Here is a 72,089-nt window from a genome sequence, read left to right on the forward strand (position 1 = left end):
GGCCTATCAACTATGCTGAAAACACTCACAAAATCACAAACTGGCTGAAAATAACTCATGGACTAAAGTTCATTTCCCACCAGAATGTGTTACCAGTCGCCCACCTGTAGCTAACCAGTAACCACGAACCAACCAGTGTCTTTGGGGAGAGTAGTTTCGGTGGAACTACAGCGTCAAAACAACAGCAATGGCTGCTCCTGAGGAGGTGAGCGTAGACGCTGCTATAGCATCCGCCACATCAGAACTATTTTTGCTTTGAAAGGGGAGCCACGGATGCCACTGAGCTCTTCTCGAATGACCTGACGAGCAGCGGTTAAAAGCAGCCCAAGAGAGACGGTGATAGACCATATTTTTGCTTGGCTAAACTTTTTCAAACAAACCATCAAATCATCGGCCATTTTTATACCTCATTACTGCTGCCCTTCAATACGGTCCTGCACAGACAGGAGGAAACCTCTTAAAAACCCAAAGCGCAAACACAGGTGCTACCGGCGTGAACCTCAGGTGAATGTGAAAGTTTCCAAAGGCCAGATTATCTGACCTGTAGGCGGTCAAGGAAGAGGGATCTGTTTGCTTGGAGATGATTTAAACTTTGAGCACCTTTGGGTGACAGATGTGTGAGAAGTGTCACCTGAGGCAGGCTGATCGGGTGAGGAAGGCTCCGGTAGGTCAGGCAGGTTAGATAAGTGGAGGTCAGGTGGAGAAACCTTTGCTCTGAGATGTGCATTTTCAACATACCGGAAGATGACGAAACTAGATCCAGGCATCAAAAGAAAACTAAAGATGAATGAAAACAACAAAAGAATATGGAGAATGAGGATCGTTTGAATTAGTTTTTAATATTCAGAGACAAAAACTGCACGAACAACGCCTGACACAGAGAAACAAGACTTTAACAAACTTTACACCTCTTGTTCTGTTTGCTGATGCTCCACTGTTGGATATGATACTCGCTGGTACTTCAGTTTATCAGTATACATGTTCAGACAGTACTGAGACTTGTACCTGAGGAATGACAATGTGCTCGGGGCAGCCGGGATGGAACTGAAACAAGAGCAGGTGTTAAGAAGTGTAGGGAATTGTAGTACTTTGAGGGCCACAATGTCAAAAATGTATTTCGCTCGTTCACGGACGATGCAGGTTAGGGTTGCTAATGTGTGTGGGTTTGGATTCTTCACTGGTACAAAGAGCAAAGCTGTTCATAATTAACTGTATTTTTATACCACCAAATAACAACAAAAGTTCCATCATGACTCTTTCAGAGAGTTAAAGAGAGCACATTTTGGATCTAAGTTTGTTTTGATCTTTTGCGAAATATATTTGTAGCATTAAGTGAGAGCGAGCAGCTTGTTTTAATTCTCTAGGATAATTAAGACGTTACGTCTCGGGGGAGGAAAAGACCACAAGCATTTCTCATTAGACCCGAAAGAAGGTGAAGTCGGGCGAAGTCTCTGAAAGACAAGTGGAAGATGATGTGCTGCTGCATGTAATCGTCCTCCAATTACAAAACATTCCTACCTCGGAGGCCTGAGCCGGTGCGGGGAGCTACACCTGTGATTTCAGCGCTAAGGAGGGGTCTGATCTCTTCATTGACACCTTTGCGGCTTCGGGTGTGTGGAGAGTTAAGTGATGAGAATTTTCTAACCGACACTGGCGCTGTCTCAACAATGTTGAGGTTTTTCTGGTATTTTAACTTGACTGCTGACGGGCCGTCCTCACCTACAAACTTCATCTCCGCGCTGCAGCGCTAAAGATGACACAGACATGTTAATGTTCTGGCAACAACAACAACAACAACAAAACAACAACACATCCGACAGAGCAGAGTTCATGTTCATTTGGAGTCATGTTTGTTGAGGGAATCCAATCTGGAGTGTTCAATAATCAAGAACAAGAAGTACTCAAAGCAAAAGTTAAGATTCTACAATGAGAGACGCATGAGAGGGGAAGGATGAGGCCTGTCACTGTTACCCGTGTGAGGAGAGCCGTGACTGAGGGCACAGCTCCAGCTGAGAGCCGCCCAAACACGCTGAGCGCTGACACTTGTATGATGGCCAGATGGATGTTGAGTCCAACCTGTATTTTATGTGTGTGTGCAAACAAAAACAAAAATACGTGCAGTGACACGGGCTTCATTTGGACAGCGCCACGCCCTCACACCTTTGTAATGTGGCGCTTGACCCGAGGCTCAGACCACGAGATCCTTGGTGAAAAACTACAGAAAGGTTAAAAAAAAAAAAAGATCAACATAAAAGACTTGTTGGAATGGAGGTAAGAGAGGAGGAGAGGGAACTGCTGCCGACCTCCTGACTGGAGTGAACTCCTCCTGACTGGAGTGGATTTGGAGAAAACCAATGGGGCTTCACGTTTCTCCACCAGTAAAAGCAACTGGCTGTGATGGAGGGAGAGAGGCTCTCCTTCAGGACATCCAGAACGAGTATGATAAAACTAGGAGGAGGTCCAGCTCCCCCTCAGTCCACTCGGCATACTTTCATTGTGGCTTGCAAGTGCCGTCACTGCGGAGGCAAAAGTTGTGTTTTGTATATTTACCTATAAACTTGCTTAAATGTCGGTCATATTTTATCCCAGCTCCTCCAGCCCTGACCATCCTCCCCCTGCCTGGTGAGTTGTCTGAGCAGCTTGAGAGCCTCTCGCCATAAACCAGCGACAAAATAGCAGCTCCTAATTGTTGAGTTTAACGCCTGGTGATTACAGGGGCTCATAAAACTTCCTCGTTCCCCTCTGACAGAGAAAACCAACGCGCCCCCCACCACCACCACCTCCATTACTCCTCCAAGGCCACACAGGGCGCCAGTGCCAATCAGCAAGTCTCTTTTTCTAACACCATTTTTTTGTTTTACAGCCTAAAGAGGGAGGAGAAGTCTACACTCATTTAGCTAACGGAGACCAATAAACACAGAGATTTTGATGAATTGACCATTTACAACCAGGGGAGGACTCGTGCACACACACACACACACACACACACACACACACACACACACACACACACACTCGCTAACTGTATTTGCTTTGTATGTTGCTGACCTTCAAAATACTGTGAGCCACGACAGACACAATTCAAATGAATTGCAGCGCGTAGGATTGGTGTTTGTCTCTCATGGACCTGCAAACCAAAGTCTTGCCAAGTTCATTCGTCTCATGTCTCGTCAAAAATCCCACGACAATGATTGTAAGACAGCATGACCTAACAAGTGGCGTCTACAGGGGCTTTTTGTAGAATATAGAATTATTTCAGGAAATCCTCCGACGTACATTTTGCTTGATGTATTAGAAACTTCGTATTTTCTTTATTAGTAGGAATGCACAATAATATCTGCACGTGCGTGTTAACGGATGTTGATCCTTTTTCCATCATCGGCATAAATTATTGTTGTTTTTTTTGGGGGGGGGGGGTTCTTTCCCCTTCATCATATATGAGGAAACAACAATGAATATATGGTTTCATTATTGGGCTATAATGAAAAACACTTTTCAAATTGGTAATGTTTATTTTTTTCAGTGACAAAATGTCATATCAGTTAAACTTTTTTAAAAATAAATGTATATCAACATCACCAGCTTGTCAGATATCAGCAAAAAAAAATCCTATCACTTATCACACGTATAAAAGACCCCACTGTGGTTTGTGTGTGTGTGTGTGTGTGTGTGTGTGTGTGTGTGTGTGTGTGTGTGTGTAGCGGGTTAAGTGCTCTTTCCCTGCCGTAAGTTAAGTGCATTTGCGATATTTCATGAAATAAGAAAATAATCTCCAGAACCAGACTCTTCATCTCACTAAGATGCTACCCGCTAAGTGATTTTGTTCTTCAATGAAGGGGGGAAAAGACTTTTTTTTTCTGGTTAGAAAACAAACAAATATGCTAAGCAGAAATGTTTCTCTTTGCTTCTCTCTCAAGCTCTGGATGACGGAGCTTCTCCTCCGCCAGCCCTGTCAAGTAAAACTTGACCTCAGGAGCGTGAGCATCTCCTCCATTTCTGAACGAGGTCTGAATGTTTTCTTATCTGTGCTGTGACACCCTCCGCTCCAGCGGAGAGATAATAATTCCTCAGAAAAACAAACACACCGCCACATAAACTTGTCTCTTTTCATTAAAGGCATCTTCCTTTGATTTCAGGCTTCATTTGAGGCTTGTGTCAAGAATAATGATCGCATGACATAGAACCCGGCATAGCAAAATTACTGGATGAAGTGTCAGCTAGACGGAGACAGATGGAACTGATCCGCAACTATAAATTACACTTTTCTTCTCCTTCAAAGGAGCAATCGTAGGTTTGAGTCTCTGCAGTGATTTATTTGCACTGTGGAGAGTCACTTTCTAAACAAAGTCCCTGCCAAGTCTACAGCCTCCACATATTGCAGCTATTAGGGGACATTTTATTACACAAGGAGGTCTGACTGTAACAACCGCAGAAACAATCTGCCAGAAATATAAAGTAATGTGTTTAAAATATTTACGGTGGTGAAAACAAAACGCCATTAGAAATTAAGTGGCTCCCACGTATCACACACGCGACAGAGCTGTTGTCGTCGTCTAGGAACTCAAAGTCTGCGTTTCTGCTTGAACGCGTCTCTTTTTTAATTTTACACTTAACTCAGCTGAGCGGCGACGCGGGCAAAGCTGCGTGCGGGAAAAACTAAAAAAAAACGGAGCATCATAAGCTGCCGTTTGAATTAAGAGACGGATGTTAACGTGAACGCCAGGTTTCCACTCTAATTTTGGCGGCAGGTGATGTTCTACTTTTCTTTTGGTTGGCCCCGTTTTTATTTTCCAATTTGCATTCTTGTGCAGGTCCTAGCACAACGAGCAATTTTGTGGATATAAGAAGCACAATTTGCTCTACGCTTTTAGCATTTTTTTCTCGCAGTGGTGCAGGCTTCTGCCTAATGGATCTGGAGGAAAACACTTGTGTAGTGGTTGTATAGCGTCTTTGTCAGTGGGGTCCTCCAGCCCGGGCTGAAGATGCCTTCTAATTAAGTCAGGGGTGCTGGGCCTTATTGTTGTGCTAATCAGGCACAGATGTGGACACCCCGACTCCGGAAAATCATCCAAGCAGTCTTGACAGCAGACGCCTTTCAGGAGGAGAGGGGGGGTTGGAATCCTGGGGGGACCATTATAATTGTTTTTGACAGGGATCCAATCCAAATATGTACATGCATTAAAATGAATCAAGCTTGAGCTGTCAACCTCTGAACTGAGATATTTATGATGGCGGCATGGAGGGAAGAGACAGCTTTCTTTTGTCGGGGGGGGGTGGGTGGGAAAAAGATGATGGTTTTTCAAATTTGCATACCTTGGCGGTTGCATGGATGACGGGAGAGGAAGAGGTTTGACGCTCACATTTCATACCAGCTACCACCATATTTTACTCCCTGAGGCAGGGCTTCGTTGCAGTCCTGAGAGGAATGTCGCGGTTCTCCTGTACAGATGAGCGCGATTGTCAGCTTGAGGACACACGGATGTATTTCTTTTGGTTTTTAAGAGAACGTTGGAGCACCTTTTAACAGTGACCACCAGGCAGGTGTCTGCTATATACGCCTGCATGTGGCGAGAGGTCGTGGTAAATCATTGAAGAAACACAAAAAAAAGGCCAGCCTCCCAGCCGCTCGATGATTTTTTTTGGAACCTACAGAAGAACAAACAAACAAAAGCTTGGCGTGAACAGTCTGATTTCTGCTATTTTAAGCAGAGAGATGATGTGCTGTTGAAGCAGAACACATATTACCTACTTTGAAATCGGTGGTGTCTCTAAAGTAACAATTTCAGCGGGTGAACTACTTTGCTCAAGCGTTTAAGAAGAGTGATTTTTATTTCTGTGGCAGCTGTGTGTCTGCTCTCCTGAAAAGTAGAGGCATCGGAGAGAATGCTAAAATTCATGCAATTCAATCTCAAATCTGCCATAATGTTTCGCTATGAAGCACAGCCACAGACTGATTTAGAGTTATGCGTTCTAAGCCACGAACAAGGCCAATAAACTCCCTCGCCGCTGGCGCTGAGACAGAGAGGACAGTGAGACTTTCTGTCCATTTTATTTTAGGTTTTATTGTAATTAAATGTTAATGTTGAATACTCGCGGAGCCCAAGGGTGTTTGTAAAGTGCACTAAGATGACAATAAACACCCTAAAGGAGCATGGTGCCGACAGGAAGGAGGCGACACAAAGGCGAGGTGCTGTCTCCCAGACAGCGGACACACTCAGGTCCACCGGGCTGCGTGTCTGCGTCTGATGGCGTCAGAGCTGTTTGTGGTGAGGCTGGGCAGCTGTTCACAACACATTTCGAGTGTTGCGTGAGTCCCCGTGCAGCGCAGACATCTCAGGGTGTGGTCATGCGTCCTCATGGAAATGGCGGTCAAGGAGGGTGTGTAGCTGCTCCTTTTAGTCTGATCAGAGCAGAAGTGTTTCAGAGAAGCTCGCTGTGCACCGTCAGTGACATAACATGGATCTGACCATATACACGCCATTAAAAAACGGTAAGTTCCGCTGAGATTGGAAGGACTAGCCTATTAAGTCACTTGAGACTGAGGGCCCCTCCCTCTCCAAAAGGTCACAATCATCCGCAATTTGTTAGAAGTGACCAAACTATACAATCAGTTGGAAATAAGAAGTAAGTAGATATTCTTGAGGTGGTTTGCAGCCCCTGAGTTCCTAACCACCACTATCACCGCCACGTGAGAGGTGAGACTGGCCTGCTGGAGGCTCCGATTCTCTGCCAGGTGTTTCTCTGCTATTTGTTTTTCTTCCCACGACTGAGCAACAGAATCCAAACATCCATAGAAACTCTCGCTGCAGGTTTGTCATCGGCGCTCTTCATCTTCTTCGTTCACACACTCAGAGGAGGCAACGGAAGAGTTTCCGCCTCTGCTCTTTGTCTCTGTCAATTCATGGAAGGGGTGTGACTGTAATGCTTCTAATGGTGGTGATAGTCAGGTGTTACAAACACACACACACACACACACACACACACACACACACACACACACACACACACACACACACACACACAAACACACATTTCTCTTACAACAGAGGACATTACACAGATTTCCACTCATAAAATCCAAAATAATCTGCTCTGAACACAGCGGCAACAAAGCCCCACTGCCAACTAGTGGTCCGGTGGTGCAATTGCAGTGTGACACACCCGGACCACCATGAAAGCTTGTCATAGGTCATGTGATTATCCTTCATTGTTGACCCAACACAATAAATCAAGCTCTACAGAACATGGACCAACAACAACTACTGTTGCACAGATCGATAGGATACAGTGACAAAAACATTTTCAGTGACTCTGGAGTTCACTATCCAGCTGGAGCGCCAAAACATTCCCTCACATGTCCCTTGATTCTAGCCAATCAGCATCTGCCATGAACAAAAACCGTCCACTTGCATACCCGCTGGACCAGCTTTAATTGACTCTTTGTGTGTCTGGTGATGGTGAAGAGGGTCCGGTTCATGTGAGGGGATGAATGAGCTGATGCCAGAGAGACTGTGGGATTAAGAATATCCCTTTGGAGGATGATGGGACATGAAGGGAGGGCAGTCACTCTGCTGAGATTAACACCTCCGTTTGGTTTTCCCATATGGCCTCTCAATCCCTCTGGAATGTTGCCTCACTGTCTCCTTATCTAATGTCTTTCTTTGGGAGAAGGAAAAGAATATTCCCCAGAAGGAAAAGGTTTGATGTGTCCACCATGGGAAAAAGGTGCTGCTAGACTTTCTCCTGGCATTGGTTCCATGCTGCTGGCATGTAATTCTAACTGATGTCAAGCCACCACCATAAAATCTAGTTTTTGGTCTTCTTTTTTTTGTTTTGAGAGGGGAGGGGGGTAATTTCACGTATTTCTATAAGATCCATTTGACTGAATGAGTAATAAAACAAATCATGTTTTTTTTTCACCCAGAGAATTCTTCCTGCCCTTGTTTATCATGATTTACCAAAAATAAGATTTCGTATTCAAAACTTTCACTTCATACTTGTTGATTTCTTTGCTACTACTTATTTTTCTGTCAGTTGTTGTTGTTGTTTTTTTAATGAAAACTAGATTTTTAGATATCTACATCAGGACCAAACACAAGTTTCTCAGTTTGAGCTGAAACTGAAGTGGAGATGTCAAGTTTTTTTGTTTTTTTGTTTTGGATACGAGCAGCTTTAGCTACTAGCACGTGGCCTAGTGATGCCAACACTGTATTGATACTGATATTGAGATTTTCCCTCTACAATCAGTCAGTTTATATTGAGATGTTGCTACCGATGTCAGCCAAAGCCAAATATAGATGGGGGACGTCTCATAGCGGACATACGGACGGCCACAGGCCCTGAAAGTATCAGCTTAAGGTTTAAATCCCTCATCATCTAACATCCCATTGTCCCCCAAATCCAGCCCACCTTTAAAAGAAGGCTTCTCTGAGCTCTGCAACAATGTGGCCCACAAGACCCCCCCCCCCGACAAAAAGAAAGATCCTCTCTCTCTCTCTCTCTCTCTCTCTCTCTCTCTCTCTCTCTCTCTCTCTGTCTCTCTCTCTCCTGTGTAAGGGCCTGATCCTCCAGTGTGAGAAGCTCTTAATCAGGGGCCAAACAATGAGGCCCCAGATCCCTGCTTTTTGACTGAGACCCTGATCTAATAAGCAAAGGAGGACCAGGATGGGGGCTGGAGTCCTGATCCAAGGGATTACTGGGAGAAATCTAGCGGGGAGAGGCGGCCTCCTTACAGCGGAGGAGGGGAGCGGAGGAGGAGGAGGAGGAGATCACATGAGGAAGGAGAGGCAGGAGGATCTGTAGGTATAGGATGGCGATGGATAAGACATGCACTTTATTTCCTTCCAAAATAAAATATCCCATCGGCTTTGGTTGAGGAACTCATGCTGACGCTAAAATCTGGCTAAAACATCCCTTTAGTTTTTAATTACTTATATTGAACATCAATTTCAAACTGATTCTGTCAAGCCAAAAGTTCTAGTTCAGCTCATCCATGTAATATATGTTGTTTTCCTGTTGCTGTTTCAAAGTAAAAGCCTCGTGGCTCGATGTTATACGTATAAGAATCAGATATTTTGTGGATCACAAACATGTTGAAAACACTTTAAGAGTGTCACAGCAAGACCCAGATTCCGATGGTTTGGTGGTCCTTGCAGTGACTCAAGCATCACACATTTCCTTTCTTCAAACTTGAAATTTCTGAAACGTTGAGTCTCTAATTCGGCTTTTATGTTGCTTAACATAAAACATCTCAATTTGGTTGAGAGTTGAAAGGAAACTAAGGCATGGAGTGATGTCACCTGTTCAATTTCAGAACCTTGAATTAGTGTTTTCTCAGACGCGGATGGGATTAAAGTGTGAGTTACTGTGAAATGAGAGTTATAAAAGCGTCTGATGATGTTCAGTGGAGTTTCAGGGGGACAGGAAGAAGAAGTAAGTGTTAAAGAGCCCCCCGCCCCAGTCAGGCCTCCAGCTTTCATCCTCTCAGCCTCTCCATCTTAAACCCTTCCTTCATCCCCTGCTTAGCCACCTCTTAACCCAACCGTCACCCCTGGGCCCCCCTGCCTCCATCACCCCCCCTTCAACCAACCCCCCCCCCCCCCCCTTCACTGAATGAAATATCTCCTCTCAGGTGATTCAGTCGCGTCTATTACAACTAATCTGCATATCAATAACACGACTCTATACTTGCTGATAGGCCAGGTGGTGAACTCAGACTCTGAATGGAAATTAGATGAAAAATCTTCCACGTCCTGCTCCTTCCCCCAAAGCAACGCCAGAGTTCAATCAATCGTCTCTTTTGATATTATTTTCAGTAGCTGTTATTATTTTACAGCCTCCATGTCATGTAGACTGGATGACGAAGACGAACTTTTTCATCACTTTTATTGTCTTTTATAACGATTTCTATTTGAATGCAATATTCCTCTTTTTTTTGGCAACAGTTTTCATATCATGTGGCCAATAGGCTCTCCAAATCAACGCCAGATTTTATTGCTAGATTTGATAGTTGAGATAAATCTTTCCTCTGCATCTTTTATTCGAAATTGATATTTCAATCCAAACTGTATATTTTTTTTCCCTCCAGTTGTTTCCCACTGACTGTAACAACTTCATTCTTGGTAAATCCAAAGTGTTAATTGTCTCAGTGCCAAAGGAAAATGGTGTCTGAGGGTTACTGGTGGGAGATACTGGGAGCAGTGCTGAGGCGTCCCGCCTCCTGAACCCCCAAACCTCTCCAAGTGGTTGAAGAGGGAGGTTCCATGCTGTGGCACCAGGCGCTCAAACACTGCAACATCCCCATATCTGCAGGCTGGATGGACCTGCAGGTTTCAACCTCACGTCAGGAGAAACGCATGTCCAACATCTCTCACCAAAAAAAAAAGAAGAAAAAAAAAGAGGGTCAAATCTGTTCACTTTCCAGTGTCACAGAAAAGACAAAGAAAAGAGGGATGAAGATGAGGAGAAGAGGGAAGATTCCCAGTTAAGCGAGGTCAGGAGGAAGAGTCATAGCACAGATCCGTTTCCGTCCTCTCTTTCTGTTTATTGAACTGTAATCATGAATAATACCCCGCATATGTAACACGTTACGGGATTTCCTCTAGAATACTGCAGCCGGGAGTCTGCATTCACTCAAGCCCCAGTGTTGAGGTTAACCAAACATGTCTCTGCACGTACATCCTGGGTATATCACACTGTGTGTTTGGATGGCAGTAATCCCTCTGTTGCCAGCCAAGGATCTGTAGCAACACACACACACGCATAAACTATGGATAAATATGCCTTTAATCTCTTTACATGGACTCATATTTCGCAGACTATTGAGCTAATGTGTGTTTATGTTCTATAAGCAGTTGCACTTTACATGAAACATGTGGTAAGATGTGTAATGCAGCAATTTGATAGCACTCACTTGAAGAGTTGAGTTTTACATAATAATGGATGTTTTATAATTTCATGATAATATATCATGGAAGAAATGTCATTGCAGAGTGGATTGCGATTACTGGCAAGATCTTTAAGCCCAGTGTGTGTGTGTGTGATATTCTGCGGCATGTTTTATATTAGCAGCTCCTTCATCTCATGTTTTTACTTGCTTAAGTGTTACTGATGTCATTAGTGATGGAGTGCGAGTGGACTGTAGTCCAATAATCCGGTTTTGACAGGATCAGCTCCTTAAATATTACATCAAGACTTTTGATCTGCTGTTAAAATATTTAACGGCAACTTTCCATCCATCCATTTTCTACCGCTTATCCTGTTAAGGGTCATGGGGGCTGGAGCCTATCCCAGCAGCCTTCGGGCGAGAGGCGGGGTTCACCCTGGACCGGTTGTGTTGCCAGTCCATCACAGGGCCAACACATAGAGACAGACAACCATTCACACTCACAGTCACACCTATGGTCAATTTAGAGTATCAATCAGCCTCGTCCCCTCTTGATGTCTTTGGACTGTGGGAGGAAGCTGGAGTACCAGAGAGAACCCACGCAGACACAGGGAGAACATGGAGACCCCAACCAGAAAGACCCCGTGATCCAGCTGGGGCTCGGACCCAGAACCTTCTTGCTGTGAGGCAACAGTGCTGACCACTGCACCACCGTGGCACTGGCAACTTTCTGTTTTCATCCCTAATAAAAAAAAAAATAAAATCTGTGGCAGTTGAAACAAACACAACCAAAATCTGCAGGGACGCAGTCAGCCAGAGCCAAATGTTGGCAGTATTTGAGTGGAATGGGCCTTTTTTTTATGCTACATGAAACCAAAGTCATTTGATTCCTCTCCTCAAGTGTCACTGCAAAGGGATCCTGGTATACTCATGTTTCAAATGTATTTATCATCTGTGGGGCCCCGAGTCTGCTTTTCTTTCCAAAGTTCAGGGTTGTTTTGGGCGAAATGGAGTAATGAGTGTTTTAATACTTCAAAAACTACGTGATTGGGTCCAAGAGTGCTAAAAGTTTCACCTGAGACAGAGTAACACGGCTGTCAGCTCACGTTATGTAATCCTCTGTGACGGTGAATACCTTTACAAAATGTTAACGATATTCACGCAGCGTGTTTCAGAATCAGGTTACAGGTTTTCTCTCCAGCAAAAACTCTTCAAAGGCACAATTCCTGGCATTAAACCACTGATTCCACAATACTACTGTAAAAACATGATTTTAAAAACATTCCAGCGTTCTCCACTTAGGGGTGTGATTACAAAAAGCGGCAACATACCAGCAGCAGCTGCCTGTGGATGCACTCGAGGTTACTTTCCTACTGCAACCAAGCTTCTGGCGTTGGTCTGGCATGCTACTCGTATGCAACCCGATCTAGATTCCAATCAAAGTTGGGGCGTTTGTGTTGAATCGAGAGAGTCGAGATGGCGAAGAATGTACAGTTCGAAAGAAGCTGTAGTTTTTAGATGAACGGGATAAGAAAGGGGCAAATAATGAAATAGCGCGTGGGATGGAGAGCTCAGGACACTGAAGCCACCTAGAGGTGCGTGTTACATGCGTTGAGTTAGAGACGCGTGTGCATTTACAGGCTCAGTTTGTGTGATCACAAATATCATCTAACCCCAATACAAAAGCAAATTCAACATTAAGCAGCATCTGACAAATAGCCTTCGTACAAGTTTAACATTCAGAGTCCCGCAGTTGTAGATATTATGACAGAGGACGCATGTAAAGCCAAAGTTTTCAGACTTTTCTCACTTATTTGGATGATGCAAACTGGAGATGTACCTCTGACACACGTTGTTATGTAACAGAAACTACAAGAAATGCCTTAAGTTACTGTCTGTAAATCCGTTCCTGACAGTCAAGCTGACTGAAATGGCAGCCCGTAGAGGAGACCTGCAGGCTGGCTGCCTCGACATAACGAGAGCTCAGTCCCAAAAACTAGGCCGTATAACTTTTGCAGAACAACCACAGGCACAATAAAAGCAGGCCAAATAGTTTGAATGTCTGCTTCAACAATGTGTGACTCACAGCCAAACGCAAAAAGAAAAAAAATATGACCTTCAGAAAGAAAACCAAACTGCGAATGATAAACCTCTCAGACATGAAATACTCGCATACTTTTTTGCAGACAATAAAACAAAACAGCAACAACTCTGATTGTAAGTTTTCAGTCCGTTATGACACACAAAGATGAGAATCGTCCTCCTCCTCCGCTCGGGGTTATCAGGGCTCGGCCAGTGGGGTTGTTTCAGCCGTGGCATACATCCCAAATACTTCAAACAGGGACGTGTCCACACACACACACACACACACACACACACACACACACACACACACACACACACACACACACATAAAGGCAGTCCGCCAGCCAAACAAATAATTAACAAAGTCAGTGAGATTAATTAAAGCAGCGGGGTTCAAGCAGGGTTCAGCCTTCTGTGTGTGTGTATGTGTGGTGGGGGGACACAGGACTCCCCTGCTGGATGTGATTAGGCAACTAAAGAAGAAAGGGAGAAGAGGCGAGGGAAAACAGTGGCTGTCATTGATATCCATCTTCATGTAAACAGCTGGGTGTGTGTAGGTGTGTGTGTGTGTGTGAGTGTTTGTTCGTGTGGTTGGAGGCAGGAGGAGAAGACCTGCGCTCGGTAACTTCATGCCCTATTGAGCGTTAAATGAGAGTCATTTGAAAAAAATTGGAAGGATTTCATTTGTGTCACCCCCAGTTTCTCACGTTGCATCAAAAAAAAAATAGCACCTTCATTCACTGCCTCCTGGATGGTGTAAACTGATAAGAAACTTTCTGAAAGTTTTTTTTTTTTCAAATATCACATGTAATTAAAACCTCAAAGACCAAAGGGCAGAAGAAAAAAGACCAGAGAGAGAAGATTCTGCAGCAGAAATCGTCACTGATTCAACAAAGCGCACAGGCAGCAGTCAGAAAACGTGCAGATTCCAATAAATGATGAAAACAGCGTGTCCAGAGGGCGCTTGAAGATCCATGAGCACGTCTGGATGCACTTTTTGAAAAAAAAACTTTGTTCTTTGTTACAATAAACAACATTTTTCTAAATGCTGTCTATTTGTTGCCAAAAGTCATGCAGTCATCAAAGTATTTTGATGCACGTTTTGAAGTATTTCACGAGCAAAAGCTGATGGAAACAGAAAAATCATTTTTACAAATTCTTTTACTCTTGTTTGAGGTGTTGTTTTTTAATCAACAAAAAAAAAAAGAGTAAATGCCCAAAACAGGAGATGGAGGCCTGAATCCTTCTATTACATGGAAATATTCCGATGGAAACTTTTCCCAAAAACCAGTCAGGCATATTTGATATCTCTGAAAACATTTGTATATCGACTACAAATAAAAATAAAAGCTGTGTGTGTTTGATCAAAGTTTGGCTGCACAGCGTGTGTTTGTATTGACAGGACCACCAGAACATCAGATGACATGTTTTAATAGCAGATCTCTTGCTGTGGTGGCCTCCTCCCTGGCCTCTCTGGCTCCTTTCTCCCTCCTCCCCCCCTCCCCCCTCCCTCGCTGCTCCGTCTCCCTTTCAATCCTGTGTTTTGGCAGCAGCGCTCCCCTGCATCACAAAGCCGGTTCCCTCTGCTTGTCCCATTGTGTTGCGAACATCGCAGGTAATGATTAACACAAACACACAACAATGGGAGCATCGGTGGCCGAGCGGTGTGGGAGTGCAGGACCTGAAGGCGGCAGCGTCCTGCACGGCAAGCCGAGGATGCTGCGTCAGTTTAACGTTTTAGTCAAAGGCATAAAGTTTCACCGTGTTGTTTAGGAACTTGTGTGTGTCTCAGTTGTCAGAAATGTTGTCCTGAGTCGAATGTATTCAAAACACTGGTGACAAATTAAAGGACAAAGGCTCATAAATCATTATACAGTCATAAAGCGTGCTTCAGTGTGGGCTATGACTGATCGCCGAGGATATGAAAATGATGTGAATCATCACATCTGGACTTCACATTCTCTGGATCTCTCTGTGTCAGTGTCTCCACCGCACATTCCCAAAGAGAGGAATATATTTAGTGAGACTGATGCATCTCTCAGTAGAGATGTGGAAAAGAGCTGAAGTTGTTTGAGAGCCTCGACTTTGAACCGTCGTCCTCTTTCTCTCAGAGAGGAGGTGGTCTGATCTGGGCTTCAGACCCTCCAGAAACTCCTTCAACTCAAGAAGTTGCTGGATGTAAAGAAAAAAAAAATCTGTAAATTAAAGTCCAAACCAAGTGTCTTCTGATTTATCTCCAATGTAAACACTCAGTTTATTGCCTGAGCTTTCAGTCAAACACACCTGAAGCTTTGACTAAAATCTATTTGACCTAAAGCTCAGACGGGGTGTTTGCAATTAAGATCAATGTGCAGGAGCTTCACTTTCTTCTAATTTTACTGCACAAAACTCAGAACTGAACTGTCACGCCCACCGTCCGCCTTGACTGGCTGTGTAGAGACCGGTAAAAGTCCAAACACATCGGTTCTGACTGCCACGTTCCCCTTCCACTGCTCCTCCAGCCACTGGTGGCTGCTGAGATGCAGCGCCTGCACTGGCAGCACTGGATTCATTTCTTAGGTTTACTGACCCGTTGAAAGTAATTTCATAGGAAAATGAGAATAACACAGTTAATTATCGAGGCAAAAATGTCCTACATGTCCTCATGCAGTCTTGCAGGTGTTCGGAGTATTGCTACACCAGATATAGAATATCCTACTTCACTTATAATTCTTTCTTCCCCTTTTTTTTCAAACTTTAAACAGTTTAAACTCTCCTGGCATGCGGGCAGGAGCCAAACAAGGTGCAGTGTCTTTAGGTTTTGAGGCATTGGTTATTTTGGTGCAGAGTATTCACTAAACAGTTGTAGATTTACATGTAAATAGGACCTGATGTTTCCATCATGTGTCCCTGCTGTGAGGCAGACTAATGAGCGACCAGCCACACCTCACACATTCCTCCTGACCTTTATCCCACCTCACTTTCCCTCCGTGCACTCCCTCCTCCGAACCTCACCTCACCCCGATGATTATCATTCACCCCAGTGTCGCCCTCCTTCTCCTCCAATTTGTTATCAGCTGTCAGGCACCAACCAGCCCTGCTTTACTCCACTAGCATTAGCATAAGTATGCAGCGGGCTATCAGTGTTATCTGGACCTGGGGGAACACAGGGAGGCTCGGGTGTGATCTGTCATATCAGTGATGTCATCAGATAAAGAGGTGGGATGGAGGTCCTGCCCTGGTCCAAGTATTTGATTCTATCATGTGGAGTATTTGGGATACAGAAGAACTTTAACGCTGAATCTGGTAAATCATCTTTGCCTGAGCCTGTCGCATCTACAGTTCTGTTGCAGTTCCAGGTTTCTCCAGAAAATGATTTGAGCAACAAAGATCTAATGGGAAAATAAGAGAAATGATTTGTGAAAATTCAGGCAATTAAGTTGGGGGTACATTTCAGGGGCCTTGACTCTTTGTGGTCATTCATACAGAGGTTAATTATTATGAGGCTACCTCATACTGATGGTGGGGGGAGGTGAGGATGCTGCAGGCTGGGGTGAGATGGTCCTCCAGCTCTGGCTCCAGCCCTGGGGCTCCATTTTGACCCCATGTGCTTGAGGCAAAGTTCCACATTATGAGATCAGATTGGTTCACTGTTCAGGTAGAGGATAGGTCTACAAACACAGCCAAAACATGACGATGCCTGGCCCAGTGTCATCTTGGCTAACGCTAGCATGTCTAACATGATAGACACACGGCCCCAAAGTCTAAAAGTTCAGGTTATTGAAAGACAAACGTGTAGCAAATCTGTGATTACTGACCTGGAGCAAACAATGGTGCAGTAAACAAAACTGTGTACACTTTTTATGCAAAGTCATAGTCCATACATCATACACTAGTAGCATGTACTCGTCAGCATTGTGAGCCAGAGCTAACAGCGCAGTTCTGGCTCAGTGCAAGAGTTGCACAACCAAGATTATCAGTACGGTACCTCCACAGCCTGACTGCCAGAATCTCCAAAGAACTGATTTATTGCTCTTATTACTGAAAATACAATACACTGAGGGCTGCAACACACTCTGGCTAATAAGGAGTCCTTCTGGCGGTCTTGATGTAACTTCACACTTGTCATCGTGAGCGCTGTCACAAATTAACGTTCTTTTACGTGAGACGTGTTCGGTGTAAGTGTCAGAGTGAAGCAGCTGAGCTGATGGGAAATTCCTTAAGTTGGACCCACAAAACTTATTTGAGTGCTCACATTTCCCTGAAATATTCACAGTTCCAACAGCACAGTGTGTGTGTGTGTGTGAGTGTGTGTGTGTGCATGTGTGTGTGTGTGTGTGTGTGGGCAAACAGCACAAATATCAAATCAATAACAGTATACTGATCTGATCTGAGCTCTTCCATCCTGCCCTATTGAGCCAGCAGTCTCAATCTCTCTCTCTCTCTCTCTTACGCATGTGTGCGCACACACACGCACACACACACACACACACACACACACACACACACACACACACACACACACACACACACACACACACGTAGGAACGACAGAAACATACTGGAGCTGACCCAGACCTTCGATCACGCAGCGCCAGCAGGCATTAGCACAGCTCTTATCTGCTTTATGACTTCCACTCTGCCGGGTTTATTTGTGTACTTTGACTTTCGCTGTAAAGCTGCGTCTGACCTGAAGTACAACCACATGGTGTTAAAGGTCAGATCTAAAATTTATGTCAACACATAAATTTTCGGCTAAACACGTTCAAACCACATCCACTTGAGGAGTTTGACCTCCAGATAAAACTAAATGACCTGCGCAGTGTCTCCACTTCTCCTCTGTTTTATTTGGAACTGTTATTTCCAGCTCTCCAGCCAGCCCAGCTTTAGTTAAACATTTCTCGGAGGTGCAGAGCATCCCGGTGGCTCGCTTGGCTAAAACGGGTATCATGTAGCCATGTTTGAATCCGGGCCAGGACCTTTGTAGCTTGTGATCGGCCTCTCGCTCCCCAGCACTTCCTGTCTGTCCTCACAATAAAAACTGCCCAGCAGAGGCAAAACAATAATCCCAGGAGATTTCTCAGAGACTGGAATGAATTAACAGGCGGACTTTAACTGCTGAGGGCATTTATGGGAGGACAGGGTTAGCTAACGGGTATACTCCAACAGTTCAAGCGAGACGGTGAACAGATCTACCAGAACCCTCAGAGATGTTGGTTTGTTTCCTCTTGCAGAAAATCTTGCAGCTGCAGATGTTTGCTCTCCTTCAGCCGGTCTGATCTCAGGTGAAAAGCCCACAGTCGTGGCTGTAGTTAAACGCAAAAATGGTTCAATGGGCCGAGTTCTTTCAAACTGGGAAAACTAGTTTTACGGTTATTTTAAAACAGGGACACAAGATTCACGAAACTATTGCTAGAATGTTGGAAGTCTTCAATGTGATACTTGACAGTTCAGATTTCCCTTCTTTGGATCCACAAGAATACTAACAGATGCAAGACATACTTGATATTTCACACACAACTGTTCTTTGATAGACGGAGAGGAGCAGCGAGATCGATCACTGCTTTCTGCTTTTATTTGTGTGTGTGTTATGGAAAAAAATCCCAAGCAAGCTTTCAAGAATCCGCAAGAAAAAGTTCACAAGTTAGTGAGCGTATTCATCTTACACTCACACTGTTATCACTTTGTCATTATCAGGTGTTTTTCTTTATCAGGCCTGTATGCTGATCTCCAGCTGCTGGGGACCATCTCACAGGCTGCATTTTCATATTTTATTTTTCTCTCATTTGAGTCAAGCTGACAATGTCATGATTTTTGTTTTATTTTTTTTATTTATGCAGAGGAAAGCAGCAAATGCAGCCTTTTTTTAAAAAAAAAAAAAGTCTTTCATGTGAGGGGAGACATCAAGGCTGCAGTCTCGATAATAGATGATAAAAAGCAGCCTGATCTCGCGGCAGTTAATGGGATTACTTCTTTGTACTGATGCAATTAAAACATGGAGGCAATTCACGCGCGTTCACTCTATAAAGCAACCTAATTGAATGCGTCTTCAATGGAGACCTTAATGCTCTGTTTGCATAAAGGACAATTAGCCCGCAATAAATGTTGAGGTGTCAAAAAAAACTGTTTTAATAACGTGATTTATGTGGTTAACTTGGCACACGACTGCTGAGGGGAAACTAAAACAAAAACAAAAAAACAATCCAAGTTTTCTTAAAATAGAAAATAAAAATAAACCTAACAACTTCAGTTCGCTGTGCAGTGGAGAGAAAGAGACCGAGAGGATCTTGGGTTTTATTTGCCAGCTCTTTGGTGGGATGAGGGGTGGTGGGGTGGTGGTGAAGGGGGTAACAGAAGCGCACCCCTCCCCACTCTCCCTCCCTCTTCTCCCTCCTCCTCCTCCTCCTCCTCCTCCTCTCAGACCATTGTTGTTGTGACTGCCGTCCGGACCCGGAGCAGCAGAGTGCTGAAGGAGGGCTGGTGTGTGAAGGACGCAGTCACTCGCTCCTCCGTCCCTGCAGCAGAAAGGAACCGGACCCAGAAGAAGGCTGAGCTCCGCATTTCACTCACTGAGGAGGAGAAAGCGCTGCGTAAAGGCGCAGTGGGTTTTATCCAAGAGTTTCACCAAGAGAGGACGTTTCATCCACTACTTCTTTTTTTTTTTAGACACATCGGTGATTTTTCTTTTCTTTTCATTTCCTCAACCAGTTGTCAGAGAAAGAAACGTTTGATCCACCTCCTCGATCTCTGTCTGGTTTTCTTTCTCTCCATGGATTCAGCGCCCTGAGCCGGCGGCTGCAGTGGACATTGCCCCGGGGATCACAACTCCGTCCTCCGGTCTCCAGGAACCCGGCAGCTGTCGTTCACGTTCTACTGCTTTGATGGATTTATAAAATAAAAAAAAGAAGTCATATCTGCTCTCATCGGGATACACAAGAGCCCGTGAAGAGACTGGGTTCTAAAAGGGATACAACGGGACTGAACCTCTAAATGAGGATTTCAATATTCGCTGACCGGGACAAGGAGTGATTCCCACCCCCTGGTGCCAGCGATCAGCGCGAGGACAAACCGGGAGGAGAGGTGGGTGAACGTAGACAGCTGGTCATTCCTGGAGTGTTTCATTCATTTTCAGAGGCCATGGCACAATGTGGAGGTTCCATTTACGCCTCAGCATTTTCAGACTGTTCCAGTCACTTCCAACAAGGCAGTATGATTCCTATTTATACACTCACTGAGCACCTAAAATGTATATTTGGGTGGTCAAATGACGCAAAACAAAACGGCCGTGTGGTCGGGCTGGAACAGGCGACGGCGTTCAGAGGAAAAACAAATGACTTACTAGACATTGAACCTTCCGCATGGACTATTCGATTGTGGGGTTGGAGTTCAACTTTTGTCACCTTTGAAAAATCTCATGAATCCACATTTGAACACTGATACAAAAAAATAAATGAAATTACAATGTTTAATATCCTCAGCTTCAATTGAAAGACTGACCGCGTAAACATGACGGTTGCACTCCTGTTTGGCCCCTGGACGCGACAGTCAGTGTTTGGAATATTATTAACTGGTTTTTGTGGTCCGTAAAAGTCTTTTTCGGGTGGCTGTGAGAGGTTGGATGGCAGCTGAGCTGAACTAAACGGCAGCACGCACACGTGTTTAACGTTGTGGTTCTCAACGTCACTGCAAGTTTGGTTCCGCAGCCTCAGAGGACAGTAAGAGACCCGCACTGACTGCTTTATGAAGCGTTATTAATGGGACAGGAATATACACACTAGGTCTACATTACACATAATACAGATGACGCCGTCTCCGGGCGAACAGGAGGGAACTGAAGTGTTTTGGCCCCAGCTGAGGAGCGCAGCGGCAGCGGCAGCAGCAGCCAGGCAGCGCGCCAGCGGAATTAACAGCAGCGGGAGCAAAAAAAAAAAAAAAGTTTCCAGCCCTTAATTGAGAAAGAATACGTTTCATTCAGTAACCTGGTTCTTTAAACGGACTGTGTGTGTGTGTGTGTGTGTGTGTGTGTGTGTGGGCGCGGCCTGCGTTCATGGAGCGCACGCACCAGTGTCTGGCGCCTGTGCGCAGTTGGCCAGAGTCGCAGCAGAAAAATCACCCGAGTGTTTGTTGTTTTTTTTTTTAAGCTTTCAGTTTCTAGTTTCTCTGCAGGATGACATTATGTCGTTATATTTAAGTGTGATTCAGAAAAAAATAAATAGAAAAAGACGTGTTGTCGTTTGTTGGAATTTTAGATGCACTTGAGTGCAGGCAACTTTCCTAGTAACTTGATCCAGGTAAAGTCAAGCATCTGGGTCTGTAGAATCTACAAGTGCTTGAGCTGAAATCAACACAAACTCTAGTATCTTGACGGTGTGTGGGGTTTTTTTTTGTAGGTGATGAAATTATGTTTTTTTTCAAATAAATGATGAGTCACTGGTATGAGTGTGTTTACAATCATATCTAATTGCAGAACTAATTTGTGTTTTCTTAACAAAATAATCCAAAAAAGGGAGTTTGCTTTGGTTTCAGCTGAAGAGTCATCCCCAAATAATCTCCCAGTTGAACTTCAAAAAATAAAATCCTGTTAGGTTTGGTCTATCAACTCCTGCAATGATTCACCTCCAGGTCTGTCCCTCTAACTTCTGTCGTGAACCTGAAGTCTTGTCAGTTGCCCCTTCAGATTTTGTGGCTTCCTGGCAAGTTTCAAGTGTTTTCCTTGTGAGGGCCCATTATCCCGGGGCAGACTGAACGCCATCCATTGACAAACAACAGGCGGTAACAGCCCTGCTCCTTATTCATGACGCAGGAGAGCCTGGACAATGTAGAGCAGACGAGCGGGACAGTTAGCAGGACATCTGGTTAAGAATACAGCTGCTCACAGTCCAAACAGGCTTGCTCTTAAACTATTAGGGTGAACAATTGTTGTGTTTTTGCCACCCGGTTTAAAAATAAAAGCTGAACAGTCTTTAGCTTCACTCCGAGGAGTCAAGTTTGTGTTAAGTGTCTGCCGTGTGTTTTTTTTTGCCTCTGTAGGATCCAGATTTAGAGACTCGTGGGATTTTCGAGGCTGCCAATGCCAGGGGCCGGAGTGTGAGGCCAACTCCAGGCTTCTGACTTTTTTTTTTTTTTTTTTTAACCATACGGCAAGCGCATCACGTCTAGAAGATGGCAAGGGTCTGCACTTTCTGGGTTCTGCTGCTCTGTTTGACAGAAAGAGTCTCGTCCAGAGCCACAGAGGAAGGAAGAGCTAAAGGTAAGGCCTCGCCGCTGATCATTACGATGTCTGTGCTCTTTTCTTACCAAAAGTGAACAATCACGTCCACAAAAAGTGATACTTGAAATGCAACAAGTGGTGCAACTTCTCTTTCCAAAACGTCTGATGCTATCACCTCTTTCTCTGCCAACACTTTTTCAGGTAGTATAGTTTACTGAATCCGTTTTAGCTGTTGAATCGTGTAACTAAAGATGAGGAACACCTCTCACTCCAACCCAAATACATAACCACATCTTTTCTGACAGTCTAAATATATCCCTGAGTGCCATTAGTCCACTTTCCCTTCTTAGAAAGTTTCTTGGCAGCGATAACTCAGACGACGAGTGGACTGTGGCGGAGGCTCGACCCCGGAGGAAGTCGAGGTGACAGGAAAAATGACACAGAGCTTGTCGTCGATTCTTAGATGGAGAAGGAGAAGAGAAGGGCAAAAAAAAAGAAAAAGAAAACCTCTCTGCGTTTGCTGCTGTAAACGGCGCTACCTGATACGTCCGAGGCCCTGGGGCTCGGAAGTGTAAATGTGCCTGGTTGCATGCCAGCTGTAGAGGAAGAAGAGGCGGGGGTGCGGGGGCTTTCTCATTCAATGCTTTACAAACAAATGTCAGTGCAGTAAGCCAGGTGCTGTCAATGTAGAAAATGTAGTTCTGAAAACAATACTTATGATTTAAATCACTCAGTGCTTCGCTGCTCCAAGCTAGATGGGTTTTTGTTTTATGTCAAATTAAAGGACTCCTGGATGGCATTCTTGCTAGGATGAGCGTAGACTGATGAAAGATAATATGGATTGTTGCTCAGAGGCATCAAGCACAGAAGCTGTCTCTCTTCCTTCCCTGTGGCCCCGCTTTGTACTGGCGGGGCCAAGTGAGGCCAGCCAGGGCTTGCTCCTCAGATGACTATGCGCACGAGGGGACCAGCAAAACCTCAAGAGTCTAACCGAGGTTTAAAAAGGAAAGATAAATGTAAAAGTATAAAATATGCAGCTGCAGAAATAGCATTTTGCATCAGGGGAGGAGAGATAACCACCTTTCACACCTCTCTAGTTCAGCGGCAATCTTTGATGAGATTTGGTACGATTAAAATAAGCCTCAATCATCAAAAACTAACTTCTACGTAGTTACTGTGTGGTTCTGCCAAAGGAGCATTTTAGAAACCGAGTATTTTTTGCAGTTTCATGTAAGAAATTTGCCAAAATCACTCCAGGAGATCCTTAAAGATCTGTATAGCACAGGCTGGAATTTAGCCCTAGCATTACTCTGATCAGTAATCATCAATACTTGCAATATCGCAGTAGCTTTGCTTTGCTCCCTGGTTTCTGAGTAGATTTTAATGATCAGGATTTCTCCCTTTGATTCTGAAAGTGGATGCCGCTCAGTGATTTTTGGCAATCGTCTTGAATGAGACAGACAGGAAGGAAGACATAGCATCAGACAGAAAAAGATACACATCTACTTCATGTTAGCTAAAGAGATTTCCTCCCCGACCACCTAAAGAATACTCAAACTGTTCAACTTCAACCAGTCTTTCATTAATCTATTTAAATAATTGCTGGTCCCTGGATGATTTTCTGTTTAGTTGCAGCTCTGAGGGAGAATAAATCACTCTCTGGGTATAATTATATAGCTAACGTTACTAAATGCATGCTGCTAAATGCAGGAACCTGACTTGTCCAGCGTTTTTCTCAGAAAAACTTCTTGGACACACAACTAAGGATTATTTCAAGTTCAGTTTTCTGCCACGTTATTACAGATTATATGAAATCTTTTGTTCGAATGCCCGCTTTATTTTCAGCTCTTTTCATACCCGCAAGGAAAATGTAAAAAAAAGAAAGATTACTCAACATAGCTGGCTGTATCGTGTCAGTAAAGAGATACTGAGCTCAGTCTGAAGCCCAAGTGGCAGTGTAGCATATTGGAGACTAATTATATTTCACCGTGGCAGGGAGCCATTTACAACATCAAGGAGAAGACTGTCTGCGCCAAAGAATGACATCTTTTGTGTCGATATCTTCTTAGAAGAAATCTTTTTTTTTTTTGGGGGGGGGTGCTTCTGGCCAGGCCAGAGCTGCCTGTCAATTTGAAAGTTTTTAAAAGTTCAAATAACCTTTTCTTTACATCGAAAACCGCAATGATTGCAACTTCACACCTAGCAGTCTTTCAAAAATTATTTAGCAAACGGAGCCCATCAGCGAATGTTTTTGGGACTGACATACATATCGGAGGGCGCTATATTCCCGAGGCATGGGAGCCACTCACTGTTTTCCACTGAGCGGCTCAGCTGCCAGCCCCGCCGGCTGGCTGGCTCGCACCAGCTGAGCGGTTTGTTTGTGTTGTGCTGTGTTTTGTTTGCCCCCTCGCCTCTGGGTGACAATTCACACTCTGCCGCAAGTTCAACTGCAGGGCACCGTCCCATCTCTGCAAGTTCATTAGCATGGCTCTTCTGCATGTGTGTGTGTGTGTGTGTGTGTGTGTGTGTGTGTGTGTGTGTGTGTGTGTGTGTGTGTGTGTGTTTTATCTCAATGTTTTACAGCTGACTATTGGCTGGACTGTGGTCAAGTTTGCTCCATTAGTGTGATTTAATATTCCTAACATTTTGAACTTGAATGGACACATTTATTTTGTTCTGAATTGAACCGGACAACATGATTTGTGTAGCCAAAAGCACGTTTTAGGTAATGGCTTTGAACAAACACCCTCTGTGATTGTTCTATGTTCAAGGTTGCAGTCGTTTATTTGTTCCTGAAAGCATTACCTCTGCATGTACTCTGGGCAATTAGAAAAAAAAAGGCAGTACTTCACTCCAACAGAACAGATCGCCTTTTCACTAAGCGCTCGCAGGAAGCAATCAAACAGAAAATTGCCCTGGAAAATTGCTCGTTCTGAGCGACTGAGCACTAAGCGAGGTCCCTGGCCAGGGCGCACATATGCTCCAACAAGTGAGTGGGCGAGCACATAAATGTGCGAGTGACCCGATGAATGGATGGCACTGTGGCTGATGGTGACACGATAGTAGCTGGGTTATCAGGGCACTCTATCATGGTTCCTAGTGGTATTAAATGACAGTGGTTGTTTTGGGACATAGTGTACTTCCAATGCTGGACCTTTCAGGGGTAAAGTGAAACCACAAGGATGTGTTTTGACAGTTTCTGTCTCTTTCACTCAAAGCCCATTCAGACCAAGAGGGTTTGTAGCACTTTGTTAGCATTTCTGACTCGAAATATTCTTTTAAAATGAAGTGAAAACGAGCAGCATTCACAGAAAGAGCCCCAAACCCTGCTTGATACTTTCAAAGTCAGTCATGACTACAATTGTCAAAATAATAGGAGACTATATTCCTGCTCGGGGTGATTCTTATTTATTTTGTCTTTTGACCTCCAGATGTTCGGGTCTCCAGGCCTCTGATTGTGCCAGGTTACCCACAAAACAACACAGGAGTGGTGAGTGGTCAGGCTAAGCTGGTGTGTAAAGTCCATCGACCAGCATCCACCAAGGTACAGTGGCTTAAAGTGGAAGCCAGCGGTTCCGGTCGGAGTCTGGGAGGACAGCCACGTCTCAAAGCCCTTACGGTGAGGACGGATCTACATCTACAGATAAAAATAACACAGCAATGAGAGTGTTTTATCCAGATGGTTATGTTGTGTTGTCCTCTTATTGGAATGAATGATTTCTCCGATATGCAGCCTCTGAAGACCAACACATCCAAGGTGAACACTCTGCTTCTGTCCAACATCACCCTGGAGGATGCAGGAGAGTACATCTGTATGGCCGAGAGCAGACACGCAGGACAGACAGTACAGGCCATGCAGTCGGCGTGGTTGGAGGTCCTGCCCGGTGAGACACACTTCTCTGACTCTGAGACAATTCTAATTCACTATTTAGTCATAATACATCAAAATAAATCCAACAATTCTCCTGCGCAGGTACCATCATTACCCAAACTGTGGACATGACTGCTGCTGAAATCCCCTCAGGTAACGTCACGCTTATTCTGGAAGAGTTATAGTGACAGTTCAGACGTGTAAAAGCTTTCAGAAAGTCAGAAAAAGAAGAATGGTTGAAGGCATGGTGACCATCTGTGCATGTGGACACCAGCGTGCTCCTCCCTTGGCTGGAATGGGCGTCTTTCTTCCCTTCGCTCACTTAGATCTGCAGTGAACCTTCACCGCCCCTCAGATTTACCCTGCGTCCACTGTCACACCGCAACATGTTCATTAGCTTCAGTCTCTCCTCCTCCTGGTTCCCTTTCTTCTTCTTCTTTTTTTTGGGGGGGGGGGGTTTGTGGGGTGTGTGAATGAGGAGGGGAGGGAGTTAGTGGTTGTATTTGCTAGATCACTCTCAGTCCCACAATAATCCACAGAGCAACAACAGAATGGAGCAGTTGAAGGGTGGGAGGGGGAGGTGGGTAGAAGAGGGTCAGGTTGGTCAGGCCTCCTTGTCTCCATGGTAATTTCATCGTTTGTGTGTGTATTGGGGGGCTGAAGGGGGTTGAAGGACACATAATGGGCTCGAGGAGATGAAGAGATAACCCACCAAGCGGTCTGTAAAAGTGCAAAAACTAAACCAAAGAAAATAAAGCACAAAATAAAACATTAAGAGGGACCGGATGCACAGATTAATCAACCAAAACCCTGAAATGAAAACAATCTGTGCTAACTGCTGGTGTGCTGACATTCTTTAGATGTTCTTGAGGACCAGAGTGAGGACACCACAGAGCATCTTCTATTAGAACCAGGTAACATCCTAAAACTGCGCTGCGACATGAGCACTCGGCCTGGCATGGCTGTCAACTGGTACAAGGAGGGAACCAGGGTTCTTGCCACGCCACGCATCGCGATCCGAGGTACCATCATGGAGATCACAGATGTTACCTATGAGGATTCGGGCGTTTATGTTTGTGTTCTCCGTGGGACCAAAGAGCATGTCAGGAACTTTACCATCACTGTAGCAGGTACGGACACAAGAACCGACCAATGTTAATTACCCCACGTTGGATTAGGGTACTTTACATTAATCTCTGACATTTTTGAGCCCAAATGTCTAATCCAGAAACACCTTCTCTTTGTCAATAGACTCGCTGGGGTCGGGGGACGATGATGAGGACAACGACTTGGAGGATTCATCTGCTGAGGTTGAAAATGATCAGGTTTACTTCTCCAGAGGTGCGTTGATTGTTTGTGTCACAGCTGCAAATCTTGACAAACAACTTCAGACTCAGTCTTCATCAGACAAACGTCTGCTCTATGTCCATGTAGGCCCCTACTGGACCCACACCCAGCGTATGGAGAAGGGGCTGTACGCTGTCCCTGCAGGCAACACAGTGAAGTTTCGTTGCCCAGCCATGGGCAGCCCGATGCCAAGCATCCGCTGGCTCAAAAATGGACGCGAATTTAGAGGAGAGCATCGCATTGGGGGCATCAAGGTGAGAGTCTTCTTGTCTTTACATCTACAAACTTACTCTTTGGTTGTCTATCCAAGCTAATATTGTCATGTTTTGTTTTGTTTTTTTTAAGCTGAGGCGCCAGCACTGGAGCCTGGTGATGGAGAGTGTCGTGCCTTCAGACAGAGGAAATTACACCTGCATGGTGGAGAATAAATACGGCTCTATTGCTCACAGCTACGTCCTTGACGTCTTGGGTAAGAGTGCAGGATTCAGCACTTCTTGCTGCCTCGTATCAATCTGTTCGATGTTGCTTTTTCTATGTATGTTTGTGACTTTTGATCCAATACTTTGCTCTTTGAGATGAGAACTGATTTTGCAACAAAAAAATGAAAATGAGTATTCTGTCCACCTTCATAACTGCTGCAAACACAGACAGTGTGAAGACCAGCGAATCAAAAAATAAAATGAGGTCAATTCCAATGAGATCTGACTTACAGTCTTCATGGCAGCAACAGCTATTAGTCAGCACTTGTGGAAAAATCATCACGCCCTCAAATGAAAGACTCCAGTCTGAGGGAGGGGATAATCAGGGGGTGAGCAGAAGGTGACGGGGCGCCTGGCGTCAACCGTGGCGGGCAGGATGTGGACGGTCAGGCGTCTAAACCAGTTTTCTACCTGACCTGTGACAGAAGTTTGAGGAAGGCTGCGGGTTGTTTGTTCATTTGTTCGCTGTCCGTCCACAGCGGGGTCAGTTTCCGTCCCCATCGACGGGGGGAGAAGACTAACGAGACAACTAACGAGATCAGAGAGCGAGAGTAACTGCAGATCAAAGAGGCCCTGGCGACTAGCTGACAAAGAGCCCCGCAAATGGAACTGATTTCAATTTTAAAATGACATTTCTTGCACTTTTGCCAGCAAAAGCCACATTGGCAACAGTGCTAACGCTCAGCCAAGTTTGTTTGTGTTTGCAGACTTTCCTAAAGCCAAATATCTGGATGTTTTTTGCCAAAGCTCCCTTTGATTGCAGTTTCTCCCATGTTTCTTCTGTCCATATGACTCCTGGTGAAAGGGGTATTTCTGGAACACTGACAGACAGATCAGTTAAACCTCTGTCTCGTTGTCCCTGAATCACTTTTGAACTGTTGCACCAAGATGAGGGATATCCTTTTTGCCCTGACTTCTCTCTCTGGAGCTTAAAATCGTCTTTCTCATCTCTGTCCTCACTTCTTCCCAATACAGAGCGCTCCCCGCACAGGCCTATCCTGCAAGCTGGACTACCAGCCAACACCACAGCTGTGGTGGGCAGCGATGTCCAGTTCCACTGTAAGGTCTATAGTGATGCCCAGCCTCACATTCAGTGGCTCAAACACATTGAAAGGAACGGCAGCCGCTTTGGTCCAGACGGGACACCCTATGTTCAGGTTCTCAAGGTTGGTGTCATATATTGGAGAGGTTCCGTTGATTAAAGATGATTAAAGTTGATGATTGCTGGTACTAAGTGGTTGTGTTCTGGGCAGACCGGCAGCCTGAACATGTCAGAGGTGGAGGTGCTCTATTTGTCTAAAGTTACCATGGAGGATGCTGGGGAGTACACCTGTCTTGCAGGAAATTCAATTGGTTTTGCCCACCACTCCGCCTGGCTCACTGTCCTCTCAGGTAAAGGAAGAACTCATCAACTCCCTGAGATTCAGCATCAGCCCTCAGAAGTAGCTTCTCTCCTCCTTTTGGTACAAGGTTTATTTCTAAACTGTCCCCCCTGTTTCTGTAGAGGAAGAAGCAGCAGATGCTATAGACACCATGGAGACCAAGTACACTGACATCATCATCTACGCCTGTGGTTTCCTGGCTCTCATCATGGCCATCATCATCGTGGTGTTATGTCGAATGCAAGTCCACCCCAGAAGGGAGCCTTTTGATGCTCTCCCTGTTCAGAAGCTTTCCAAGTTCCCTCTACGCAGACAGGTATCTTTTGATTTTTTACAGTTGTTTCAAAAGTCTAATTGTTCTAACCCAAAGGTGCTTGCTAAATTCTCCTTGTCTTCCTCCAGTACTCGGTGGAGTCTAATTCGTCCGGGAAGTCCAGTGCGTCCCTGATGAGGGTGGCTCGCCTTTCGTCAAGCTGCTCCCCAATGCTTGCTGGTGTCATGGAGTTTGAATTGCCCTACGACCCAGACTGGGAGTACCCCAGGGAGAAGTAAGGGAAAAAAGCCTCTGTCATCATTTGAAAAAATGTAGAATGTCTATTTTTGAAAGGTCACACCTGAAAGATGCTCTTTGAGGCCAAATAACAATAAGTTTATTTTATTCCATGCAAAAAGTGTATTTCTACAAATTAAAGGATCCAGACTCATTCAATCCTTGTAGCTCTTGTCATGTGGAGACCTAAAAAGAAACTTGGCCGCAACCCATTTTTGGCATGACCCAACCTATGTTTTAAGAAATGAGAGTCCCAAATTATGGTTGTGTACAGTTTTCATTTGGACATACTTATTTTCACTAACTCCTGTCCTCTTTCTAGTTTAACACTGGGGAAACCTCTGGGAGAAGGCTGCTTCGGTCAAGTGGTTAGAGCTGAGGCCTACGGCATCAACAAGGACTCCTCAGATCAGGCGACCATTGTGGCGGTTAAGATGCTCAAAGGTAGGAAAGAAATTACACAGGAAAAAAAACCTCTCTGGAGATGAACTTAAGTCTGCTCTTGACTGAAACAATGTACTTATTTTTCCCTTCAGATGATGCCTCAGATAAAGATCTGGCAGACCTCATCTCAGAGATGGAGCTGATGAAGGTGATGGACAAACACAAGAACATCATCAACCTGCTTGGAGTCTGCACACAAGATGGTGAGTTTCTAATTGACTTAGCCTAGCCACCAAGTTCTAAGGTCTGGGAATTTAAATAGAGGTGTATCTGCTTGTGGTCAAAATCAATCATATCCTAGTGTTGGTCTTCTGGATCTTGCAACAGTGATGAAAGGACAGTTGCCCATCTTCCTTGATCGCCAATTATGACACACCCTTATTTTGGAAAGAGAGCAGTTCCTTCCCCAACAAATTCCCTTGTTATCGTGAATCTCAACAAACCAAATAACGGGGCTAATTTAGTGAGTGTTTCAACTATGGTGGTCCCAAACCTCCAGGCTAAATCAACAATAGAAATAACGTTCGTGCTCCCCCCTCAGGCCCTCTGTATGTGCTGGTGGAGTACGCCTCCAAAGGCAGTCTGAGGGAGTACCTGCGGGCCCGGCGGCCCCCAGGCATGGACTACACCTTTGATGTGACCAAGGTGCCTGAGGAGCAGCTCACCTTCAAAGACTTGTTGTCCTGTGCCTACCAGGTGGCCCGGGGGATGGAGTACCTGGCCTCCAAAAGGGTACGTTCACCAGTAGATTGCTGGGGTTGGATGGTTTTATCGCTTTACTAGATGCAGCAGGTGATGACGTCAATTTATTTAGCAGTAAAGGTTTTTTAGAGTGCCATGACCAACACTTCCTTAGCTTTGTTTTGTAGGTATATTTGTGTTTCATGAAGAGCCGTTTGTTTTCACCACTAGACTCGTCAGTCAACTGGCAGAAAGTTACACTGCAACAATCTCAATATTCATGTTATCGTTTCTCAGTTTATTAGTCACAAAAGCCAGATGTTTTCTGGCTGTAGCTTCATGGATGTGAGGGAGAGTTTATGGTTTTGGGGCTCAAACTGCACTATTACATTATAAGCTGTAAACCCGTGAGATGTTTATAAATCATTAAATTGTATCCATGTCCCTGGACAGAAAATACAGCTATAAAATGGAAACAGGAGAGTTAAATTCACAACATTTGTAGACTGTGTGTTTAGCAAGCCCTGAGGGTGTTGTAATATCAAGACAGAGGGAATTAGATTTGGATTAAATTCCTGTGCGTAATTCAGTGTTGTTATTATTGAACACATGGTATTCAGATCGATGAGTTTGGTCCAGACGGTGCTGGATAGCAGCGCCAGCCGCCCTCCGGCGTCCTCTGAGCCGCTGCCCATTCCTTTCTTTCTTTTCTTCCCATCCCCACCCCCTTGTTTCTTTTATTTTCCCAGCATGCACTCTGTCTGTGTTCTTATCAACACATTTCTTTGTCTGCCAGCCGGTGTCTCAGACAGGCATTCCTGAGCTGAAGGCTGTTTCAGCTCCAGTCCTGTTTACCCTTCTCCATCCATCTGTCCGTCCCTCCATGGCAGGGCTTTGTCCTTTTTAGCACCGTCATAAATCTGTTAGCAAACAGACAGCAGAGCAGTCGTCTGGGTGTAGGCATCAGGTTTCTGGCTCTACGGCTGCCTAAGAATGCAGGAGCCTGAAACTACCCCTCCATTATGGGGAGACCCACAAACCAAGACTGGTTCATTTTGCACATCACCACAAATCCCACGTCTATTTCGAATGAAAACCAAAATAAACTTAATGACATACATTCAATGTGGGCAAACAGTGCCTTTCTTTTTTCCTCCCAACAGTTTGTTTTTTCTTCAAACTCCTCCATTTCTATATAAAGACATTTTAATTTTGTTGCGTCCACTAAAATACTAAAGTGAAACATTGCATGTGTGTGTGTGTGTTTGTGTGTGTTGACTTTAGCGTCCTTTTCTGGCTTGGAACAGACTCTAACATAAAACCCACCATATTGGTGTGTAGTTCAAACAGGACAGTAAATTACACCAAGGAGCGCAGGCGTTATAAGCAATACAAAAGCAGAAATATTTATCCATGACAGAATCATTAATATCTTAATAGTAATCTATTATGGAAACAGATATGGTTCAGATGAGGGGTTTTGCTAGCTCTTAATTCTCTCTCCTGGCTCTCTTTGCAGTGTATCCACAGAGATTTAGCCGCCAGAAACGTTCTGGTGACAGAAGACAACGTGATGAAGATTGCGGACTTTGGACTGGCCAGAGGAGTCCACCAGATCGACTACTACAAGAAAACCACCAACGTGAGTCCGAGACGTCTATTTTCAGGAATAACTTGTCCCTCTTGTAGTTTTACACTGGAAAACTATGTTCTCCAGAATACGCAGCTAAATTAGTGTTCTGTCTTTACTTTGTCCAGCTGACAATCTAAATTTTATTCTTACTGCAAATTTCCAGTTGCATCAACAAGGGCTCAGTTTTGATATTTAAAAGCAATTAATTAAAACACATTTAAAAAAAATTTTTTTTCAGGACATTTAGATTTTTTTTTTTAAACATAAAAAGTTGTTTTTGAACCAGTCCAGCTTGTAAACATGTCTGTTCCTCAGCCAGGTTCTTCCTGCTTGGCTCCTCTCGCAGCTTTAATTCTCCTCAAGACACATGTCTGATGTTTACCTCTGATTGGCAGCAGGCTTAATGGGACATAATTAGAAATGAGGGGAGACAAGGAGGGAGGAGGGGGGAGGTTTGTGAGGGAGAAACAAGAGGGCATGGAGAGATGAATTTGGAGGAATTCTTCTTACAGTTGCAATGTTTGCAGCTGAGTTGCAGTGGTAAGTGAAGGCGTGAAGGCGGGGCTCTAACGTTTCTGTGTCCGCCCTGCAGGGACGGCTGCCAGTGAAATGGATGGCACCGGAGGCCTTGTTTGACAGAGTCTACACACATCAGAGTGACGTGTAAGTCCAGCCCTTGCGGCTATACATGTTGAGTTATAGCTCGAATACATTATCAAGGACTGTCAACAAAACATGAGAAAGAATCAAGAATTGAAAGTATGTCCAATCCCAAGATGGTAGTCTTTGCCCTTATAGCTGGTTACAATCAGACTTTTTTATGTTTGAGCTTTTGTATCACATTTAAGTTAGCAAGCAGCACTTCTGTGGAACAACAGAATTGAATTCAAACAAGGATAAAATGACTGTATATTTCTCCTTGTCTGTCCGGGAAAAGTGTTTGTTTTGCTCCTGGACTCACCACGATGGCACCTCCCTTGACTGTTGCTGTTCAAGTAATGAGTTAAAAGTAGCAGATGTATCTAAGGAACATGCGAAGAACGCCTGAACCCATTTGAGGCAGGCTGAAGCGCATACATGCCCCAGCATCTTTATCTACTCATGCCGTTCCAACTGTAATGATCAACATTTTACGATTTCAGTTGGACTTGCGTAACTACATTTTTCCAGCACGGTGTAAACATACCGACCCAGTGATTTGTACCAAAACCAAAATTTTCCTTTCATCTGGTCTCAGGTGGTCATTTGGTGTGCTGATGTGGGAGATCTTCACGCTGGGTGGCTCACCATACCCTGGTATCCCCGTTGAGGAGCTCTTCAAGCTGCTGAAGGAAGGACACCGCATGGACAAACCCTCCAACTGCACACATGAACTGTAGGCAGCTTTATTTATTACAAACATGCCTCCTCACACAAGAGAGGCTGAGATGTTCCAGGGGGTTCATTGGTCTTATATTGATGTTGGAACTCATTTTTTGTTTCGTCTGGTAGCTATATGATGATGCGCGAGTGCTGGCATGCTGTTCCCACCCAGAGGCCGACTTTTAAGCAGCTGGTGGAGGAGCTGGACAGAGTTCTGTTGTCCATCTCGGATGAGGTTTGTACATCTACTACACACAACTGCACACAATCGTGCAGACAGGAGTGTGGAGACACCAACACATTCAAAGGCCAACATGCAGCTAACAGATTTTCGTCAGCTCTTTCACAATGTGCAAGCCAGATGTCCTCAGTACACAAACCGGTTGGGTTGAAACAAGAGTGAATGAATAGAGAGCAGAATCCTGAGCCAATAAACTACAGACAAACAGAAAACAACAACAAACTGTTTTTTGGCAGTGCTGTCCAGAGCAGCTATTTCACCCTCAACAGACCATCACTGCAGATGGGTCCACATTTCATGTGATTGACTTGTTGGTTTTTACTTAAATACACAGAGTTTTTTTGGCTTGGTTATAAACCGAACTATCCACAAATGAGCCAATGCAGCACCAAGACTGATGTAGCAGTCTAAAACTGCAATGGCAGCAACTCTGCACATCTGCATCTCCTCTAGTATGGACACTGTCAAATGAACAGAATATTCAACAGCACTTTGACAACCTTTGAGAACACGCCAAGCTCAGTTTCCGTTGCTCTTCACTGCCAATTGAAGAAACATTTGATACCAATATTTCTCTAATTTCTGAACTTCCTCTCACCCCAGTATTTGGACCTGTCAACTCCCTTTGAGCAATACTCTCCATCATGCGAGGATACATCCAGCTCCTGCTCTTCAGACAACGACTCTGTTTTTACCCACGATGCCCTGTCCACTGACCCTTGCCTCCTCGGCTACCAGGATGTACGCTCCCGGATAGACATGAAGACAGCGCTCCGATAGACACCCACACGTATGCACACGAACATGAACACTACAAGATCCTCAAGTTATGCTGTTGGATGTATTGGAGGCTGCATTTAAGTCAAGGTTTTTATTCTCATTGTTTTCCATTGGACCTCCATTATGGGCATTTATACACACAAACACACACACACACACACACACAAACACACACACACATGTATGCACGTGGAGCACTGAGGCCGATGGGCTTCATTAAAAGATGGAGGTTGGTAGAAAAACTTTTCCCCTGGGGCAGAAGGATGAGCGGCGGAGAGGAGGACAAACAAAATGTGGTACGTGGGAATGACGATCACCTCTGCCAACCAAGAACAGTTGTAACGTTTGGAAACTGTGGCACTAAACCCGAACGCCTCAAAATGCTTCCTTCGATCACTTCAGAGAGGCGACAGACAATGATCTCTTCACAACCCAAAACCAGGGCTTGAAAAAAGACATAAAAGACATTTTAACACACACACACACACACACACACACACACGAAAAAGATTTATTTTGCTATGTTAAAAAAGGAAGAAACTGATTGTTAATTATAAATCTCTCTATATAAGATTATTTTACTTTTGTGTTGCTTATTTAAAAAGAAAAAAAGTCTTAAATCTCAGGATCTCTTGTGCTAAGAAGTTTCTGTAGCGGCAGCAAAGTGCCTGAATTTACGATTTCCTGTGAATATATTAGAATATTAAAGTATTTTGTATGTACATATCAACAGCAGAAATATGATTGCCTTTTATAAATTATTCTGAATGACACAAAAATGAAGGTTATCAGAGGCGAAAGGAAAGATGCATTTAATTAAATGTTTCAAGTGCCAAACCTCTTTCAGCTGTCACGCTGTCGTGTTCAGGTTTCACTCCAGTTAATGCTGCCATGTCCAGTTTAGAGAAAGCATATATTTGATCTCTATTGAATAAACTTCCCCCAAAATGGAACCAAACCAACTGTAGACAAGTCCTGCTGTTAAAAACTGGCACATATAAGTTATGATTATTGATCAATGTGTCATACTGCATCAACCGCTCAACCCTCCAATGGGTGTGGTAAAAAATAAAAAAAATAAAAAAAATATATATATTATTTTTTATTTTTTTATCTTGAAGGATGGTTCAAATTTTGGAATTAAACTCTCCATTTGTAATTTTCTAGTCAACTGTCTCAGCCTCCAACCCAAGAAAACAATTTGTGGTCTCATACCACGAGGAGCTGAGTCCTGATAGTTCGACAAAAATCCACAAATATGCATTTTTTTTTTTAAATTCTTGAGAAGCATTTCTGAAAGCATTTCTTAAATTCTAAATTTGATTTGTTTTCATTGATGCATTAATGGCTTGGATGTCATGATGTGAATTTAATCACTAGGTAAACTTTGAGACGTGTTCCGTCTAACAACAGCTGTACTCGTTCAGTCTTTGTGAGGGACAGTGTGTCCAGGGTGGGACTCGTCCTGAAAGGAGGACTGACGATTCAGCATGGGGACTCTGTGGGGAGTTGGCCCAAGCCCATGTCACCACTGACAAGGAGAGTAGATCAGGAGGAGGGGGGGGCTGAATGTGAAAGCCAGTGTGATTGATTTCAAATAGAGGAGAAGGGAGGGGGGGGGGTCCTCCTTTGTCTGGCTGTAACCCTTCACCCAGCCCAATCTGTTGGTGAGGGGTCCTCAGGTCCGCAGCCTGACCGGACAATGAGGGCTTTGCAGGCTTAATGGGTGTGACTATGGACCAGAGGGAGGTTTGCGGTTGGTGGTGAGGGGATAGCTTGTGCTTGTGTGCAAATGAAGAGGCTCTTATTATGTTAATGTCTCCTCTTCTCTCCCAAATGCCCCTATCTTTATCCCCGGGCGCCATCCTTTAAATTACAAATCTTAATTCAGATTTACCGCTGCCACAAGCACCAGCTGCAGAAAACTCCCCAGTGGGATGAAATGCCAACTGAGCCCCAGGCCAGCTCCTGAGTGTTGACCACAGACAAAACAGTTCCTGCAAAAAACAAAAAAATAACCAATCAGGAAGGATTTTTTTAATGGAGATCAAATAATATGACGGCTTTCTCCATTTATTGGTCGATGGCGCAAATTTTCATGTCAAAGTTTGCAAAACTCCAAAATGAATTGTTATCTCTTGACTCTTAATGCTTGTGTGACCGAGCGCAAGGCAGCTGAACCAACCGACGCCTCCTGCGACGTTGTCATCACCAGCTACAATGTGCTACCACTTTATTTTTCCTCTTTCAAATGTTGTTGTTTTTTTAAAGAAAATTGAAAGATTCCATTCCAAAATGCTTTAAATTCATCACCACCTCACAGATCAGCTTCTCACGGAAGGATTCATGTATGTACTCGCCTCGATCCGTGTCGCCCGTCATCTTGCGACCGCCGCTGACGCTGGTGGATCTTTCTCTTTGGAATGAAGCTCTTACCCTTGCAAAGTGTTGGGACACATTTGCATCATTACATTCCATTTATCTGCTCTTCTCCCAGATATCACCTGTAAGCAATCACAGAGTCCTTAAACATTTCCTCAAGAAAAATTATTTTAGAAATATCTAATTTATTTGTTTATTGTTTTGTTTTTATATGAAATAAAGTATAATTTAAAATAAAGCAGCTCAGTGTCGCTGTCCTTGTCTGCATGAAGAATCGACTTTAAAAACACCTCTGCTCTGCTTTCAAGAATCAATGCAATAATTTACCGTTGAACATGAGACGCTTTCCAAGCTCAGAAATATTCAGGAGCAGCGAAAGAAGGACAGAATGAAATGCAAACTATCTCGAACGTTATCTGGTCGTTGTTTTTCCCACGCTCAGAATTAACGCCACAGTGACTGAATTACTACATCCTACAGTTCATCCTGGCCGGATCAACCAGCATCTGAGCCCACAGAAATACCTTTTTTCATTGTAAGAATTTGTCTCTCCACCAAAAACAGCCCCACAGATGCTGTCTGTACTCATTGGAGTGCACGTGAAATGTTGTGTGTGCAGACAGTAGGACCACCATTTGAACCCCGAGAATAGTTTAAAAGCACGAGTACGCTTGCTCAGCCAACATCGTGACCCCAAACGTAATTTCTAAATAAAACCATCTACTCTTGCATTATTTGGGGCGAGCTGCGATACCTGGCCAAGGCTTGAATCCTATGTATGTATGAGCATCTTGCCAAGAAAAGAAAAGCAGTGGGATCTTAAATAACACGAGAGCTGCACGGTGTGGAGAACGCCGCGCACATAATTCTGGATCCACAATGTTTTTTTAATCACCTTTTTTTTTCTCTCTTTTCCATAAGGCTCTTTTTCCACTGGGCAAAAATATCTGCTTGCACCTGCTAACATCACGCTTTTTTTCTGCAGTACAAACAGGTTTAATCAGCATTCGGTCCTGCAATGAATTCGGCAGTAGAGAGTGAGTTTACAAGGCATGTATGTGCACAAGTATGTGCAGTGGAAAATGGGTACAAAAGAACTCAAAGCTTGGTGTCAACCAGGCTAATCCAGCAAACAATAACGAACACCGCCAAAACCTCGCTTCAGGATTTTTGTTCAAATCCAACTAAGCCGATAGACTTGGATCAGAAGAGGTTTGTCCCCGTTTCCATGAATGTTTTAATAGTCAGACTCAAGGTGCAAAATCACAAACCAGATGAAGCATCCACTTGCTTTATTATCTTGGTTTTTTTGAATCCATCACATAGCTCGCTAAATATATCAGAGGGATGGACTCCTTCCTCCGCAGCATTTGTCTGGCCAAAGAGGAGGATTCTGACATACAGTTTTCCGAAATATGAAGCAAGTTTTTATGGACTGTAATGCCTGATCTCAACAGGAAAACATCCATTTTTTGGGAGGTTTTATGTGGTGGACAGTGAATGTCTGGAGTATTTCCTTTGCTTCTAAGTCCTGTATTTGGTCATGTTGTGGAAGCTGACTGGTGGATCGCTGCGTAAGCACCCTGTTAGCTGGTGATGTGTCTTACCTGGTCGCACCTATTTGGTGAGTTAATTTCTCACACTGACCCCAAACTTGAACGTCCAAAATGATGAAAAGAGGCCGCAAAACTTGAGCGGCACTCAAAATTCTCACCTAAATCTGTAGCCTGGCTTGCCTTTTTTTGCAGCCTCAGAAAGAAAAATTAGAGCAAAGACTGGGCTCCAGACAGCAGCCAAGCAGAAAGAGAGAGAAAGAAAGAGAGAGAGAAACAAATGTGAGAAAGATGAAAGACAGACAGGCGCTGAGAGGGAAAGATGGCGAGACAGAAGAATGACGAGATGGAGGTTAAAGGTCAAGAGGAGGGAGGAGAGGGCAGCAGTGATCCCAGTTAGCTCCAGCTTTTGAAGTGTGTGTGTGTGTGTGTGTGTGTGTGTGTTATCTCTTGCTGCGTTTCTGTGTATATGATTATGTGTTAACGTGTGTGTGTCAAATCATGTATACATGATGTGTGGTCTGTACATGTAAGCGTGTGAAATTGTGTGTGTGTGTGTGTGTGTGTGTGTGTGTGTGTGTGTGTGTGTGTGTGTTTGTCTTATCTCTCATGTGCAATAAATCTCGATCACTCAGTGAGTCTGTCTCGCTCTCCCCTGGGTTCGTCTTCCTGTTTGAACTGATAAAAGACTCAGTCTGGGATCTGCGTCTGGAAGTGTGTGTGTGTGTGTGTGTTTGTGTATGTGTGTGTGTGTGTGTGTGTGTGAGTGTGTGTGTGTGTGTAAAATACAACAACCAGAAAGTTTGGCCAAGTGTCATTTTAAGATGCAAATATCAAGGACATTTGAACTTGCTAGAACACGATGAGCTCCAGGCCCGCTCTGTCTGTCAAAACTAAAGAGTAAAAGTATCACACCAAGCCCACACTGTGTCATCAAGCCCTGTTAAGGGACCGTCTGTGACACGCCTTGATGGCAAACACATAAATCTGCAAAAACACATTTGCGTGCACACACACACACACACACACACACACACACACACACACACACATTATATAGAACAGGCTCACAATGCAAAATGCAGATATGCAAAAGCAGAGATGTTTATCAAATCACTTTAGATGCATAAGTTATCCTGAGATCTCTGGGGAGTGATTCTTACGGATCAAGATGACAACTAAGTGGCAAAACTTCCAGGGCTTGAAAGTGATGTCACTATGGAAAACAAGAAAACATCTTAAATTTGAGAAAAATGCCCGAAAATGCATGTAGTCCTCAGAGGTCAGTCCAGGAGTTGTGGGTGGGCGCTGCCCAACGTAGCAGCCGCTGGCTAAAGTTACAGTAATATTATCTGGAGGTCACCTGATGAACCACAAAACTACATTAATACCTTATTTGTCGTGTTGAGATTTTCAGTTGAAATTTGGACTTAAGGAGCCTAAGAGGACGTGGCTACCAAAACATGCTGGTTTGAATAAACTCTGAATGATTAACTGGCTACACACAGAAGCCCCTTATCTCCACACTGCAGCCCATTTAATCTGACAAGGTTGTTTAATTCCAGATAGGATGTGTGTGTGTGTGTGTGTGTGTGTGTGTGTGTGTGTGTGTGTGTGTGTGTGTGTGTGTGTGTGTGTGTGTTTGTAAATGTGACTGTTATTGAGTCAGTATTGTCAAAGGAAAAAAACCAAGGTGACTTAATGTTTGTCCATCACTTTTTGGCCACAGGAACAAGAGCTTAAGTGACCAGTGAGCCGATGGCCTGCATTTGTTCTGTTTATTTAAAGCTCTGTCAAGGGTGCTTGTGGTATTTTGTTGGGTTCCTGTTACTCTTAGCAGGCAGCGTATCAGCTGATGTGGATTTTTTTTTCACCTCTTGTCTGATAAGTCAGCAAGGGTCCAGTGCTGTGGGCCACAACCTCGACTCCACTCGCTTGAATCAAATATCTAGTAGTAAAGAAGCTGGCACTGATAAATGATGATATCTTTGAAACACCGTCTATAAGGGTACGCTTTTATGATGGACAAAATCTAAACAGACCTTTATTGTGTTCAAGCATCTAAAAAAAACATTATTTTTCAACAGTGTAAGTATTTTTGAGGATGTGTTGGTGTCTTCACGCTGGATAAACATTTAAACAGACATTTATCCTTTTAAAACTGCTGTCAGTTAGTCAGGGTTTCCACACACAGTCGGCATAAATCGATCAGCATCTACAAGAAGAACTGGGTCACAAAAGTTTATGTTTAAACCGTATTCAGCAGTCCCGCGTGGACTTACAGTACAGTCACTCTGATTTCAGCTGCCGTTTTTACCCTCTTAAGATGATATTTAGCATTTAAAGGACTCAAAAACAAGTCTTTTTGTTTTTCTCCTCCTTTATTACTTGTCTCACTGAATGCACTTAGTGCCAGCTATGTATATTTAGCTAGAAGCTAATGGCAACTTACAGCAGGGAAACTGTCCAGACGAATGTCCGTTCCCAAACTCTGGAGCTTGTCATCTGGTATAGTCTACATCTTCCTTATCAAACCGTATTCTCAGCGATCCACAAAAACTTTGATTCTGATATTTAGCCTCAAGCTAAAACTTTGTGGTTGCTCTCACTGCATTCTGGCGACACAATGAGGTGAGAAAAACTCCTTTGTGAGTTCAAGACATCTATTGGACAATATATATATATATATATATATATATATATATATATATATATATATATATCACATTGCCACTGCTGTACAACCCTTTCAGAAAACAGAGTTAAAAAAAAAAAGTAAAACAAAACGAACATGAACTTTTATCTGAGTCATTTCCGGCTGGCCCATGAAGCTAAGAAGATAAAACTCGTCAGTTTAGTGAAATGCAGGTGAAACAAAGATGCTCTACCAGATTTTGAATCTCATCATTCGTCATTCCACAGCACAAATCTGATGCCAACCGACTGTGTTAAATTCACCCTGAGATTTTTCCTCTGTGGGGTTCATAATAACACAGAAAAAGAAAGAGCTTAAACTCTTTCTGCTCTGCTCAGGAATTGCAGACCACCAAGCAAATTCTCCTGACATGGAACTCCTGTTTGAGGTTGAGCTTCCTCCAGTTTCTTTGGATCATGTTCACACTCATCCCAGACCACAGTTGCCTTGGAACGTGACCAACTTCCGATCTGAGCATCCCAACGGCATTATTTGGTGTTTCTAATGGGGATAAGACTGGAGTTTTAATAAAGTGCAGACCACGCTGAATGTAAGTGGACTGATTGAAGGTTTAAACCCACATCCTCAGCCATACATGAGACTGTTACTGTAAGCTCTGACCAGGCAGCAAGACCTGTTCCAGAGAGTTTCTCAGTCATTTCCTGCCAGTATTTGTTGAATTAACAGCAGTTTTCATCACTTGGTGAATTTCAGTAATCAAAGGATCATATTTGTTATGATAAAACTGAGACTTGAGCCTTTGCTCCTTGCAGGGCAAGAAAAGGTTGCATTGCAGCAGCATCTCGGACAGCCTCCATATTTAAGGTTCTGCTGCGCCAGAAATCTCCACGATACCAAATGTCCGTGTGGCAGTTTTTCTACCTGAGATATCTGAAACTGCCAACTGGAGTTAGAGAAAGTTTTAGAGCTAGAAAGACAGTGAGTGTCATCAAACCTGTGAAAGAAGGCAACACATTCTCAAGAGACATCTGGATAACATCCTTCGGAACGATTTTTTGTACTAAGTCCCACGAACATCCAGTAACAGAAGCGATCAGTGTGCCCGCCCAATCCCCCGCCGTGATAACCTCAAGCAAAACGCCGGACATTCCTTTTATTCGCAATGGAAAAATGTAACAATGCTGTGGTTGAGATCTGGTAAGACTTAAGGCACAAAACGTCTTGGTTAGGGTTAGAGAAAGATCATGCTTTGGGATGAACAAATAAATAAAAAAGAAACACAGCTGCAAATGCTGCCTCTGCTAAAAACTCAGCAGCAGAGCATGAGCTGCAAATATCCCCTAAGTCTTACTGATTTATGTGGGTTATATACAAATTATTGTCCATTTTTTTTAAATTTCATTACAAAAAGTGCATGAAAACAGCCTGAAGAAGGAGGGAAGCAGCTAAACCAACTTCCTCTTGACTCTGAACTAATTTCAATCTTTTAGCTTGTCATATTCGCGCAAGGGCGGCACGGTGGTGCAGTGGTGCAGCACTGTCGCCTCACAGCAAGAAGGATGTGAGTTCGAGCCCCGGCTGGAGCACGAAATCTTTCTGCGTGGAGTCTCCGTGTACTCCCTGTGCCTGCGTGGGTTCTCTCCGGTACTCCAGCTTCCTCCCACTGTCCAAAGACATGCAATTGGGGATGAGGCTGATTGATACACTACATTGACCCTAGGTTTGACTCTGTGTGTTGGCCCTGCCAACGACCTGTCCAGGGTGAATACCGCCTCTCACCTGAAGGCTGCTGGGATAGGCTCCACCCCCTGTGACCCTTAACAGGATAAGGGGTAGAAAATGGATGGATGGATATTCACACCAATGCCCCATCCCTCCAGGTCCTTTAGGAAGGTTCCTCTCCCTGCCTCTTCCCATCCAGCCCCAAGCCTGTTGCAGTCCTCGGGGCCTGGGTTCTTCTGGCATCCCTGCACTCTTGGTGCTCTTACAGCGTCTTTGAAGGGTTAGTGTTTGTGTGCCTGTAATATCTCCATGGACATCCATCTTTATATCATCTCAAGCACATGAATTAGTAACTTCATTATAAGCATAAACTTCCACATTTCATTGGCTGTTAGTTAGACCACAGCTTGTAAAATAAATATACTGATAACAGTGTACCATAATACTGATTATACCCTGTAACAACAGTAACTACTTGGGCTTTTCCTATTGCTGTTTGCTCAGCACACAAAATTCTCTTTGGTTGACTTTTATGTGAATTTGTGGTGAATCTGTCATGACCTGATACAGGCAGCGGGTCCGGCTGCCAGGAGTTGTGCTGAAAGATGGGAACTGTTTCTGCGCCGCCAAGGTGACCCATTTTGGAGGAGGGTTACGTCATTAAAACTATAATACTCCTGAAACCTGAGATGTCAGGAGAGATCACCGAACCTGCACGTGTTTAATTTACGATCATTTTTTTTGCTAAGAAGACTCGCTGCTGCTTTCGAGAGGACAGAAAAGTCTGCTTTATTGAACGTTATGTTATTTAAAGTCTCATTGTACAGTAAACGGACAAAGAAGGTGGACGAGAGGCGATGACTCATCATCAAACTTCTGTTTGTCACCGTTTAAAGTTTAACTGCTTCCCCACAGCACGCTGGACCCTGGACCACACACACACACACACACACACACACACACACACACACACACACACACACACATTTCCAAAAGAGTCCTCAATCCCAAGGTCTGGAACTATGCTCAGTGTGTGTGTGTGTGTTTGTGTGTGTGTTTCCAGTGCAATGTTTGTTGGGCAACTTTATCTGTTGACCAGCGGAAGTATTTGTAATTCTGTCTACACACACACTGTGTGATAAGGCCAGGAAGAGTGTGTGGACACAGGATGTTGAGTTAACTCCGGGACAACATGAGAGCAGCTTATCACGCCGAGCGGCAGCAATAATACAACAGAGAGCCACGTGGATCCGACACAGCCAGCCAGTTACACCGCAGAGATCTCGACTGTCCGGTGAGAAACAGTGGGAATACAATCGTAGAGAAAAAGTGTTTCCATCACTGTTTCCCAGATTTTCATCCTTAAATCTGAATCTGTTACATCACCTGGCTGAAGCTGCACCTGTGCAGGTCGTCAGCGGTGCCCTGTAACCAGGATGAGATGTTGATGAGAACCAGGATGTAAACGTACTCGCTACAAACAAGCTGGAGATCATCAGGCTTCTACAGCAGCGGCAGATATGGACCTCATCCAGGGACCAGCCTCCGTGGACCAGCCACCGTAACTGTTGGCAGGAGTGATGCATAGAATCAAGCAACTACCTGAAAAAATGGCTGTTTTCACTCCCCTCTTCTTTACTCCATTTGAATAAACATCTTGGAGCGGTTCATGTGGGCCTGGAGGACGTTGCAAATGCACTCTGGTGCTGTATTTTTGTGCCACCCGAGCGGACGTGCATCGTACCACTGTAGCTGCTTCGTGGGATGTTGACGCGATATGTAAAAACCATTCTGACTGCAGCCAACTAGCTGTTAGCTGTGCTAAATCAACCTTTGATTTTGAATAATGTCAGATATCTCAGGAGAAACAAATCGTCCTTTATCTACTCACTGAATCCACCTGATTCCTGAAGGATGAGCGGGCGACGGCTCTAACGGGGTTTTGGTTGAAACACTTGAGAGCGCTTGACATTGTGCTTGTACGAAACTGTAGCGCTCCGAGAGGAAACACACCTAGTCCACCTACTCATCGACTGATTAGGACCAGAGCAAAACACCAAGAGGTGTGAAAATGCTCTTAAAGAAGAGGAAAAAGAATCCTTATGAAAGCAATAGGGGCTTGCACCTCCTGTGCAAGGGGCCCTCCGGTGGACAACCTCACACCACTCGTAACCTAATTAGTCTTTTCTCTCTCCCATTAGACCAAATGCTGCCAGCAGATTTGATCGCTCTGTAAACATCATGAAGTGAAGCATATAAAAAAGTCACATTGTGATATTGTTAAGAGGTTGGAGGCCCCGGCATCCTGAGCTGCATATGCAGACAGGAGGGGCCCCATAACTCTGGTTTCCCCTCCGCCCGTCTCCGCTGCAGTTGACTGGCCCTCGTTATTTATTGCTCTGTAATTTCTGTAGACTAATTGATTTGGCTCGGCTTTCAGGCTGCGGGGAGACAGGAAGTCAGGCAACCAAGAGGTTAAGAGTGAGAAGAATGTGTGTGTGTGTGTGTGTGTGTGTGTGTGTGTGTGTGTGTGTCGTATGTGACAGCGTTGAGGGGAGACATATTTGCAGAACAGGATGAGCGACTAACAGGAAGTGAGAACGTGTGTGTTTACCTACCAAAGAGGGTGTTACTGTTTCTAAAAGTGCGTTTGTGAACATCAGAGGTACATCAGAGGTACCTGCAAGGTTTACTGCCATGTTTGTGGGTGTCTTCTAATATTTGTGACTGTGTTGTTCACCAGCCTGATATCACTTTGAACACCCATCCATGGAGCAACTGCCAAATATTCAGAGGGTTCAATCCAGACTGCAGAACTGGCTCCTGATTGGCTGGTTGGCCTCTTGCATGGCAGGCAGTGTGATCAGTGTGTGTGTGTGTGCGCGTGTGTGTGTGTGTGTGTGTGTGTGTGAATGGGTGAATGAAGCAACACTGTAAGGCGCATTGAAAACTGCTAAGGGTGGAGTTTTTTGGTTTTTTTTAATAAAAGAACCCCATTGACATTTCTCCTGACGCCAAACTAGAGTCAGGAACAAAAATGGAGTGTACGGTTATGAAAACATCCTGGTTTAGTTGTGAGATTTTGGTGTTCTGTTGGCACCAGCTGCCACCTCATCATCCTGCCTCCTGATACCATGCAGTACTGATCCAGACACATGAGCCACAACGTGATTTTACCGCAACATATTGCTCTACAGTATGATGTGACAAGCAGTGCACGACTCTGCGTAGCTTACAAATATTAGACAAATTAACTAAACTATTTGGTTCAAAATTTAGAATAAGAAGATTTGCAAACTCAGGCTGTTGTACACCGCTACTAAAAAGTGTAACTCCTCTGCAGTCCTCTGTCTGTTGCTCATGTTGCTTTGACTCTTAACTTTCTAAACGCTGTTGCTGGCTTTGAGGCTGTTTCTCTACATGCGGTAAAATAAAGGTGTGAATCTGAGTGAAAGCTATGCAGCCCCCTCTTGCTGCAGAATGTACTGGAGTTTAACAGACAGTAACCTATCGCGTGACATCCTTGAACCAGAGGGATGATCTGCCCACCGTGAATAAGAATCCTAATTGATTTATATTGGCATTGTTTCCGCTCTATGCTGCCGCATAACTTCAACTCATTGCGAGCCACCACCACATAATGCAGTGTTAACAGACTGTGGTCATCTCGTGTATTTCCTGTGAGATCGCCTCGCTGTGCTTCTTCCTCAGAACGGCCCCCTCAAACCCAAACCAAACCCGGTTGGTTTGACTTCGGTCTTGAGTTTATTGATTCTATGGTCTTCAATGAGTCCACCCTTTTCGTTGTCTCCCAGAATAACAACCAGGACAGGGGCCTCCTGTTTCTGAGAACTGCTGCACCTAACAAAGCCTTCTATCACTCCTCTGTACCGTAATCACGTCAAAATAAAAAGAAGTTTGCCAAAAAAAGATATGTAAAACCTTTCATTATCGTTCTTTATATCACCCATATGTACTGGATGGAGTCTGGACAAACATACTTGTACCATGCAACTGCAGTGGTTGGCCGAGTCGTACAACCACAAGGCACTAATTGTAGTTCTGGATGTTTTGTTTATTAGTTTTTTCCTTTATGATAAATGCCAACAAGGTTGTTATTATAATGTTCTCAACCACATTTGTTCATGAGCACTTGAATAAAAATGTTATTACAAGTTTTCCTGACACGGTCAGATTTATTGATCTCGTACCTCTGCAGTCCCCCTTTGGGTTCTGTCCGTCTTCTTAAACTGAGTATTTGAGACATCTGAACAAGACTTTGTCCACATGAAAATATTGTAATTTTTGGATGAATGCCCCAATCATACCTGCGTCATCATTTCCAAAGACTGTTTCAGCCCATCAAAGATGTCGACGATGTAAATAGACTTTCTTCAAACCACAACCCTGGAAGCAGTTTTTAAAAGGGCAGGTTTTCATCTAAAACAAAGTCTGTACAGGAGAAAAAGGGCCAAATTGGTTCTTAGGAAGTGTTTGTTTTTCTAAATACACTTGAGAATATTGCCAGAGATTTTGAGTGTCAGGACTTTATTTAATTCAGAGTAAGAACACAGTAGAAAGCAGCACGGAGGGCAGTGGCTGTGTTTCTCTGGTTTTCTGTCTGTTTTCCACATGATGGGATGACATCTGAGCAGGAGGTTCCCACACGACGACAAAAAGTCTCTGTTAAAGTTATAAAGTTACTGGCTGAGATGACGTGCTTTCTTTACCTGTGCAGTATATCGTCTATTGTGGAGCCCCCGCTACCTGTCATATGTAGGCGGTGGCAAATTTACACGCTCAACTGAGTTTGGGGTTCATGTCACTGACTGATAATAAATCCTGGTGTCTACTGCAGGGTCAGTAGACCTGGAACTAAATGCTAATTAAACCTGCTTCCACTGCAGAAGAAAGACAAGTATTAACTAGTGTGGGGGGGGGGGGGGTAGTCAGTGGAAGAGACATACCCTGAGAAAGAACACGTTTGATAGAAATGTTGGTCGATGCTATAATGTAAATAAAACATTCATTCCCTGAACCTGAACTCAAGCATGATTCAAGCCTCTGCAGAGAGATTTTTATTGTGTCCTGTAAGTCTGTGTAATAAAGGAAGGCGTCACCGTCGGTGGTGTGTTTCCGATGCGCTTCAAGTTTCAGGGCTGCGCTCTATGACGAGCGTGATAGGCTGAATTAGTCATGAACGCTACCAGTGGTAACTGACAGCTGTCCCACTAGCGATTCTATCACTGCGGTCGTTGCGTTACAGATAATGATGAATATAACAGTCGAGTCTGGTGATAGTGGCTCGGCATCGGCTGCATGCAGCCATAATCCACCCATTTCAAACACTAATAAAATAATAATAATAAAATAACTGAAACAACCTCTAGATTGTGGGGAAACACACTCGGAGGCTCTCAAAAGCACTTTGCTTCAGAAAAATGGTCAGCAGGAATGTAAATTACACATTTATTATATGTAATTAGTTAGAAATTGGGAAAAGCACATGAAGAGACACAAAAAGCCCAATGAAGCAGCTTTTTCGGTTGGGACATTAGATTTCTACAATTTATGGCGCCGTGGTAAGAGGTTTCAGCCCATAAACTGACAGTTAAATTAAATTATCCCCTAACAGACCGACACTTAGCTAAAGGTCAGTTGCACACTGCTCAGTGTAAGAAGCATCAATGAACTGCTGTCCCGCCTGGACCCGCTCAACAGTGACTTTACTCAGTCTGTTAGCTGAACCCAGCAGAAGGCTTTCAGGGGACGTCACACACCGTCACACACCCTGCAGTCTAAATGGCCCCTCAGGATGCTTTATAGACAGACACTCAGTGTGCAGCAGCGGCTGGAGGAGATACAAACTCCACCGCTTCTACGACACGGCAACAAAGAAATGTATTGGACCGGTTCTACCAAATGGTTCATGTGAACGTTGTTCTGGATACTCTCAATTTTACAGCTACTCATGCCTGAACACTCCCGCCTCTGAGATACGACGAGAGACGTCTTAATCATGGATTTCTCAACTTCTGAGTACAAACATAATCCCTGGTTCAGCTATGTGACGACAGCAGCAGCTTCAATACTGGAAAACAGTGTCTGACGGTGCATCAGGACGGTTAAAGTTTGGTTAGTTTGGACACATCCTGGCTTTAAATTGTGAGCTGCAGCTTTGTAAATGGGACACAGACACTCATTTACCACTGCAACGTCTGGTGTATCCTGCTCTCCACCCACCCATCCACCCACCCCAACCTGCCCCCTGAAACTGGGTTTTTGTGTTTAAACATGTGTGTCAACCAGGACCCTAAATCATTTTCCACTGGCATTGTTTCTGTTGTGCCATCTCCACATGATGTGCTATTAAGCGGTCGGGGTCTGTGGTCCTGCGTACCAGCTGGCAGGACCTCCATCCTGCCCTCTCTAACCCTCCAGATAACCAACACAGTCATAGAAATGATGATTTATTATTTATTTTTAATTAGATTGACCTCAATGCAATGAATGGAATTGAATAGAGATAATGACTGGTAATAAACACTATTTTGACTAGCAGTAATTACCGAGCTGCTGCACTGCAATGTTGATAAAATTATTATTTCATAATGACATAAATTAGGTCAAAAGCTGCTCTGGATGTTTGGCTGACATTTTGACACGAACAGAGTCAACAGTTTTTTGTTTGCTTGTTTGTTTTTTAAACCTTTTTGTGCAGAGCCAGGCTAGCTCTCCTCCTGTACGCATGCTAAGCTAAGTTATTCATCTTTTCAGCTTCATATTTCATGAAGACAAATGTTAAACGTGCCATCGATCTTCTCGTGTAACTCTAGAAAGGAAGTAAATCATTCTCCAAATGTCAGACTTCCTTTGCTGAGCGCTGTTTTAATCATTTTAATTTTCCTTGACTTGAGAGGCAGACATCTACTAGAGTCGTAAAATAGTTTAACTTTGAGCTGATTTAGATCTTAAATTTGACTCAATTTCCTCCAAACACAGACTCACAGCGTGTCCCACGTCACTGGCCCCGCAATCTATTTCCTGTGGAGGGCAGCCGCTGGTGCTTCGTGGTCAGGTGTCAGCGAATAGGTCATGCAAACATTTTTAAAACTGTCAGACCTGAGTTTGCCGCTTGCGTGTCTCATGTTTCAAAGACTGAGCAAGATGATGCATGATGCATGAGGAGCGAACGAGTTAGACAACCGGCGGGTTTACATTCACAGTTGAGGTTGAGCCGTAGTTGATGTCCCAGAATACATGAAGAGGGAAGATTTGATTTATTCTCTGGCTAAGTTCTGATCCAGTTCCATTGTTCTGGTCACAGATCTCTCCTTTAGATTAAGAAATTGTTCAGAACCAACAGATGTTAGCATGGTTTTAGCGAGGAGACGGCGCGAGACCTCTTATGCTGCTCCTCAAAGGTGGGAAAGATAAACACACAACAGCTGTCATTCAGGCAGGAGGCCGTCTCATCCTGACCCGCCCACATGATTTATTACGTCTGTCTTCTCTTCTCTTGCTAAAGGGTTTGGTTGAGATGGAAGATGTTCTTATCTGAAGCTCCATTTCCACTTGCCCACAGGATTAATGACTTTATGAAGCAACTTTTCCTGCGTTTGAAAATCTGTATCCTGTGAAAGGTGCATTCACGACTATACAGCTGCAGGTTTTTAGGTTGTAAAGCACACAAAAGTGTCTTTCTGACTTCAACTGCTGCTGCTGCCAGCGTTCTCTTTATTTTGGTCAGTTCAGGTCCACAACACTTTGGATCGGGTCCAGTCATCCCCAGAGTCTGATTGTCCACAGGCGCCTTTGGTATCAGACATATTTCCTCTTTAAAAAAAAAAAAAAAAAAAAAGTATATATGCATGTAAAGTTTTCCATGTGTCTGTTTTAGGATCGGGTCCAAAGTTGTCGATACATTTTCAAAGAGGCAGTTGTGCTGTGGCAATATTTGGAAGAGGTTATTCAGAGGTACTTGAATGAGAAAGAGCTTAAAAAGTAAGCTTTGATAGTTTTTGAGTTCTGTGCTTAGTTTATGTCTGTTTAGGATGTTTAAAAGGATAAATATTATTTAAAATAAGCACACAGAAGAAAACGGAAGTGATGCTCTGGCATTAAATGAGGGTGGCAAAGTGAGCAACCCTGAGGGAAAAAACGAAACCTCAACGCTCCGGCCAGCAAATTCTGGTTGATTCTGACTGCTTATCTCCTCAAATGATGCTTCAGCGAGGAGGTCACAGTAATCTCAATATTCTGAACCCCCCCAGCAACTTGAGTGAGTGTGTTTTCTGTATTGTCCCTGTGAGGTGTGTGTGTGTGTGCCTGTTGTGTTCTGCCCTTCGTCTCTGTGTCCTCTCCTCAGCTGCCTGCTCTTACCTGTCAACCCACCTGCCTGCAATCAAGCAATCGCACAGCTGGACGAGACCTAACCTAACGTCCCCTCTCTGCCGGATGGTGAATGGTGGCTTCCATGCCCCTCCATTCCTGCTCATTATCACCAGTTTGCCAGTTAACCCTGCCTGGATTTTGACTTTTATTTTCTGTCTTGACCAGGATCTCCAGTTTGACCCCCCCGCCAGCCACTCCCAGCCTGACATACCTCACCACCTGGGTCACCCGTCAGCATCCGGCTCAATCCACAATTGAGGCACTTGTTACAATTAACCTGGGTGTCTGTGTTCACTTGGGTCCCTCAGCTGAAACGCGCCAGTTGCTAATGATACGGGCCATGTTTACTCCATTCTCTCAGCTGTGACTTCATCCACCTGGTTCCTTTGTGTTCTCCTTTGCTTTTCTATGCAAATATTGCACACACAAACAAATCCAGTTTGACTGTTCACCTCCATGTTCCTTCTCATTTGGTCACTCAAATTCCTTTGAGATCTCTGTTCTCTGGAATTGCAGCTCTGAAAATGTCCGGCCTGCACCACATGAGTCCATATTTTTAAGATCAAATTCAAAAACCTCCCTCTGTGCGCCAATCATTCCTCAACCATGACTGTAGGGAACATGCAGCTTCAACACGATTAAGTGCTTATCATTAGCAGTATACCCTTTAAAGTAAAAATTCTCTTAAATCTTCATATGGCGGCGTCGGGGACTAATTTGAATCGCTTACATGAAAAAAAATACGCATGAAAAAAAGACGCAGCATGCAGGTTGAGCCACGTGTCTCTACGATCTGCTGAGAACCTTGGTAGGGGAACAACTTGTGTCTGTTAGTGCTTCAGCAACCACATCATAGGTCCATCCACATATGGCGAGAGGTTTCTGAGCTGCGGCCCCGCATGAGTAGATGGTGGTGGATGGTAATTGCCTAGGCGTCGTGAAGTGTGTGTGTGTGTGTGTGTGTGTGTGTGTGTGTGTGTGTGTGTGTGTGCTTACTGTGTCTCCACAATGTCTCGAGGTCTCGGGTCTCTCTGTGCCGTTGACAGTTCTCCATTAGACACTTCATTACTGCCAAAGAAACAGAAACAAATCATCCTGCACCCCTGTCTCATCTTCCCTGCGCCTCTCTCTGAAGTTTACCTCCGCAATGTGATTGTAATATGATGAAGACATCTGTGCGAGGAAGGCAGAGCCCATATGGAAGCGGGGCTAACGAGGGTCACGGCGTAGTTTTACACATGCAAACAACAACGCTGCTTCTTCTTGTTCCTTTATCTTCCTTCTCTCACTTTGTCTTTGCGTAGCTGTTGCAGAGCCTGAAGCTTGACCATGAAAGCAGCATTTAAATATTCAAAACTTGGGTCTGATGGAGACAAAATTTTATTCTACATGCCAATAATTTGTAAATGTAAATATGAACTGTCCTTGATATAGTAAATAAGTGAAGGTAAGATACAAACGGAAAAGGAATTTCATTTCTTTTATGTACGGCTCATTGTTGGTGCAGTTATTTGTTTTCAGTGTCATAATCTCAGCCAAAAGGGAAAGCAAAGAAATGTCCTCGACTATATTTTAATGCAATAAATAATAATCATTCAACCACAGGCTCCATCCACATGGGAAGCTCAGTGGGTGAGGAAGTTGCGGGGGACAGATATGTCAGCCTTCGGGAAATCCAAAACCACTTATGGGGGTTGTGTGTAACCATTGTCCAAGTGTCAAATTCATATGACACACACACACACATACACACACAGAGAGAGCAGCGTATTACCAGAAAGTTGGGGTCTCCTCTGCTGTCTCCAGGAACAAGGAATTTGGTTCAGTTTTTGTGCTTTTTTGTGTGAATGATATGATCTGCTAATGGAAACGATGACGTTAACTCGGTTGTGCAGTAAAAACCGTCAAAAATAAAAGTAAAATGGTAAATGGACTCAATTTGATAGAGCGCTTTTCTACCTTAGCGGCCATCAACGCGCTCTACAGTGTCATCTCATTCACCCATTCACACACACACTCACACTTTGATGGCGAAGGCTGCCATGCAAGGCGCCAACCTACACATCAGGAGCAATTATGGGTTCAGTCTTGCTCAAGGACACTTGGTTACATGGTTACCGGGTCAAGGATCGAACCAGCGACCCTTCCGTTGCTAGACAGCCACTCTACCCCTGAGCCATGCCGCCCAAAAGTGTTCAACGTTGTCACTGTGCGACTTGTTTTAGTAGGAACACGGTCGAGCAGTGAAGAACAGCACGGGGTTCATGACTGTACTGACTTTGTGATGCGCTTGCAGTCGTTTTGGTGAGACACGAATCCTCTCACGCTCTTAGATTCGACTCTTGTGCAAGGCAGCCATTATCGGTTAATCGTGCTGCAGAACATTAGCTTGGTGTGGAGGCAGCAGGTGACGCGGGAGGCTTCCGAAGGCTGAAAACTACAATACTCTGTCTTTATTAACTGGTCATGATTTCATCAATCAACGTTTGTAATGCGGTATTTGTCTGTTGAAGCTTTTTCTGTGTTTTAATGGTTGTGGTTTTATTGCGGATGTAATTCTGTGTGGACCCCAGGAAGATTACCTCTGTAGTAGCTATTAGGGACAAAGAAACCCATAAATCACATCCATGTTGCATTCCTGTCCTCGTGCGACTGTCCTGCGCTGAAGCAAACCTCTTCCAACCATGCCATTTTCTGTGCGCCTGGGCGCGTTAGGAAACATTACACTTATCCAAAGATCTGAACTTTTGGGCGGACCTACGTCGGGAAGGTGCTGACCACCCTGTGCTAACAGAGATAGGATGAAGAGCTCAAGCGTTTGGAGGGAGGGTAGACAAATGCTGCTGCTCCTCTGTGCAGTAGTGACTCACTGTTGCCTCCTCAGGTACAAAGTGGGACTACTGGACAACGGTTGTTTGCTTTTTTTTTAATGTCAAAGCTTGTGGCTTTGAAAATGACTGCATTCATCTGCTTTGGAATAATTGAACTCACTTGCAGGAAAACTGAGCTAAAATTGAAATTACATAACTCGATACCGTCCAAGCAGAATAATCATGTACTACTTTGCGATGATAAAACACCACGCAGCACGGGGAGACCTGAACCTCGACCTGTACTTTCTCCGCGCTCTCTTGCAGGTAAACTGACTGGGACTGTTATCAGGCTAATTATCAGACCTGCTCTTCCTCTCCGCCTCACTTCTCCTGCAGGAAAACAGGAAGGCAGGATTAGAGCGACGCGCTGCGCTGAGATCCGGAGAGGCCGGACGAGCCACTGGGTGGAATGCACACAAACACACACACACTCTCTCTCTCTCTCTCTCACTCACACACACACACACACACACACACACACACACACACACACACACACACACACACAGAAAGCACAGTTTAAATTGCAACACACTCTTTATTTCTCCATTTATCTACCACATGCACAGACACTAATATACTTACACACACGCACACGCACATACATACACATTAAATCCATTAAACGATCATGAGCAAATAGCACAAATAGCTCGGGGAAAACATGTCGGATCGTGAATCTAATAAAAAAAAAAAGTCACGGGGAGAGGAGAAACCCAAGAAACAATAAGGGCTTCAGACTCCAGCCAAGACGTTTACAACCTGCATTAAGGTTCAGACCCCGTCATTACGAGGAAGAAGTGCTCATTATAGCCTTTTATGGGAGGAAACAAATAGTCTCCTGTGACTCACATTTGAGTTAAAATGCAAAGATGCTAAAAAAAAAAAAAACTGTGGCTACAGTTGGCCGAGAAAGTTTTCTTGGAGAGATATCTGTGACCTTGAGAGGCGGTAATTGAGCGGAAAGAGGATGAAAAACATCCGCTGGTGGGGTTTAGTGTGAATGTATACACACACTCACATACACACACATGCACACACCCACACACACACCCACACACTCACACACAGCAGCAGCAGTGGCAGTGACAGCAGTGTTAGTCCCAGGCTGGCCTCTCTCTGGCATTATCTCATAGCCTGAGCACTCCCGCTTCCTCTGGGGCCGTCCAGCTCTGCACACAGAAGCATTACGCGCATCTGCCTCGCATTAATCGGCAAATTATGGAAAAACTATGCGTCAAAAGACATTACTGAGGGAAGGGGGATGAGGTGGTGGGATCTATGTACACACACACACACACACACACACACACACATGCACACATACAGCCAAATCTCACACACTTTTCTCATTTTAAGAATATTTCTTCGTCATTTTTCGAATGTCTTGATGTCTTTATCATTGTATCGCTGTTGTTGTTGTTGATTTATTTTAACTCTTTGTGTGGGACAACACACCATCCCGTGCTTGTTTATTTCTGCATTCAGTTTTACATAACTAGACACACAATAGCATAAATAGGTCACAAGAGCACCACTTCCATGTCCACAGCCACCTACTTCACTGGGGGGCCCCTGTGACGCTTGTCGCCATGGATACCATTCAAAGCTACATCCATGGGCAGCTAATAACACATTCACATGACCTCATCCCAGCGCAGGTGTCTTCTGTGCCATTTCTTTACACGACTGTAGAGTGAAAACAATCAGCCGGAAGCTTCCGATTAGTGCTGGCAAAGAGTTCTGTGTAAATTCACGTATTTATGGGGAATAAAACCGTTTTGTGTACCAAGAGGAGCCTGAATAGCGCGATTTGTAAAAACAGGTCACAGGGATTCTTGTCCTCCATGGTTGTTTTTCAAGGGCACGTTTAGCGACAACAGCTAAATACTTTTTTTTTGTCAACAGTTTTTTCCACCGATTTAATTTTCTTCTATTTGAACATTAAACATCTTCCTGGGTTTCATTCATAGACGCGAGTCTTGTGTTTATTCATCGACAGGGCAAGAGAAAGTTCTCGCCGGAGGACTTTGATTCATGCGTTTGTTCATCAGTCTTTGATGGCCGTGTTGTACGTTACATCATTCGTTCATACGTAACATTGCCAAGTCAGCTTTACTACCATCTGACAGGCTCCTTCCTGGCTCACACACCTTCCTCCTGCTGTCATCACGCCGACTCTGGCGCCTCTTCCGCTGCCTGCTGCTGCCAGGTGATACCTGTCCAGGGTTTTTTTCCCGGGCCGTTGCCTCCGTCTCTCAGCTGGTTTCTCTTTTTTTGCTTAACATGAGAACCCGCACCAAATACGGTTGATATCCAACACTTAAACGTTTGTCTCCTCTTGGTAAAGACATTCTGTGTCAGGTGATGAATGTTCCACTTTAAAAAACAAAAAAAACAAACAGAAGAAGACTTTAGAAAGGGGAAACTATTCTGCCATGAAAACACAGAAAATGCTTTTATTACGACATAGCTAACAAGACATTATCGGTCACGGACCGCCAACGCCTTCACACGACAAACTTTAGAGTGATTTTTTTGCTCCTTCAGCACCTGTTTCTTTTGTACTTGTTGAGGGACACTCTTTGTGCGTTTATTATTCTGGTTAATGCAGCTTCTCTTGTATTGCTGTCTCTTATGGCCTCCTGAGTCTCTGGAACAGTTCTTTTTCTGGTTCACCAGTAATATCCTGGCATGTGCTGCTTTGGAAAAGACATCTTTCTTTTTTGGTCCATGTTACCAAACTGACAGCCAGTAGAAACACTAGAACTTTTTCATAAGTGCTGCGATGGTTAAAGTTCAAGCAGTGCAGGTGTTGACGGACACTCAGTGGAATGAACACGCAAACTGTGTACTTGACTACAAGCGCTCGTATGCGCTCGCTGCTCTCAACACTCTCATGCTGCCTACATACTGAAGGATACAAAGAACCTGGATTGGAGGTCAAAGTTCAAGTTCAGCTGGAGGATCTAAATATAAAAGAAGGAATCTCTGTGTGTGTGTGTGTGTGTGTGTGTGTGTGTGTGTGTGTGTGTGTGTGTGTGTGTGTGTGTGTGTGTGTGCGTGTGTTCTCGACAACATCTGTCATCCAGTCTACTTCCCACTTGGTGGGTGCATTAGATCCTAAGAGGATGCAGTGTCGAGTTTTGAGTTGTGGGAATGAGCGGTTCTCATATTTTGGCCCAACCAGGCTTTTTTTTCTCCTTCTTCTTCAGTTCTGCTTTCAAGCTGCCAATTGTATGTAAAAGCTCTCTGGCATGTTTACTGTCAGGATACAGGTGTCCTCCAAACACCAGCAGTGAGGACTGAGGATGGAGGACTTTCACATTGTACATTTACATGATATTTATATTGAGTGTTTACTTTTTATTAGCTATTAGCACCTTTCCTGCTGTAAGACTGTGTACCATTGTGGAATTGTCTTATCTTATCTTATCTTGTGTGTTTCTTGATGCAAAAACCTATCTGCAGCCACACTATATTTTTTTCTCTATTTTAAATGCGTGTGTGTGTGTGTGTGTGTGTGTGTGTGTGTGTGTGTGTGTGCTCAGACGCTATCACACTACAAGCAGCAACCGTCGAATCATTCCGACGCGCCCGTTTGGAGGAGGCTCTGCACCACCCAGACGAATGTGTTCACCAAGGCCCCGTTAATATTAACAGACTCTAGTCACATGGTTTGCAATGGCATCTTTTCTTCTGTCAGGACAAGCGCGTGATTACAGCCGGGCGTTTGGGATGTGCGTCCCACTGCAGCACAGCAAAATCTAAAATCTGAATTTTTGTGGGAACCCCCTGCTCTGACAGCCATTTTTATCACCCTGCATTCCCAAACTTGCAGGAGGATTCGCTCTCAGCTCAGTCCTCTCTCCCCTCCGTACAAACATCCAGTGTCTCTGCCTAACCACTGAATGTTCTCCGCGGTCAGAGCCGCCACACAACCCCCCTCCCCCTCCCCCCCACACCCCATCTGTCAGATATTTCTGTAATGAATAAACTTTCTCACCTCTGACATTCAGTCTCAAAAAGTTTGTTTTGTCAGCATTCATGGTTTACTCAGCGTCCCTGAGCTGTGACTCACTCGAAGACCCTCATTTTGGTTTGGAGGCATCAGTTTGTTTTTCAGAAGACAGTGAGCGACCCACCGGGGCTTCGTTGTTTGTTTGCTTGATGAGGCGTGATTGAAGTTGGCAATGGTAGATTTCACCCACATGTAAGTCTAAACAAGTGGCTTATTCTGACTAGTGCGTGTGATTGCACTAAACAAACTGCAGGACCTGACCAAGGAGCTATTAGACAGTATTTTACAGTACAATGATTATTATTTGACAGTGTCTGCCAGCAGTTACTATTCCTATGAAGACACACCATATTTTATTTAAAAAATGACTGAATATTGTCATCTGTGCTATATTTGGTGTTAAAAGTTGCATATTTAGAAAGTGCGCCTCGCTGTGACCTTGACCTTTGAGCACCAAAGTTTTTCAGGTCATCTGTGAGCGCAATCAGACATTTTAATTTGGAGAAATTCCCTGAAGGTGTTGCGACGGTATCGCCTCCATGTGAGGTGACAGCGACAGTGGTAGTGGACCTTTTTTCTCCCCAAATCCTTCCTCATCAACCTTGAGTTGAGCCAGATTTAAAGCTTCCTATTCTGTTGAGGTGTACAGAAACGAGAACACGTTCAGTACGCACAGACAACATTCATGGCTGTAGGCAAAATATTTCCTAAAGAGTAACTTTCATTCTGGTGTAATTATTAGATCATATCTACAGGTAGTTTTTCAACGCCGCTGGATAAGATTGCGTTAAGACGGATTCAGAGTCGGACGTATCAGCTCGATCTGTTTGCACTCACACTTGTCCGTGGCGATGCCCCCCCACCCCCCTACCCCTCGCCTCCTCATTCGCCAGAAGGTTATAAATGCAGACTTTCTTGGCTTCGTCTTTCACGATCTCATTTTCTCCACAACCACACTAAATTCATTGCTCATTTCCTGCAGAATCAAAAACACAATTTAATTTGCCTCGTTAAGGCTAAATGCGGAATGTAAATAATGTGTGTGTTCGGATGTTTTCATGACATCCCACAACCTCAATGCACACAAGCAGCAACAAGGGAGGAGGAGAGACATAAGACAGGAGTCGGAGGAATCGTGTTGCAGCGAGCAGTTCCGTTCCACGCTGTCCTGATACTGTCCAGCAGGGTGGGAAATGCCTGACTCATCAAGTCCTTTGTAACTTTTTCTCCAATGACCTTCCATGCAGTCACTAAAAAAGTGCAAAATGATGAAAAAGAAGTTAAAAGTACTGCGCAAACACTGAGCGACCTCATCATTTCTTGTGTCCCTTGTGTTACTGTCACTGGAGAAAAGCGGAATGCTGCGCTCGGTCTATGGGCAGAGCGTGGCTACCTCCTGCTAGCACTTTAATGCGGGGGGGGGGGGTAATCGTTCTAGAATTTTCACGTGTTTTCAGATGAAATGGATCGAACTATGACAGTGAAATGAATCATTTCTCTGACTTTGTGCGAGACCTAAAAGCGTTTAGCCACCATTTTACAGCTGAAACAGTAACAACTGAGTGGGCATGCAGACAAACACACACGCGCACACACACACACACACACACACACACACACACTTGCACAAACAGAACCATCTTTCATGGCAGAATCATGTTGTAGTGTAAACTGATTCCCACCCAGACACAGTCAGCCTTTCATTCATGCATAAGGAATCTGACAGGAGTGTGAAAATCACTGTGTGAGGTTTAACGTCAGATGAAGAAGATTATTCAAGGGGGAAATAATTAAATAAGTGTTGAAACGCTCAGTGTGCGCGACTGTTTTTAGCAGAAATACCAAACACTGGGAGATGAGATGTGTCTGAGAGGGGAGAAGTGGGTGATTTTCTACCGGCTGAACTAGCCAAACGGGAAAGAACTGCTCCAGAGATTCATGATCGCTGATATTATTTTACTTGTAGGATTGCAAATTTAACAAAATGTGGACTTGAAGGAGAGTGTGAAGACTTTTACACACCCGGGTGGTCACTGAAGCGGGCCGTCATGGCGACAACAGCGATGGACCACACAACACAAGAGCACAGACGAGGAACAAAGTGACACGGGGAGACAACAGAGGCTGATGGAGGAGATCTGAACCGGCTCCCTGATAAGAACTCCATTCGGTAAAAGAAGACGTTTGAGGGAATTACAAACTTGGTACCGTGAAGTAGTTCTTTCAGCGTTGTTTTTGATCATTTCAAGTATTGGTTGCAGTAGATACGACACGCTCACTTCGCAACAAAATGTCTACCATGAGAACATAAATGAAAGAAACAACCAAAAAGAAGAAAAAAAAGCTTTGAAAACCCAGTTTATATTGTTTTCATCACATTGCTCTCGGAGTGGACACATGTCCTTTATAATTAAATCTCTGTGTTACGAATTGGAATGAAATGAGCTTGACTCAACTTGTTACTGAAGGTTTAATTGTGCTTTGACTGCTTTATTACCTCCTGAGCTCCAGGTACTTGGCTCCCCTTAATTCTCTCAAGTGGTGTGTTGACAGTGAAAACAAGCCGAGGGAACAAACGCCAGGAGGGATCGGAGGATCTGAAACCCCCTACTTGGCATGGGCTTCAATGGGGGTTTGGAGGGAAAGATGGACGGTCATTCAAAGGCATTGGAGTCATGCCAATGTGTAAGTGCGCCAGAGGTTTCTTTAAATATGCCGACTGGAATGTCACCTCAGTGAGAGCATTTTCACTTTTATGGGGGAGGGTGGTTTGATTTGCTTCCAAATTTGAGCTCATAAGAGGAAGGATGGATGCTGTTTGGATTTGTGCCAGTGACATCACTTTTAATTCCCAAGATAAATCTGAATCTTTCTAATTGAATGACACGTCCAGTGATAGTTTGTAGTTTTTTTTTTATGGCAAAAAGACAAAAAAAAAAACAAAACAAGTAGATGGAAGAGGATGAGTGGAAACAAAGGTGTGTGTGTGTGTGTGTGTGTGTGTGTGTGTGTGTGTGTGTGTGTGTGTGTGTGTGTGTTGGAAATGCATGAGCTTTCTTTTAAATGACACTATACATTTGTGAGCTGCTGTTTGAAAACATGTACTTGTTTAGTGGGAGTCAATGGAATCTAGTGCCATAGGCAGAGTAGGAAAGTAGTGATTGGGACAAATGCATTTACTAGTTTTGAGGTATCTATAGCAGCAGTTTCCAACCACACACACAAACACACACACACACACACACACACACACACACACACACACACACACAAATAAAGAGATTCGTGCCAAATGTTTGGAGGCAAAAATGAACATCATAATCTTCTTAACCTTTAAGTTTGAGGGAACACAAGTGTTTCATTGTACATATATACATACACACACACACACACACACACACACACACGTTATATATATTACATGGAATTCAAGCTCATTCAGTCACTCTGTAATTATGATTTCATTTAACGGTTTTGACAACCCCCACGCAGACAAACCTTCGCACTCCCAGGTTGGAAACCACCGTTGTGCGTCTCTCCATGTCGACCCACGTGATGATCTTTTAAGCTGGTGTTGTGCCTGCAACATCCGCAGGAGTGCGAGGGTTGCTCATCATCAGAGGCTGTGGACGGACGGCATGAACCGAGCGATTGGCTGTAACTTGCCCACGAACCAGGGCACCAACTGCACGTGCACTGAGAGACGCATTCGTTCGTTTCTGAATATCCTCAGTCTGTGTGACGCTGAGCATTTCTAACAGCAGGCGGTGTTTATGGACAGGTTTAATCGCAGGGGATCGTCAGGTCTGCTCCTCAAGTGTATGAGTTTCCGTCTCTATTGACTATTTTGATTTTTCAATGCAGGAGAAAGCTGTTTGAAATAATCAGTAAGTTTCAGGTAATCACAGATCTGCGAGGACACCTGAAAGTGTAAGCTGAGGTTCTACTTGTCCTCACAATTTGTTTCCACTAATGTTGGGTATAAATTCATATAAAGCACCGCATAAACCCCCGGGGGCCCATCAAAACACCTACATTAGCGGAACATCCATGTGGAACGTTTTAGAGAAACTGTGTACTTGAAATCTGCTGCCAACATTTTTTGAAACAGACTTGGAGTAAATGATTGATTTATTTTTAGTCCCTTTTCATTGTCTTTCATTGCTTTATGTTTTGGTCACTAGCCCTTTACTGCTCAGGCCTTCCTGCTCTTGACCACCAGCTATTGACTGCTGGTGTGTATTACATATCACTGGGTTTCAAGCTTTTGCTTTGTCTGTCAAAGGACTTTGTGAACTTCCATGTTAAAAGGTGCTTTATAATCTAGCTTTGCACTGTTTTTTATCTTCATTATCGTTACTAAAAGCCTCTATTTTTGACGTGTTACAGGTCATTAGTTGGAGTTGTTACTGCTGTGGAGATCTTGAGAAATAAAGTAGCTGGCATCTTACAACGTCAGCATTTTTAGACTTGGTTGGCCAAGTAAACGCAGGTTAGAACAAGGTCACGACTGTAGCCATTGGACCGTCTCTTGATTTGAAAATGTTTCTCCAAAAGACCATAAAATACAACCCAGATGGTGAAGCCAAAACCTGCGGGGGAATCAAATGATCACTTAGTAAAGACATTTTATTTTGACAGAAGGGAGGTCAGAGTGTGGGGGGTACGAGGACGAAGGGGAGGGACAGAGTAAGTTGGACTGAAAGTAAAGGTGGAGGCCGGATAAAAAGAGTGAGATAGAGAGGCGGTAGAGGGGAGGTGATGGGGGGTTGGGGGGGTGGGCAAATCTCTTAGGAAACAAAGAGGCACTTATACAACCAGCAGCAACAGCTGAAAACATCTTTAAGCCTTGCTTGGCACAGGTTCCGTGTGTGTGTGTGTGTGTGTGTGTGTGTGTGTGTGTGTGTGTGTGTGTGTGTGTGTGTGTGTGTGTGTGTGTATCAGTCTGTAAGAACTCGGAACCCTAAAATATTCATCAACCGCCACTCTTAGCGGTCCCAAAATATATTTAGTATTTTCTTCAGGAGCAGCAACTTTCTCTCTAAATTTGGTCAACATTTTAGCTCGATGGCGGCGCCAGAGGGGAGCAGTTGATGTGCCTCGTGTATGAATGTCCTCTATCCACTGCAGAGAATAAATGTGCTTCACTGCACATGGTCAAGTGGATGGCATACACTTTAAATTTGGAAACTTAGGCCTGATGATCCAACAAAAAGCACCAGTAAAGCAGGATTCCTGCCCCACTCTCTTCTAACAGCTGTGTACCCACTGATAATCTGGTCTGACGTGGTAACTGCTCATGTTTGGGTAGAGGGACTCCCAGGTCCACGCCGGTGTGTGTATCAGCACACTTCTGGACCAAGATCAGTTTATTTCGCAGGAGGAAAACGACAGTATTTTGCAGAGTGCTGCTGCCTGTAGTTGTATCCATTGAAATGGGTTTGTTAATTACCCCAAATTATATTACAGCTGCTTCTTTCACAGTTTAAGTCCGTAGGACAACTTTTTGGGCCACAGTGTATTACGTGACAGGGCGCACACTTTGACCATGATGTAAAATTAGCAGCACACTTTCCAGGTCTTGTTCATTGGTCTGAGCTAAATCCCCACTGGTTTTGGTCACTCTTGCAAACTTCCTGTGGCAACCGTCGTGGATAATTGAGTTTTACACAATCTTAAATATCCCTCGCATGTCTTGATGGATTTTGTGCACCGTGACATTTTACTGTTTCCACCGGCGAGCAAGAAGGAGTTGGGTGAATGATGATGTGAGGATGAGCATGCAGAATTCAGCGGATACCCTTGGCAGCTGGGAGCAACTGACCATGAGGCTCAGCACTCATAGCTTAAACCAGGTTTAAAGTGCACAAGAAATCTGAAATGAAAACTACATAAAAACACAGAACCCGGACATTTGATTGGTTCGTTACTGGCAGTCAAGAGCTGCTGTTTGATTGATGCTGATTCTACAGATGAACCAGAAGTTGCACCAGGTTTTCTCTTCAATGAAAAGAAGTGTGCATCGTAACAACGCCACCTAAAAGCTGCTGGGACAATCATCAAATACTGTGTCATTATCAGCAGTGGATTTTCATTCCATCTGAGATCTCTATGTTCCTCCTCTATCCATCTCCCCATCCTCCCTCACATCCCTTCCTTTCCTCCTCTCCAATCAACTTCACCCATTTTCACTCCCTTCCTCTCCTACCATCCTCTCCCCCCTTATCTCTCACCCTTCCTCCAATGCCAGCTGTTGTTTTGAAGGCTGTGAGTGGAAGGTCTGCAGGTCAGGACCTCCACAGTCCTTCGCCTGGACAAACGGAGCCATTGTAAACGGAGGAGAGAGTGCAGGGGCCAAGTGTTTATTATTATATGCGTCTAATTTTCACTCTTTGTGCTTTATTTGAGTATTTGGAACTACAGGGGAACCCAGAGGACTGTGAGCGGAGCTGCAAAAATGCAGTATGGTGTGTAGCTTAAACTTGGATCGGCACTGCAATAATTAATTGTGAATCATATTCACATTAACAATATCAATAAACCCCTAATTCTATAGCTTCTTCACTGGTACATAAAGTAAATCCTGGAAAAAGCTAAAGAGCTTCCTTGAATCAATGTGAGCTTTGTCCTCAGCATCAGTGAGAGGAAGGTGAATCTCTCTCTGAACCTTGACCTTTGAACTTAGAGGCCACATGTCCCTGGAAGCCATTTTTGAGGCTCAGAACTACGCTGGGCAGCTGGGAGACTTCAATCTCAGACAGTGAAAGTGCATTATTGTTGTAAAAGTGTTCCTTGGAGGTCTAAACAGCACAGTGATGCATTTTTGTTTGACACGGTCCTGAGTTTCCACCCATCTGGCCTTTACGTCACGGGGGGTCGCATTTCTCCCAACTTGCAACCGATCATTGATGGAGGGACGTTTCATCGGCCCGTCGTTGAGCAGAAACAGACAGGTCCTGATAAAACAAGGGATCGCATAAAGGTTTAATGTTGTAATGTCTGTTTTCAAGACTGTCAGGGTCTTGACACCAGGCCAGAGTTTAAGTCGATGGATCCGATAATCATAAGCAGCAGTCAAACCTCAGACGCATCCGGCTGGTTCCCATGGTCCCATGGCTCAAATGCTTTTTCACCCATGAATCTCTTAGAGAAACATGAATACTGAATTAATTGTTGATCTACCAACATTTTCAGCCGGTTACTTCAAAGAATGTAAAATATCAGTTTAACATACTTTATTTGTTACTATATATTACTCTTGGTGTTATTTAATGTTTTTCTTGATCAGTCAAAAGTTTGGAAAATTTTTAAAAAAAAAAGAAAAAAAAAAAGACAACACCTCTTTGATTTAAAAAGTTAAACGATACATTCAATCGTGATTTCCTAACACCCAAACTGTGTAAGTTCCCACGGAATGAAATCATACAGAAAATACAATAAAACCTCACAATTTGCGGTGGGCAAGTTCATCGGGGGAACCTACCTTTAAAATTTGGGTCCTGTATTGTTTAGCCTGCATATCAGTGACAAAGTTGGCTTGCTGGCTGTCAAATACGCTGCTGATACCTGGATGCTTGAAACAGAACAGCACAAGAACGGCCGAAGCACCGCAGTGACTTCATTTCATGTGCTTCCTCTCTAAACCCCTTTGTGACCCCGTTTTGCAGAATAAAGTCTGATCGCTGGTCAGGTCCTTCCCGTCAGTCAGGCTGAAGGTAGCAGAACTTGAGGTTTAACCCTGGTAGAAGTCACATGTCTTTATAAGGTGAAGCCCGTCCAAAAAGACGCCTGCATTTTTAAGAAAAATGCGTGCTACATTTACACCTTTTACATTTTAGTCCATAAGGGAGTAAAAAGACAGTGAAATGTCACTGTAATCTTGTAACTGACCATCTTGTGTTTGTACTCTAAACGGGCATTTTTAACAACTAAAGTTGCAATTTCTTCATTTTTAACTTAAGTACATACTCATATTTTTCAGTGTTTCTGTTTCAAACTGCAAAAAAACTTCCACCTGGAAACACCCACTAAGAAAAATCCAGAAATATATAATGTTTCCGTGTCCAAACAAAACACCGTGTTCATGTGACAAGTAAGCTCTTGTGTGGATGCTGAGTATCATAATGTTCACCTCCACCTCCTACAACCAAGCCAGTGTTGGTTTCTCTTGACCATGAAACCCATGTATTTTTCTATATTTAACCAAACTTTGTTATGTAAGAGTGGGAACATGGAACCCGGTAAATTCCACTAGAGCAGAGGGGCGTTCTTGCGCAGGTAAAACTCGCTTTCTCATTCAAACTTCACTTGGGCTTTTGTTTTGTTTTTTGTTTTTTTGTTTTTAAAAGACGCCTGCTTCGACCAGAGATGACGTTGCGCAGCCTAAACAGAAAAACTAATCTAATGCCTGGGTGGTCCAGGCATCACTGGTAGGAAGTGACCAGCAGCTTATGAAAAACTTCAACTCAAGCAGATAAGTGAATCCACAGGGCTCTAAGTGCACAATGAACAAAAACCAAATCCCTCACAGATCCTCATGATGTTTCGGTGCTGTGATGTCACTGCACTTCCCTGCCGGTCTTTCAGGCAGGATATGGCCAAGTCAAGCAGCAAAGCCACGTCGCTGTGCCCAGTCAGTTAAGTCTAAGCTCCATTCACAAACTCTCAGCCTCACAAAAAAACAAAACAAAAAAGGTGCGATCTTCACTTCTCCTTTGCAGAAAACTTCCTTCTTCTCTCTTTGCATCTGTGTAACATCAGATTAAAGGCACGTCAGTGCGCTCGCGTCTGCACCGTCGGCGTTGTGTATTTAGAACGGCTGGTTTCATCTTTTGCTGTCGTTGCGTTCTCCTGGCTTCCAAGCTAACGATGACCCTGATGGCGAGGAGCAGTAGAGTGATTCAGGATGCAGTCTCTGGGGTTGCCCTGGTAACCAGAGGAGTTTACAACCGGGGGGGGGATTGAAACAAAAATGCATAAAGTTACCACAGTGTCTTTACAGCACATTTTTGGCACGGCTTCCGCGATGCCACCGCATCATGTGCTGCCTTCATCATTCAAAATTCACTGTTTCAACAATGTCACGCCATGGGTGTTGGCCGCTGCTGTTAAAACACAACCAAAGTCCACATCAAGGGCCAGGTCGGCGGTTGGGTCCAACAAACGCTGTTTTCTTTTTCCATACATTTATAACATCGTGTTTTACAGCATCACCCTCAACAGTAATTAGCTCCGATTTTACAGCAAATATCTGCACACGCACGGAGCAGCTGCCTCCGACGTCATAGAGCAGATGAACCACTTCTAGAATCCTAAATAGAAAAATACACAACGCCAGAGACTGAAATTAAATGAAATCTACACCGTCCTTCCCTCTAAAACACAAACACACATAAATACATGTATGTAAACTCATACAAAGCCAACTGCACTGCTGCCAGAACACAAGTGCACCGAGGAGGGACACGCTTTGCAAAATTCCAACCTCTAAAAATGTCAGAAAATCAAGAAAAAGAAAAAAAATAAGAGCGTGACCACAACCTGCTCTTACTTTGAAATCCTTTACGGTAAACAACTGTATGACTGGGATATGACATAACATCATAATTACATTTCATGAAATAAAAATAATAAAGTTTGACTTGTTCTCAGACTTTTCATACTTGAATACACTCAAAAATTGAATTTCCATATGCAAGTTAAGAAACAGCACACACACACACACACACACACGAGTTATCTGGACGAATTATCTGTTTTTCATCGTCATATTTTCGTTTCATTTCAATGATAAGTTTATCAGGCAACACAAACACTCGCACACAAGTTGCCAAGAGGCTGTCAGTTTTTCCATGAAACAGTAGACGTGGTGGCTCATGCTGAAACACGAGGCTGACATCCTGCTGTGAATAATGTGCTAATTAGATTTGGCCAGTGGTGGTTGCCGTAATCAAATCTATCCGGTGCTGAGGCTGAAACTTGATCTTGAATCCAAAATATGCTCTTGGACGTTTCTCCAATCTGTTTCCTCTCAACTATTGGCACGCTGCACGATCTGTCCACCCCGAGTGAGTGTGTGTGGAGGTGTGTACGTTTCTTGGTCTTTCTTTCTCTGTTATGCAACTTTGTCTTTTTCTCTGTTCTATTCGACTAAGTTTTAAGGAATCACACACACACACACACACACACACACACACACACACACACACACACACACACACACACACACACACACATATATATTTGTAATAAATAAAAAGTAATATTGTAAATCACCTCATTCAAATCTACCACGGGACCCCTCGTTTTGTCACAACTCCCAAGTTCTACATCCACCGGAGCACGGAGACCTCAAAGAAAACTGATGGTGTTTTATAACGTCTGATGATGAACTTGCAACACGGATTAGGATTATTTTCATGGAGGCTACATTGAAGTCTTTGGTTCAGCAGCATCGCGTGATGGACGGATGGATGATGGCTGCTGTTACTCAACTATGAGAAGGTCTGCATCAGGGCAGCAGGTCGCGGTGGTGGATGGTGCCAAGAAAAACCAGACTTTGTAAAAGGAGACACAGTCCCATGAACCATCAAGGGTTTTTTGGGGGGGGGGGGGGGGGGCCCTAAAACAAACTGGACCTTAAAAGATTTGTGTTCAAGACTGAATGTCTATAAGCTCATGTCAATGAATAATGAAAAAATACACTTATCTAAACTACAAATTTCCCCACGACCCAGAATGCAACATTGTTGAAAGATCCTCATTGACTTTCTATCAGAATTGTTTCTGCACGCTATTTCAACAAACACTGCGCCGCCGCCACCACCATCAGCCTGTGCATGTCGTGGTCATGTCCGTGGTTTATCTAAGACATCAGGCTGGCCAGAGGAGAAAGCACTGTACGGTTGAGCAGGAAAAAAAAGAAAAAGTTTTTGGTCGAAACAGAGAAAGCGTCACAAACTTTGTAGACCACCAACGGAAGAGAAGAGAGCCGAGTGGACTGCTGAGCTCTGTTACACTGTGCTGTGGATCCACCTGTTCCTTCAGCTCAGAGCCGCTTCCTGTTCCGGATGTGGGAACTTGAGAGTACAGATGACTCTGCAAGGAAAACAAGACTTTTTTTTTTTTTTTTCATAATCATACGAGTTGGTTTTATCATCCTCCAGATGGGTTTTGGTGGTGTAGTTGAGCTAAAAAAAAAGGGGCTGTTTTTTTTTTAACCTCTTGATGTGCCTCAAATAAGAGCAGCTCACTTTTCTCATGTTTTTGTTGGCTCCTAATTCTACTGTTAAATGTGGTTTGGGGCTTTATTCTCTCTTTCCTCTGTCGTTGCGCAACGGTAAACAGTGTGGTCTGTCGATATTACAGTTCCTGTAATTGACCTCATTCAATCTTCTAACAGCAGAAAACAAACGCGCACAAACAGTCGTTGAGTAAACACATGATTGAAGCGAGCTCTCTGTGACCAGAGTCTCTGCTGCGTGCAGGGCTTCGGGAGAGATAACGCTGAACAGATCCAAAACATCTGTCATGCAGTTTATGGAATGATCTCTTCCTAATAATCTGAGTAAAATGCAGCACTTCTGTGTAGCTTCAACTTTTAGCATTTACTCGGTTTCATAGATTTTATTTTCATAGTTTGAACCATAATTCCTCTCGGTTACAATCTGTCAAGTTAATTGCAGAGATTTGCGAAGACATCAGCTCTTTTTTTCTGCAAGGAAGTGGGACAAGCCAAAAAGCATGAATAGACAGATGAGCAGACATCCTGAACTTTGGCAAACCTCAGGTTCATTAAATGAGGATGAAAATCAGAAATCAGAAATCAGAAATCCTTTATTAATCCCTTAAACTGAAACTTCACTTCAGTTTAGTGTCAAACTGGACGTGAATCACCGTCTGCGTCGTAGTTCCTCACCTCTGCACGCTAACATGCTAACCTTTTCACGAAGCTGAACACGTGCGTTTCAGCTGGGTTCAACCCAGGCACACGAACGGGTGCTCCCTTCAGCTTGTGTGGTGCCAGAATCATTTTGATGTGAAGTGATGACCCCTTGTTTTGACCTTTGCGAACAGCGGAAGTGTAGGCAGGACTTCTGTGTCATAAATGTCAGTCGTGATGTTGTCATGTCGAGTCTGGCGGGTAGATTTAGTCTTTTAGTCAGTCTTCATGGGTAAGACAGTATTTAAGACCGATAATGTCTCCTCCAGCTGACAGGTGTTTATCTGCGAGTGCTCTGATTTTTCTGAGGGAAGTGTCTGGATTGTTTCTAGCGTTGCTTGGAATGAAGGTGTATTTTGTGTTTGTAGCTGACCGATGAGTGCATCATCTCACCAGGGTGATAGTGTAACAGCCATGTGTGAAGGTTGTTGAGGCCCCCCTGTAATTTTACTGCCTCAGCTCATATCAGACGTTGGGTGGAGTGAACATGCAACAGTCAGGACGGTTTGTTGAAGACTCTGGAGTCTCTGAAGTAAATTTCATTGCCCAAAGTTTACACACTAGTCAGTACATTTGGAATTTCATATTAGAGAGAGGAAAAGCCGTATAGAGAATGGATGGATGGATGGATGGATGGATATTAGAGAGAAATTTAAAGAAAAAAATCCAATTTTTTCTGCTGCTTTTTGCCTTTTTCAAAAGTGAATAAAGGTGATTAAAAAAGCAGATGGAAAGACCCAACTGAAATGAGCTCTGGCCAAGCAAACCTGTGACTCATGTGACTGACCAGCTGTTTCTGACAGCAGCATTTGAACAGATATTCCCAAACTTTGCCCTCATCTTTGCACAAAACCTGTCCAATATTAGCTGCTACCAAAGAACAATTACAACAAGTCCATCCAAAGGTAATTCCTCACAAGTGCGCTTCATTCCGCTTTGCTCCCAACCAATTGATGTAAACACAACTAACGTGTTTGTCTGGTTTTGCAACATATCCACAGGTTACTTAAAATTCAGTTGTCAACTAAATGAAAACATAATTAGCGATACAAAGCCTGTTTGCGTGCGGTTGTCCTGTGCAGTAAGGCAGAATTATCAGCAGATGTTCTGCATAAACAACCACCTGTTGAATCGCATGCTACCTCCTTTTAATTTAAACGTTATGAGGTTGTGTCATCATGTTCTTGGATATCAGGTAATTCAATCGCTGATAGAAAACACTAGAAACCTGTGTAAGACCATACACCCACGTGCATGAACCAAGTATAATATTGGTCAAGGCCTTTAAACTGAGAGGCACATGAAAAGGCACAGACAGTGGGAGTCATGACGCTGGTGTCGGGAGGTGCGGGTGGTGGTGGGAGGAACAGATTATGCAGAAAACCACTTCCAGAGGAAGTGTGTTTTAATGCTGACAAGGTTCCCGTGGAGGCTGTTATGCTAATCTGCCCCCATGTTAAACGCTGCAGAACGTCTGCAGTGGAAGAGGGGAAATGCACCATGAAAACCTATAGCTCCGGCCAAGAGAGAGACAGAGGGAGAGGATACAGTGCAGAGGAAGCACACAGGAAGCAAACACGGCATGTTTTTTATCCCTTCAATGCCAATGCTGCTGCA

The 72,089-nt window shown here is 44.0% G+C and overlaps 1 protein-coding gene across 2 annotated transcripts; it reads left to right on the top strand.

Annotated features, from left to right (window-relative positions):
* Nucleotides 1–19,407: 19,407 nt before the first annotated feature.
* Nucleotides 19,408–36,019, top strand: fgfr4 (fibroblast growth factor receptor 4). 2 transcript variants are annotated; one of them, XM_086225738.1, is made up of 21 exons: nt 19,408–20,029; nt 21,980–22,199; nt 25,592–25,779; nt 25,894–26,044; nt 26,134–26,184; nt 26,892–27,161; nt 27,283–27,372; nt 27,466–27,632; nt 27,724–27,847; nt 28,833–29,023; nt 29,111–29,249; nt 29,362–29,555; nt 29,642–29,787; nt 30,112–30,233; nt 30,326–30,436; nt 30,775–30,965; nt 32,434–32,556; nt 33,140–33,210; nt 33,785–33,922; nt 34,039–34,144; nt 34,754–36,019. In XM_086225738.1, the coding sequence occupies exons 2-21, from the start codon at nt 22,112–22,114 to the stop codon at nt 34,928–34,930; spliced, it is 2,838 nt and encodes a 945-aa protein (XP_086081864.1). In that variant the 5' UTR covers nt 19,408–20,029; nt 21,980–22,111; the 3' UTR covers nt 34,931–36,019. The 2 variants fall into 2 exon arrangements, with proteins under 2 accessions (XP_086081864.1, XP_086081865.1); XM_086225739.1 differs by lacking the exon at nt 19,408–20,029 and having other exon boundaries at nt 21,953–22,199.
* The last annotated feature ends 36,070 nt before the right edge of the window (nt 36,020–72,089 follow it).

Source organism: Aulostomus chinensis, chromosome 15, assembly GCF_037954235.1.
Source record: "Aulostomus chinensis isolate RoL2024-O1b breed Wild chromosome 15, RoL_Achi_v1.0, whole genome shotgun sequence".
Classification (NCBI taxonomy): Eukaryota; Metazoa; Chordata; class Actinopteri; order Syngnathiformes; family Aulostomidae; genus Aulostomus; species Aulostomus chinensis.

Bases quoted from the DNA above. Each gene is read 5' to 3' on its own strand.
- fgfr4 (XM_086225738.1), top strand. From the start codon at position 22,112: ATGGCAAGGGTCTGCACTTTCTGGGTTCTGCTGCTCTGTTTGACAGAA. The intron at 29,788-30,111 runs GTAAGGGAAAAA...TCCTCTTTCTAG, and splicing joins TGGGAGTACCCCAGGGAGAA to TTTAACACTGGGGAAACCTC. The intron at 33,923-34,038 runs GTAGGCAGCTTT...TTCGTCTGGTAG, and splicing joins TCCAACTGCACACATGAACT to CTATATGATGATGCGCGAGT.